The sequence below is a fragment of the Simochromis diagramma genome, unplaced genomic scaffold, assembly GCF_900408965.1.
Source record: "Simochromis diagramma unplaced genomic scaffold, fSimDia1.1 OVJJ01000669.1, whole genome shotgun sequence".
Lineage (NCBI taxonomy): Eukaryota > Metazoa > Chordata > Actinopteri > Cichliformes > Cichlidae > Simochromis > Simochromis diagramma.
The window spans coordinates 1245139-1317227 of NW_024387458.1; the positions used below are offsets into that span (position 1 = coordinate 1245139).

The 72089-nt window shown below is 45.5% G+C and overlaps 1 protein-coding gene across 5 annotated transcripts; it reads left to right on the plus strand.

The window, feature by feature from the left end:
- The first annotated feature begins 764 nt into the window (after window positions 1-764).
- Window positions 765-46705, plus strand: LOC120722885 (serine-rich coiled-coil domain-containing protein 2-like). 5 transcript variants are annotated; one of them, XM_040014049.1, is made up of 16 exons: window positions 765-1334; window positions 16500-17728; window positions 17817-17984; window positions 18071-18247; window positions 18327-18400; window positions 19328-19501; window positions 23941-24031; window positions 27006-27090; window positions 28749-28853; window positions 29152-29266; window positions 29350-29433; window positions 29647-29733; window positions 30330-30452; window positions 31402-31507; window positions 32819-32858; window positions 41813-41967. In XM_040014049.1, exons 2-16 carry the CDS (start codon window positions 16543-16545, stop codon window positions 41856-41858), a joined length of 2661 nt encoding a protein of 886 aa, XP_039869983.1. In that variant the 5' UTR covers window positions 765-1334; window positions 16500-16542; the 3' UTR covers window positions 41859-41967. The 5 variants fall into 5 exon arrangements, with proteins under 5 accessions (XP_039869983.1, XP_039869982.1, XP_039869981.1 ...); XM_040014048.1 differs by lacking the exon at window positions 32819-32858 and having other exon boundaries at window positions 41813-42025; XM_040014047.1 differs by lacking the exon at window positions 41813-41967 and having other exon boundaries at window positions 32819-38387.
- The last annotated feature ends 25384 nt before the right edge of the window (window positions 46706-72089 follow it).

Genomic DNA, 72089 nt, shown 5'->3' on the forward strand with positions numbered 1-72089 from the left:
ACACTGTGTGGTACCACTTTCCACAGAAGGTGCATTCAGTCTGCAAGACTGAATGAGATCGTCAGAGTCATTGTCTGACTGTTTATTACTGATCACCTGCTGTACATTCACAGTAACTGCCATCTCCTTACACATGTTTATTGTTTATTGGATTAACCACACACACACACACACACACACACACACACACACACACACACACACACACTGTATAGAGATATAGAGATAGATATATAAACGACACAGGCAGACGATGCTTACAGGATGTGATGTGACAACACTAATGAAATATTGATGTGTCATATTTGTCCAAGGCGTGTTTCATTGTTATGGAAAAAGAGAATATCAAAATCATGATGAACAGGGGCGGTGAGTTCTATGACTTTGTGTATATAATTTGGAATTTTGTACAAATGTAGGCCAATAAAAAAGACATGATATCATTTCAAAGGTTTATTTGCACGACGCACAAACAGACACAATTGAAAGGTACAAACGTGTTGTGCAGATGTGTGTCACAGGTCGATCTGGCTGTAGGCTGTGGCACTTGGCCAGAGGTGGCGCTGGTTGACTCGAGTCCATGTTAGTGCACAAAGTAAACTGCTCGCTTTACTCTTGCTGTCCCGTGAACAACATCGGCGTGGCGTTAATTGTTTGCTGTTTTCGCGATCGCGTCGCGCATGAGGATATCACCAGGTAAACTCGCCACATTTTTAAACATTTTGTTGTTCAACAGCATCACGACTGACAGAGTGTGTTTGAGATAACCCGCACACGTGTCACAGGTGACACACTTGGCGGTTTTTTGCTGGTTTGTCGGTAGCAGCTCCTGAAACGCAAGACTGCCACACATCTGTTCCACCAACGCCAGTAGATCTAAACGCCAGTTGATCTGGAACACCGGCCACGAAAGGGTTTTGTTTACAGCGTCCGCGTGACGTCAGAGTCAGCTGTGCCTCGCGCAAGCGCTGTCCGCGTGCACGCGCGTGTGTGGATGATTCAGCAGCAGCGGCTCGAGCTCTGAGCATGTGCGGCACAAACAGACTGCACGCGGACAAAAGGCGTTCACGTTAGCGTCTCCTCTCCGTCAGGGCGCGCGGAGGTGATCGTCGGCAGCGCGAGACCCGCCGAGCCCGGGAAGAGCATCCACAGGCCCCACAGCTCAGCGCCGTTTACTGGGACTCTTACCGCCGCCCGGCCTCCAGCACACCGCCAGCGGCCGGATATTACCTCGGCACAGCCCGGCTCACAGCCCCATTGCAGCTCGGCTGTCTTCATCCAGCCGAGCTGCATATTTCCGCATTTCGGCGTCAGATGCTCCGAGTGGTTCGCAGGTGAGTGTGAGGAAGCATCTGCTGAGAGGACACACACACACACACACACACACACACACACACACACACACACACACACACACACACACACACACACACCCCACGTCCAGGCTGTGTGTGTGAGAGACCTGAGGGGCAGACAGATCTGTTTCACAATCGATTAATTACTTAGATTTTCTGTCAGCTGGTCAGGTGTGTAACTTATCTGACGTCAGAAAAGGTTACGGGTTGTTTTTGATCATTTTGTCCTAAAGATAACGAGACTTGAGACAGTTTATTATTTTAATGAACTGATCGAACAATTAATCGATCAGTCGGTCTCTTTCCGGTGAAGCGATCACTCACACAGCTCAGAAAGTCTCACAGGACGGTGAGACTTTAGTTTGGTGTTGACGTCACTCAGCAGTTATCATCACCGGCTAAACTAACCTGGTAATAACATAACTGCTCTCTGTATTACTCAGATCAGCTGATTGATTAGTGTGCTGTTTATAAAACAGATGTTTTTACTGCAGCAAACCGTCTCTGTGAATCATTACTGACTACTTTATTGGACTAATTGATTATTCAGTTAATCAATGCTCAGCTGATTTCTTTTATTGATCAGTTGGGTAAACGCTTGCCTACAAAGAGCCAATCAGCAGCTGATGTGGGAGTCATAACAGCCAATCAGATTCAGGCACAGAACAGACCGCTGAGGTGAAGTCACCAAACTTGTGCTGGATTCCAGTTTATTGTAGGAATGAAATATCAAGTTGAATTCATTTATAAATGAGCTTTGATCGTCACACATTTGTTTATTTACTTTAAGCTCAAGTTCTGCCTCCTAACCAGCTGCAAGCACTAAGTTAATAACATGGACAGGTTCAGCTTCCCCTTTCTGAGTAAGTTTCATTCAGTGGATCCAGACGTGTGTTGGTGATGATTTATTGACTGCTCGGTGTTAAAGCACACAGACAGGAAACGTGGAGTTTGATTTTCCCCGTCAGCATGAAGTACAGCAGGCCTCAGCAGTGAGTGTGATGGACGGCCGAGAGTCTGATGCATCATCCGGGCATTTAACCTGAGTCTTAAACTGGAGCACGAGCCCCGGAGTCTGCAGTCATGGAGGAAAGGCAGCGCGTTTACTGTGAAGTGAGCTGATGTGGGTTGGTCGGCAGAATCAGGTGTGAAAGCAGCTGCAGAGGCGAGTCCCCTGCTGCTCTGTGGCGCTCTCGCTGCCAGCTTCAGCAGCTCTCTGAGGGAACCTGCTGACACCGAGACCGATGGCAGGAGTCCAGTCTGTCCGCCCATCTGTCTCTCTGTGTGGCGTTTCCACCCGGCTGGACTTCATTCCTGCCTTTCTCCTCCTCGCCCTCTCCCTCTGAGACGAAGAGCCCGACGGATAACGGAGAGGGGATGAGTCACAGCACAGAAAACAGAAGCCCTGCTGGTGCTTTCATTAGCTTTGTGCCTCCTGTTCAGGGTTTTGTTCACATACCAATGAAACAGAAGCTAGTTTCATAGACGGGTCCCGGCCTTTTGTGTCTGTAGCCCGCTCTCACCCCCGAGGAAGACAAAGGAGCTGCAGAGGGAGGAGTTTGGATCCAGCTGATCAAACATTAATTGTTTCCAGACTGTTGGATGAATAATTGAAGTGGAAGGTGTAGTCCTACCTGCAGCCTGAGCAGGTTTAACTTTGCTGTTTCAAAGTCGTTTCCTCAGGCTAATGTTTTCCATCAGGCCTTCAGCACAGATGGCACAGTTAGTGTCCTCTGTGGGCTGGCAAATCAAGATAGTGGAGTCCCCGTGTTAGATGAAAACAAGTTTGTGTGTGCGTGTTGGAGGCCGAGCCGCTCTGCTGGGGTTTGGATGGAGGTCACCTTGGTGTCGACCCAAAGATTAAAATCGTGCTTGCTGAGGCAGCATTTTGTAACATGTTGTGTATCAATGAAAGAAAATGAGCATTTAACTCCAATTTTTATTTTTTAAAAGTAATTCCCCCCAAAGGTCAGCGTTACATCTGACCTTCTCTGATTTTATCTCAGTCCTCATCATCCTGTGTCATCTTTGTAAATGAAATCTGAGCTTTTTGTTTCACTGGTGGAAACTTTCTTCTGCATGTCGGAGCTCAAATCGCAGCTCTGGTCATGCGTTGGTGCCAAGCTAATGCTAACAGCGGATGGCGGTGTCTCTCTGTGCAATCCTCGTCCTCCGCTGTGAGCTTGTTGGAGCGATATCTGATGCCCTCTCCGTCTGTGCTGATGGAGGTCAGCAGCAGGAAATGTTTGGTGAATCTGTGGATCTCTAGCTGGGTGGTGTCTGCCTGCTGCTTCCTCACTGATCAGATCATGTGAGCCGAGCTCGGCGAGGACGAGCGTGGAGGAAACGGAACATGTAAACAAAGGCTGATGTAAGTGTAGCTATTCATGCAGAAACAAATTACATCAGGACATGAGAAGGGTTCATGTGGAAAATTCATTCCTTTTAAAGTTTAAAGAAAATCAGTGAGACTGACTCCAAGAAGCCAGAAATCTTTATTTACTGAATTCATTTTTTAACTGCTTAGAAGAAATGAACCCAAAAACAGAAGAAAATACAATCTCTGAAAAACGAGCAATAAGAAGAATATATGTCTGGAAATAAAGTGGAAATTGACTTAAAAATATTATTAAAAAGCATGAAAAACGAATCTAAAATTAAATTAATGGGAAATAAAAATTACTTTTTAAATCAAACGTGGCCGAAAAATATGAAGTAAATATTTCCTAATAAATACTGAAACATTCTCAAATAAATAAAAAAACAAAAATAAACGATATAATAAATAGAAGAGGAAAGAAAACAGAGTCCAGGTTTAGAATATGATAAACATGGAATATTTTTAACTAATATATTGTTAGTTTGTTTATATTGTACAATAATAAAAATATTTTGTAACATTAATATGTAACAAATCTAATATACACATCATGATACATACATGATAAAAGTATTCTTAATGTTTTTTAAAAATTCTATCAGGATTCATGTTTTTCACATATTTAATTCAAAGAATCAAACATTCAAAATGTGAAAAATCCAGTTTAAATTATGTTTAAACTATTACAACTTTAATCCTTCAGGTTTGTGAAAGCTGCGTCTGAGCTGCTGATCTGCAGAAGTGTTTCCTGTTGCTGTGACGTGGTCTGGATTGGGGGGCGGGGGCTGCAGACAGAGTTGGGGAGGACGGAGTTGACATGGGGAGGGTGGAGGCGAGCGACCTCCAGGCAGCACGAGCAGCCTTCAGCTCCTGACAGGAAATCCAGCACCGGCTGCTGACTGACGGCTAACGAACAGCCCGCGCTGCTAAACGCTGATCAAACTTTGTTGACACAGAGGCGATAAACACAGATGGAGTCAGAGAACAGCAGAAACCAATCAAAACATAAATATTTATTTATTTTTAATACGACTAAAAATAAAACAAAACACAATAAAAACAAAAAAAGAAAAATTCAAAGATTAAAAAATAAAGTTTTAAAAGAAATGTAATAAAATGACCTGACAAAATCAGATGATCACACGCTAAACAAATGAAAACAGAATAAATGATAAAGTACAATAAAATATTATTCATTATATAATATGAATGTAATAATAAGTAAAATACCACCAGTTTCCTTCCACAGATCCATGTCAGGCTCACAGAGGACCTGTTGAGTTAGTAACGAGTCGCTTTCTTCAGATAGATGAAACGTGTTGTTTCTCAGAGGGAGACTCTGACGGGCTCTTCCTGTTTGGGGGAGAAAATACTGAAATATTTTATATCTCTTTCAGTCTTTTGAAAGAGCTGAGGAGACGAGCACAGAAAGCTGTCGATGCTTTAAACAACGACCAGCACAAACACATTTGTTTATGAAAATGACGAGAATCTCCTCGTGGATCCTCGCTGCCGTCACCGCCCGCTGGAGACCAGTCAGACCTGAAATCCCACGACACCGTCATCAGTGTGACTTCAGACTGAAAACTGTCTGTGGGAAAAGTTTACACATCCTCCGTGTGTGTCTGTGTTGGACGAGGGTGTGTTTGTTGGTCTAACAGCCACCCGGGCGGGGCTCTCCTGCTGTGTGTTTGCCTGCGTGCAGGTGGTAGAACCTCAGGCAGTTAATAGTTGACACAAGGCAGGATGATCCAGGAACTCACGTTCACGCCACGTTCTGATCCTACCACCTGAATGTTGCCATGTTTCCACGTCTGGTGTTAAACGTGCTGAGCCTGTGAACCGCAGCCTCAGCTTCCTGTTCTCAGCTGAGTGGGTCCCACCCGGTGGGGTCTGCAGCTGCTGCAGCCCTGCTTCATGTGCTGTGTGTTCAGAGAAGCTCTGCTGCAACCTGCCTCCATTCATGTGCATATTAAAATGCTAATTATTTAAAATAGTTTTCGCTGTTTTGATCAGTTTTTCATATTTTTGAATAAATGTAAATTTTGTGCATAATGTTAATTTGTTGTTAAGTTGTTAAACTGGTTTAGGTGAATGTAGGAAAATAAATACACAATAAATGACTAAACTCCTCATATAACTCCAATATTTTCCAACAGCTGCATAGTTGGTAGCAGCATATGAATAGAAACAAAGCAATAAGCTGTCATCAAAAATGAGCTAAATATAATAATATTAATAATAATAATGATAATAATTCACAAAACAACAGCCAGCAAAGCTGCACGTCAGGCTTTTTGTCCATCACACAGATTTGAATGTTACAGCCTTTAAAATAATAAAGTAAATGAGGTCAGAGTTTTATTAAATTCGTATCTTTCCTGCGTGGAGCGCAGTAATGCGTGCGAGCCCGCCGCTTTCTTTACTGTCTGAGTATCTGGGCTAACAGCGTGGACATCAGGCCTGCAAGAAACCTGCTGCTGAGTCTGTGCGGATCGAATGATGACTCTCATGGCCTGCATCCGAGCAGCAGCCATGAATAATAAAACGGCTCGGCTAAATGTGGCTCTGTTGTTTTGATGGGGAGCCATCCTGACTGAGGAGGAGTCAGAAACCACACCGTGACCTGGGCTGACGGAGAAACGATGACTCACTCTGACTTCAGGCTTCATTAGAGAGCCGCTTTCTTACGACAAATTGACAGTCTGGCTCATGTTTAAATGTCATGTCTGTTTAATTCACATGAGCTTGAGATGTGTAGGTCACTTAAACAGGGTTTTATATGTCTGGAAGATTAGTGCAGCTTTTTTGTGCTCAGTGATGGAGGCAGGGCGGAGGAGGTAATGTTAGTCTGCCCTGAGCCAATAACATCTGTCCTCAGGTGATCTGCACGCACGGACGTGGAAATAAAGAGTCGGTGAGCTACAGCTCAGGAGCATTGTTATTGTTCTAACCGTGCAGACGTGATTATCAGGCCGCCATGTTTATCTGCGCTGCCTGCGTCTCAACAGTCCTGTCCTCATTACCCATAAGGCTTTGCTGTTTGGGGTCAGTTTCATTTGGCACAGTTGGTAAATTTACAGCTGTCCACTGTAAATAAAGGATGGATGTTTTCTCTTGTTGTTCTTTTGGAGCCAGAAGTGACCATATTTGGACAAGAGGGCGGAGTCCCTGTTTTCTTGCTAATGCTAGTTAGCTTGGTTAGCAAGCTGCGTCTACAGACTGTGCAAGCGTGACGCAGACACGGTTACCTGCTAATTAGTGCTCAGCAACATCCAAATAATAAAACACTGGAGCTCGGACTTCTTGGACGCTCTGAGTTCACAGCAGCCATATTATTAATCAGCTAATTGCATTAGAAGGAAAGGCTAGCAGACCGCTAGCAGCTAAAGTCACTTGTGCCGCCATCTACCTGCATAATAAGTGAGATTTAATAATGAACTAGCTTTAGAGCTAGCTACATTCATATCAGGCTGTAAATGTGTTTATTAGCGAGCCACAAGTGGACATTAGGAGAACTACAGTTTTTGGTGATGCACATGAAGTAGTTCATCACCAGCTGGTGGGACTCCTGAAAGCTCGAGGAGCTCAGATATGTCCTGCTGTTTTTTCCTCACCTGGACAGACGTGGGGAACCCCAGCAGCAGAGTTCAGATGAACCTGTGAGTGTTTCTGGTGTAACAACAGCAGCAAGCGTGTCCTCGTGAGTGCAGTTACATCACATCTGGCCTTTAAACCCTCCACAGCAGCACACAGTTCTCTTTATCTTTAAGAAGGCTCAGAGGCAGAGCGTTCACATGCAGTCTCTCCTGTTGTTATTTGGAGCAATTTAATAGGTCAAATATTACATAACAGACTCAGGCACTGAACGTAACGTGTGAATGAGGTGTTGTTTTTTAGCATCTTACAGAGAAGGTTTTATTGACACATTCGTTCATGCAGGCAGGCCAGTGAAGTGAAGCTTTGTTTCCCGTGTCATAAGCGGTATAACACGATGTAGCAGCAAAACATACCTGTAACTAACAGTTACATGCAAAACGCAGGAAAACTTTAAATAATGTTCTGCACTGTACAGATTATTACCCTTTGCAAAATAAAATGAAAATTCAAATGTAAACCTTACTTTTTGTTTTTTGAAACTCAAGTTATGTGTAGTAAAAGTAGCATTTCTCTAATTATAGTCTTTAGATTCCATATGACGTGAAAAATAAGAGGACCTAAACTCGAACCCTGAGGAACTCCGCTGTTTTATGTTTTGTCCACCAGCTGCTGGTGGTGATGTGATGTGTTCAGTTTAGCCTTGTAATCAATGTAAAATAGAAAAATACCCTGCGATACCTTCTTTTGTTGTGCTTGTTGGTCAGGCTGAGAGTAACAATTGACTGATTATGGAAGATGATCCTGCTGCAGGAGCTGCAGATTCATTAAAATTCTCTCCTTTTAATGGATCGTCTTACTTTTTGTGACTTTTTGTACTTGCTGTCAAAGATTTGTGGTGTCACGTTTCGTGCACGCAGCGAGCTGCATCCACACCATCTGTTGTGTCGCGGGTCCATCTGTGAGCTCTGCTCCAGCAGCTTTTGGCCTTTCTCACTCAGAGTGTGAATGAAATCTGACCCCGTGGAGCGGAAACGTTCACCTGAGAATCTGAGAGAGAGCGCCGTCTGTCAGGAGACGACGAGGTCGTCGTTCCTGTGAAATAAACCCAGACGGGCAGAGTCCGGACTCCCGGACGTCTGACTCAGAACTCATCTTTAAGAAGTTATTGGCCATTTTCAATCAATCAATCAATCAATTTGAAGCTGGAATGATTAGTTGATCAATAATTTGATAAATGACAATGTTTTAGTGAGTCATTGTCATTTCTGTCCAATAATAATAGGAAAGCCACATATTTGTGTAGTTTCGCACCTCATTTAGATGATTTACAAACTGTGCAGTCAAAATTTAACGTCCGTGCACTAAATGTCTGAATTTGTATAAAACAGTGATGAGTTTTGGCCCTGCTTCATTATACATGAAGTATTCTTTGGTTTGTGGCATGCATGGGTGCTTTTTGGTGGGTTTGGGGATTTCGATAAACCATAAATGAATATATTCCTTTATAATCTCCAGATTATTTGATGATGCCAATACTGACTGTTTGCAGCGGACCCCCTGCTCAGGACAGCGGTCCACAGTGATAAGTAAAGTAGCTGCGTGCGTCCTGGCTGAACTGATTTCAGATTAATCGTTGTAGGACCTGCGTCCACATATGTGGACGTCACATTTTGGGTTATTTAGACCAAAATACTCAATTTTGCTCTACAAGGGCCTGATATCCACTTACGAGGACATTATGCTGCTACTGTTCTATCAAAATTTTAAACGCATATCCTCGTATGTGGCTCATTTTTTCTTAGAAACAAAAATCAGGTGAAAAAAAAAAATCAGGTAATTCTTTGTTTTTATATTCATCGGGTCCCAATCAACCTAAATATCAAAGAGAAATTAAAAATGCTGCTGTGGAAGAGTTCGGGTCTTAGGAGGTTAAAGATGGACGTGTTTGACCTTTCCTGGCCGTCTCGCCGCCAGCCCTCGATTCCTCTCAGCTGAGTGAGCGGAGAACTGGAGCATGAAGACATCGATAGCTCAGAGCATGGCTGCATGGACGTACAGTAGAGGAAGAGGAGGGGGGAGTCAAAGGAGGAGGCGGCGGCTGGTGAAGGGAAACAAAAGATGCTGTTTCATCTAGATTTTCACTTCACAGTTATAATTTTTCTGTAACATCCAAAGTTTGTGCAGATATGGAATTAAAACCATCTCAGACACGAGACCTCGCAGCGTCGCTACGCCCTCAGCGTGTGTGCTCTCGTTCTCTGACGGTTTTCCATTCAGTTACAGAGCTGAGTATGTTCTAGTATGTTTCTGTCTGCTGTCCATGAATCACATCCGTCTGGATTCACAGAGGCGCTCAGCACCTGTTTGTAGCTGCAGATGTCTTTTCTGATTGTTTCACTGATTGTTGGAGCTTCAGAAGATAAACGCTGGATGCTGATTCCCAGCAGCTCTGTTTTCTGGCTCATCTTCTGTGAACTGCATTAGTGAAAGTGACTCATAAGCACAGTACAGTCAGTCTCGGGCTCAGATCACCCCGGTATCCTTCATGGATACGCTCTGTCGATAACAAAGCCGTCAAGGTCAGGACACGTAAGCAGCACTCGGGCTTCTCTGCAGATTTCAGATCCAGACTCGGAGTTTAATGGAGAGCTGCTCAGATCATTTCCAGCTCTGTGTTCGTATCCTGGGCCTCCAGGAACAGCTTTGCATCACCGACACTTTTAAAACTTCCTTTCATGCAAAGTCTGTTTTCTATATAAATGAATGAAGGTAACTGCCGGTCCATGATTCACCGATGATGGCAGACACCTCAGCACTCAAACATGGTCTTTGGGGGGGAAAGCTGCACGTTTGGTACGGAGCCCACAGGAAGCTGCAGCTGAAATGGTGCAAAGTTCCGACTGGTTTGCAGTGAATTAAGTTACGTAAACTGGAACAATGGAGCAAACGTGGAGCTGCCTGTAATCCAGCCTCAGAGGGAGTGCTGTATTTCTCGAAGCCCACTTTTAACTGTGCATCAGTCCACTTGTGGTGCTCTGCTAACACTCTGCGTGTGGGAATTTGAAGGATACGGGCGTCTGTAGTTTTTGGTGCTGAGAATGGTTTTTATCTTTGCTCTTGTGAGGTTTGCTGCTGTAATCAGAGTTCACTCGTTTCTTATCCAAACGAACAAACAGCGAGTTGACTTTACACCTGGATTTTCATTCATTAATTCAAATGGACTCTGTGGCTCACAGCCAAACAGCCGAGGCCTTATCCACACCGCTCACACTCTGAGCTGACTTATCCTCCGTGTGTTTGCTTCTCTTATCTTAAACACACTTGTTCATCCGGCTTAAATCTCTCCTGTAAGTCATCCAGCAGCCTGACACCAAACTGGATTATGTGTGAGGCTTTAAAGACCCACGCAGAGAGGTCGGGGAACACCAGCGAGCGCTGACGCGGCAGGTTGTTGGTGCAGTGCACGAGAGGAGGTGAGGGAACCGACTGGACTTTCCTCGTCGCGGCTCACATGCAGACACTTTGAACTTTGGCACCGTGTTTGTTCAGCATGTACCACTTCAGATAGGCTGCACGGTGTCTTTATCTTGTGTGTTCAGTTATCTAACATGTGTCCTGGACTGTGGACGCTGACCACGATGTAAAACTACTACAGCTGTGTTTTTGATTGATAAGCACTCGTTTTGATCCGTTCGGACACAAAAGTCATTGCTGAATGGGAACTAATGGTTGAGAGAATCATCAGTCATAAATCAGAGGTTCAGGAACCACTGTGAAACGCTGTGATAAAGGGCCCGTGTTTCATTTCCAGCCCCACGTTTTTGTTCCTGAACCCTATGAAGGTAGCTTTGCATGATTCACAGTTGGAAATAAGCCTTTTTCCTCTCATGCTGGGCCTTGCTGCACTCAGTTGTGTCTGAAAACCGCACTTCCCTGTTATCCAACTTTCTTCTGACAGACTTTTCTTTGTAAACTTGAGATATGAACATCAGGTGGGCGGAGCTTGTGAGTGATCCCCTCTCTGAGGTCACACGGAGTCAACAGTAGAACAAGCAGTGCACAGTTGTGTGTTTTGAGTAGTGTGCAGTCTGAGCATAAACAGCTCACTGTTTGAAACTCTGGCATGTTTAATATGAATGTTTGTACAGGAACCATGAAGTGTTCGGCGCATCAGTGCCAGCACAACACTGTCAAATATTCTGTGGGTCGGGATTGTTGCTCAGCTCAGTTTCAACTTGAAGAGAATCCAAATTAACAAGAGGCCCAGTGATGGAGAGATGCTGATAAATAACACAGGATGAAGAGAGAGAGACACAGTGTGCAGACACAGACGAGAGCGAGGAGAGAGGATCTCATTATGATTCTGCCCTGACCTCGTTCATCAGTCTTCATTCCTCCTGTGTGTCCTTGGTATCGCAGCAGTGCTTCTGCTGCAGTACAGCTGCACTCAGTCCTGCTCGCAGCACTTCAGAGGACTTTACACCAGCTTACATTCAATGCTTCAAGTCGTGGATTTGTCCTTTGTCCACCAAAGAGAAGTCGAGTCCCCACAAAGTGACCGACAGTTTTATGTCCCCCAACATTGGTAATACAAACGTACACACGCGCACGCACGCGCGCGCGCGCGCACACACACACACACACACACACACACACACACACACGCACACAGGAGGACAGTACTGCTGCAGGCTTTGTGACATCATCATGACTGGAGTTTTTTGAGGACGTGGCTACGTGTCAGTCAATGTGACACAAGTGTAGAAAAACTCCCACCTGAACAGTTAATCGGTCTTCATCCCTAATCTCACCAGCCTGCTGTCCTGAAGCAGCACATGAATCATGTGACCTTAATCTGGACGTCAACCTTTTCACACTTATTTACCATCAGATGATGAAAACATCAGCGCTGCCCTGGTTACCTTTTTTAGCTCCACAGTAATAGTCCAAGCTTTGCCTTTGTGAGCACAACTCGACTACCTCGCAAGCTAACGGACGCCATGGTTACCATTGTTTACACCCCCATGCTAACGTTAGCGCAGCACTCAACCAGCAAACAGCAGCGAGGGCACCCTTAGAGGAGCTCCTGGTGGGTGGACACCACACTGATCCACCGGGCGACCTCGTGTGTCACCTTTCCATCACTCGTGACCATGACACACTTAAACTTCCCCCACAGAAATTCATCCTCAAAGCAGAAGCAGTAACGTAAACCTGCTGCTGGAAAAAGTGGATTTAGTATTATATTTACATTGATGATGATGATGATGATGAGAGCGTTGGAAAGTCTGCCTCACAGCGGCGCTGTGCACAGAGTCTTCTACCTGAATTATTCATAAACCTTTATTCTGTGGATAAAAATAAGAGTGTCTCATAAATGCAGTACTATACAGATGAAGTGAACGGATACACGATGGTGCCCTCACTGAGGCGCTTTGCTCTCTGGCCACAGTGACGGTGACGTCCAGCCGTGCCCGAGTTCATCGTTCTTTACCAGCTGTGAGTGTTTGATGGGAAGCTGTGAGTCAGCTTTCTGCAGCATCTCTTTCTTCACATCAGTGAGAGCAAACATGTTCTCAGTTTAGAGGTGAGACTTGATGCTGAATAATGTTGTTACTGTGAGGGAAGCACGTGGCCGCGCGGCCTAAAGCGCGGCGAGCCTTCGGGCCGTGCAGATGATCCAGCAGCTGGCCGCTGAAGTCACAAGCTCTTCGGCGGTCTCGCCTTACCTACCTCGCTCCTCCATAAGCACATCAGCTGTTTGATTTCAGGCCTCCAGAAAAGCTCGTGATGCTCAGTCGAGTTGAGGGCGAACTCGGAGGGACGGTTCTGGTTTTAGCATCAGCGCAACGTGAGAGGGAGGCTTCGCTCCGACGCCAGAGTAACTGGCTGTAAATGACTCGTCGGCCTGTAATCTGTCCGACGTGTCTCGCGAAGGAGATCAAGTCATTTCCTTGTGACGGTGTGCAAAGTGACTTTGATGCGTCCTTATTTATCCCAGTAAAAAGTGCCATTGAAGGCCAAGAGGGCAAATCTAACAGCTCAGAGCTATAAGGATATTTGAGAGTGATTATAATGCACACTAATGTAGAGTCAGTGATACTTATAAACTGGTGGATCAGGAGTGTTCGGAGGTCACTCAGTCTGACCAACACCAGCATGTGATGGAGGCTGTGTGGGCTCAGGAACACAGGTGTGTGGGTCCTGACAGAGTGAAGAGAATCGTCTCCTTCCAAAGAACAAAGTTATAAAATCAGAAGTTTTCATGCATTTTAAAGAGTAATTTAGCTGCTGCTGCTTCTTTAATTTGATCAACACATTTGTGATGATGTTTTATTTACGTTTTATTTTCTTGTCTAGTAGTACACAGTCACCCTGACTTTTATTTTGAAAGTTCAGTCATTTGTAACCATGTGATCCGTGGTTCGCCCGCTGCCTCTCGTCCCACGCTCAGCTGATCCAGAGCCTGCAGCAGAGTTCAGCCACTTTTAAACTTTTTCATCTATATAAATGATTTGTTTGATTATTTGAGCTCTGCAACAGCTGCTGCTGTCTGTGTTTGCAGCATTTAAAACCGTGACGTTCCTGAGCTCTGAGTGCTGACTCCGTGTTTGCTCTGCATTCCTTTCCAGTTGAAACGAGAGTCTCCTAAACTTAATTAAGATGCAGGAACCAGTGAGGCTACACCCTGTGGTCACATGTCTGTGTCTGTGGGAATTACTCACATGCACTCGTGTGTGTTGACACATTTGAGTTATGTGTAACTCTTGTCGCTGTGGTTTTATGAACTTCTGCAACCAGAGACACACAAACCTGCGACCTGCTGCACGACTCCACGCAGCAGCAGGTCGCAGGTTTGTTTCCCTGCAGCTTCCCGGCCTCTGGATTTGCGTGTGTGTGTGCGCGTGTGTGCGTGTGTGTGTGTGTGTGTGTGTGTGTGAGTGAGATGGGTGTGGCATACCATTAAAGTGTGTCTTTGTGCAGGAACAGCAGTCTGTTTTTATTAGGGGCGGAGTGCATTTAAGCATTATCTCCACGCCAGCCCAAACACACACACACGAGCCGGCGGCGCTGAAGCTGCAGAGCGATCAGCTGCCACATGTTTCAGCTGTTAATCACTGGCAGGAGTCAGAGCTGCTCCTCTCCGGATTTTTCCGCTCCCTCAGGGCTGTAATTTAGTTTCTGTGCAGACGCCGCAGCTCGGCTCTCTGCAGGAGGGCGGGGCCTGTCGGCTTCACACCTTCATTATATTTCATCAGGGTAGCTGACGTCACTGGTGCTGAGAAACTTCTGGAAATTTGCTGCATGCATCATCTCCAAAATGAATGAAACTGTTGTCTTTGTTCAGCAGGTTCAGTCTGGGCTCAGCTGTGGATGCTGCGGATGCTGACTGGGATTTAAAACCTGCCAACATGTTTGTTAGCAAGCAAACTTCAGAAAATTCAGATTAATGCTCTTAAACTTAGCTGGTTTATTGTTCTATCCACGTTTATTCAGAGAGTCGGAATCACATCAAGGACTAATCCCAAAGTGTAGGCTGGGGACCCCTGATGGGCCGAGAAGGTACTGCAGGTGACCGACAGTAATAACAGTTTATGGCCTCAAAACAGGAATGAAAACACAACAAGGAGTTGTTCATTTAAACAGTCCTGCAGCACTAACACGTATCTACAGTTAAATCCATTTTTCACTTTGTTTGAAAAAAACACACAATAGCTTTTATTTATAACACAGCGAGCCTCGCAGGTGGAAACATATTAAAAAATAAGGATCACAAACTGAGCTCTGCAGATTTCAGAAACTGAATTGTTTGCAAAAAACAAGTTTTGGACGCTGGTTTATCTTCACGCTGTCAGTGCACGACACACGTGCAGCTCCGTGTTTCTGCACGCGCGTCACAGATGGTGTCATGTCAAGCTAACAATGCTAATGCTATAAAAGCAGCCTATCACGTAGCTGCTGTGGAGCAGCGCGACCAGCAGAAACTCAGACGACCACTTTCAGCGACTGTTTCTGGAGAGTCAGAGGGAACGGTTGGTGTTATGAATACCAACATATCTGTGGGCTCAGCGGGGGCCAGGAGGGGGGGCGGGAAGGCTAAAAATACACGTTTGGAGTAAACATGCGTCCATCTCACCTCCATCAGGACTGAACCCACATCGAGGCTCGGAGGCTTCTTCCTGTAACGTTGCCGTTCAAACCTGCAGTCTGTAATCAGGGTGTCTGAAAGCTCTGCTGTGCCACAGCACAGTTCCAGTATCTTAAAACACATTTTTACTCTTTCAGCACCGCATGAGTTACCCATCTATCCACCCAGTCATCTGTTTCCACGTGTTTGTTATTGATCTTATTTCTTACTGTGTAATTTTTTACTTTTTTAAATATTTGTACAGCACTTTGGCCAACATTTTGTTGTTATTAAATGTGCTTTATGAATAAAGTTCCACAGCACAGCTCCACAGTGTCACTCGAGCCTGTAAAGTTCAATCCCTGAACCTTCTGTAGTGATTCTTCCTCAGAAACTTTCTTTAAACCAGGAGAAAAGTTTGCTCTTTATGGTAAACTGAATATGGTGACCTCATGGAGGCGGGCTTTCCTTTACCATCAGAGGGATCATGTGATCACCCACTGTGGGCTACCAGGCTTTTTTTTATACCAGTGAGCTCACCAAAGTGTCCCAGGCTGCTGCAGCTTTGTCCTGATCCTGCAGCTCTGCTCAGTGAGGAGCGCCTGCAGACGCTGCGCTGAGAGCTGCTTTGTTGTGGTTCAGAGAAACCGCAGCAAACGGGCGTTTGAAAGGTTTTCCAGTAAAGGTCCTTCGTAGCTCTAAATGGAAGCGTTCTCTGGACTGGTTCTTGCTTTGCGTGATAACAAAGCTCCACCTGCAGCCTGTCGGTCTGCACTGAAACACAAGTGTCACACAGACTAAGCTGCAAAGTGCACGTGAAGCTAACCGAGGGAACCTCGCAGGACTCGTTTGACTCCACATGTCCAAACTTTGCTGCTGAAATTTGTCTTTTTTGTTTTTCTTTGGAAAACAATTTAAAACATTTTTTAATTTAATCAAATTTCATCACTTAGAGTTTTAGAAGAATAGTTTTCAGAACAGTTGACCTTTCTGAGGTCGTGACCTTTAACATCATCTTTTCCTGTCTTCTGTCCAGATCCTCTGACTCTGTGTCTCCATGGTGAAGTGGGCGGGGTTTGATGTCAGCCCCTCATCTCGTCGACCCTCCCGCCATGCCCACCATGGTCTCTAGGTTGCCCAAGTTTGGTTCTCGGCCCAGATCTCAGACGGCTCCCGCCGCCACCGCCGCTGTCAGCACCAGCGCTGCTGCTGCTGCTGCTGCCAGCGCCGGCACCCGCCTCACCAACGGGTTCTACCACCACCCTGGACCATCAGGGGGCAACGGCGCCCTAACGGCGCCCCCGTCCTCGGCTAAACAGAATGGATTTATCCGAGTGCCGAGTTCGATTTCTGTGAAATTGAGGAGAGAAAATGAATTGATGGTGGACGGCGGCGGTGATGGGGAGAGGGCGTGGAGCCGGGGGAAGGGCGGGTGGAATCGCAGCAGCGTCCAGCAGTTTTACTCCCAGCGTGACGCCAAAAAAGCAGCCTCTGTGGAAAAGGGGCGTGGCTTTGGCCTGCCTGTGCCATCATCATCATCGCCGTCTCCACAGTCCAGCCCCAGCACGCTTCCTGCTTCCAAAATCAGATCCAACAAACTGAGTCCATCAGGGCCGACCAACGGCGCCAAACACGCCCTGAACGGCGTTTCGGGGTCCAAACCGCGGCCCGGACCCAGCAGCTCTCTGAGACGGCCTCAGAGTTTCCTCTCTCGTGCCGGCGGTTCTGGTCCTGGATCTCGAGCTGGTTCCCCGTTCCAGAAGAAGACTCCAGCCAACCGCTCGTACTCCAGCGACAGCCTCGGCTCCGCTGTCTCCGTCCGGCTCACTGAAGACGATCGCTTTCGCTCACGGAGCCTCACCCAGGTCCGACGGCAGCCCTCCCCCACCCTCACTCCTTCCTCCGCCTCCTCCTCGTCCCTCCCTCAGTCCCCCTCCACCAGCAGGGCTCCACCTAAAGGCAGCCTGCTGAAACCACCTGTTAGCAGCCAGGCAGGTAGAGGCGGAGCCAGTGTTGGTTCTGCTGCTTCAGCGAGGTCGGGGGTCCCCTCCCTCCTGCCTCCATCTGCCTTAAAGAAACCCCTCCTACCCAGCCTGGGCCCCACCTCCAGGCCCAGTGGCATCAGCTACAAGATGTCACGCCCAACACTCATCAAGCAGTCCCGCCCACTGCGAGCGACGACGGCCAATCAGTGTGTAGACGACCAAGGACTGAGCAGACGGAAGGACTCTGTAGAGACGCCTTCGACGACAGAAAACAGCCCAGGTTCAGCTTTTAACTCTTTATTTTACCCACAGCGTTTTATTTTTGTCTGTTCGTAGTTTCTCTCTAACAGCTGCTCGTCCTCCTCCAGAAAACACTCCAGAGGCTCCGGACGCAGAGGAGCTGCCGGCAGAGCCTGCATCCCAGGGAGAGGTGTCGATTTTAGGGGAGACGCTGGAGGACATGTCCCTGTCTTCCACCTCCTCTCTGGATAGAAACGACACCAGTCAGGAGTACATGGACGACTTTGACAACCTCGGTGAGATCAGATTTCTTATTTTATACAGATGTCAGTAAATTAGAATAATATCCGACTTCACGGCGACGCTTGTCTGCTGTTTGCAGGAAACGGAGGCGTCGGCATCCTGCTGCTCTCCTCCAAAAACGAGGAAGACGACTCCGGGCTCGACCAATCGTGCGCCAGGTTTGATGACGACAAGGTGGTCGCTAATTGTGTCACCAAGGCGACCGGGCTGTGTTTTCTGGATGATGGTATCGACTGGAGCAGCGTGAGACTCACAGGTGAGTTTTATGAGGAGCAGGAGGGAGGAGAAAAGGTGTCGAGACGACTGCTTAAAAAAATAATCCTGCTTGTGTTCAGGTGAACGAGGAGACCATCAGCTGACCCGACTCTCCCGCCGGAGACGGTCCAGTCAGCCGGACTACCACGAGCAGGTAGCGCCATTAAACCCATACAAAGAACTTTCTATCCACCAATCAGAAGGAGCTATCAGTGCCCACAGCAGCAGCTCTCTTTATAAAACCACAGTCTGCCAACCTATCGGCTAATGCTGTGGCTTAGCCTGTGCTAGCGGCCATATTCCTTGTAGTTTTGGGCCAACACTTCCTGTTACATTTCCCAGATTTTGTTTTTTAATTAGAGAAATCAATAAAAGCCAGTAGGCTGCTTCATTTGTATGAAAAAATAGTCTAACAGCACAAACACAGTCCGGAGGTCCAGTTCAGGGACTCCGGTTAGCTGAGGTGAAGCTAGCAGACAGCTAGCAGCTACAGCCGCCTGTGTCACCATTCACCTGTCAGTCAAAGAGGCCACGCCCCTAATAATGCAGACTTTAAGCCTTAAAACAGTTTAAAAAGGTGAGTTGTGAAAACAGTTGATATGAAGAGTTTCTGTATGAGGCTGTCAGCATGTTTGTTTCTGCTGTAGAGCTTTAACACTGAGTCAGCCTCTAGTGGACATTAGAGGAACTGCAGGCTTTGATATCAGCACAGGAGGATGCTGCTTGGCCTCACCCTGCCTTCAGCCTCACCTCATAGACCCACTTCAGATATTTAGCCTCTTAAATTGTCACAGTTTCTTCCATTTGTCAGACCTTAAACCCATTTCCAGAAACATGACATAATCTTTGAGTCATACTTTGACCTGACCACAGCTCAGCTGCAGCAGGTGAAAGCAGCCCCACACGTGGACAGTTAACAGGCAGGGTGTAGACGTGGTTTCTGTCCCTGAAAGCCAGGCTAGGCAGGACGCTGTTGGGAAAGACAGAGGAGGACGTCTGTCCTGCTCTCAGGTCATGAACGTTTAATAAAAGCTGAAAAACTCCACGTGGTCTGAATCAAACATGTCCGTCCCCTCTGCAGGGCGGCTCGTCCCTGGACCTGTCCCCCTCCGACAGCTGCGGGTCCGGGGGCACCTACATGTGGGACGAGGAGGGTCTGGAGCCCCTGGGGGGCGTCGCCACAACCGCGTCCATTCACACCAGCAGCAACACCACCCACCACATCGGGAGCTTCGACTCCGACCTCAACAGCATCGTAAGGACAAACCTGCAGCTCACACACATTTGCCCCCAACCTTCCTCCAGGCTGGTTTGTAGTTTGGATGATTTCGTGGCAGCGCAGCAGAGAAATGACAAAGAGGAGCGTTTAACATTCAGGAGGCGTCTGCTGTGCTGCTCCGCTTCATTCAGAAAGCAGCGGCTGAGGTTTGCTTCCACAGAGACGGCACAATGGAGACGCTTCATCGTGATGGAGTCACGTGTCAGATTAGCACAAAGTTTTTTAAAGTCTGAGCTCGAGGCCTCTCAGGGGAGCTCAAAAAACAGCTTCACTCAGACTGATCTTATGTTTTGATTTCATTGATTTGAAATGTCCAAAGTTTAGTCAGAGTTCATGTTTAACCCACAGTTTCATTTATCAAACTGAAAATCAGACATTTTTAATCTCACGATGAACGCTGGTGTCACGTTTCAGCTCATCCAAGTCTGCAGGAAGTCCTCTGGCTCCCTCTTGTGTCCACTCTGTGAGTTACACTCACGGCAGATCAGATGTCCTGTTCTTCTTCTTGTTCTGCCCTTTCTTCATTTCTCTTCTATAATTTCTCTTTACTTCTTCATTACATCATGTTGTTGTTGTTCCTTTTATTCTTTGTACTCCTCTTTAGTCTCGTCCTCACTCCACCTTTCTTCTTCTTCTTCTTCTGATTCTTCTTCTACAGTTGAAGGGATGTTAAAGGTTCCCTCACTGTTTATACTCCCTTAAATCCAGCTGTGGTTTCTGTATTTGTGGTCAGGAGTTAAATTTTTACTCCTTAGTGATACGTTCAGTGTTCAGCATGTCTCTCTCTTGACCTTCCTCGTGCATCCTTTCTATTTTTGAACAATATCAGACATTTATTCAGTAAAGTTTGTCTCCAGCTTCCAGTGTCACTGAAACTTTACAGACACTGATGTTCATGAGATGATGAGAGAAGCTGGAAGCTCCCATTCTTCTCACGGTTTTCCAGTTTTAAGAGCATCTCTGCTAAAGTCCGACTGGTTTATCGGTATTATGACCCGTAATGGTTACACGTGTCGGTGTCAGCTTGTATAACAGCCAATAAATGAAACCTTATAACGTGGATAAAAACACCGTTCGACCATGTTATCAGTGTGGATGTTGCATAATTTGTCCACCAGAGGGCACTCTGCAACCTCCCTGATGAAAACACAACAACCAGCTGAAATAAATAAATAAACTGGCACAGGAAACAGGAAATCAGTTTAAACATCCTGTATCTGTGCGGCTTAAACGCCACCCGCCATTCTGCTTGTTGCAGGTTAATAAATCGCACTTCGTTAGCATCAGAGTGTTTACTGGGAGCTACAGCTGCCATAAACGACTAATGTTTCTGTCTTCTTATCAGACATGAAGTGAGCATCTGGGTGGTGTTACACAAAGCTGAAGGCTAACAGTCAAAGGGATTCAGATGTGTTAAACTGCTTCGAGCCGTGGCTTCATGTACGCTCTGTCCTGTTGAGTAGAGTTAATCTCCATCCTGAATGATGCTGAGAGGCTGTTAACGAGCTCCCGTCTCAATGTGCCCTCTGCGTTAATGAGCTGTGGGCCTAACGAGTGATTGATCGCAGTGAGCTGAGGGTCTTAATGATGTGAGGACATTAACGAGCTCTGGACTGATGGCTCAAGCCTTTCTCGTCTTCAAGCTTTAACCTGATTGTCTTCTGTTTGTTGGTGGATGTGAAACTGAAATTATCATTAGAAATGTTTGACCCGACCACCAGGGGTCAGTGTTGTCTCAGGGGAAAGCTTTGCTCTGTTTGTTTTAACAGACGGGTCAGGACAACGACGAGGTTTCTGTGTTTTCATCAGTTCAGCGACCGGAGCGAGGACAGAAAAGGAGGAGGAGTAACGATGATCAGAGGGGGGCGTGGCACGAGGAGAGTTTAAGAAATGTTATGAAACAAAACTAAAATTTTTAACTCTCCAAAAGTTGATTCTGTTCATCTGGACGCAGCGTTTTGTGGGAGAAACGTTTCATCATCATCAGGTGACGTCTTCAGTCTCAGCTGACTGCAGGTTTCAATCTTAGAAACAGGACATTTGCATAATGACTGAAACCAGCCCACTGAAGGAACAACGGGCTGGGAGGGCAGTTCCTTCATCTTAATTATGCAAATTCTCATGACCATTGATCAACAACCACTGACCAAAGACCATGTTAACATTTTTAACCACTTTTTATTCCACAATAAAAGCCATAAACAGGATTGGCAGATAAGAAGTTGCTTCCTGTTTAGGCTGGATTAATACGGAAACGAGAGCAAGCAGAGAGCTCAGCAACGTGTTTCAGTTTTATGATGTTTTTATTACAACATGCTGACGTCGGCCTTTTGATGTCACTGTGATGTCAGAGGGCATCTTCTTCATGTTCTTCCTGTTTCCTCCTGTAGAGGGCAGTGCTCGTTATTACAGCTTTAGGTTGAACCTTCTCATGATTTATTGATTATAAAATCAGTACATACTATAATGTTGTGTTGTGTTCTCCTGTCATGGACTCGGTTAGCGCTAAAGTAGCGTTTAATGACGTTACTTTAGCTTCTGTGCTCACAGCTCTATGAAATATCCTGAAGTCTAAATCAGTGATTTAGTTTCTTGTTGATACGTGTTTTTGTGAATGATGTGGGCAGAAGAATGAGAGAGAAGGAAAAGGAAGAGAAAAGAAGGGAAGAAGGGCAAGAGGAGGGAGGTGAAGTGACAGGATGGAAGTAGGAGAGGAAGAGGTGAAGATGACAAAGAGGAGCAAAGAGATGAGGGAGCAGGAGGAGATTAGGAGGCGGTGCGTTGATGTGGATGACTGCTCTCAGCCACCTGTGTGTGTGTGTGTGTGTGTGTGCGTGTGTGCGTGTGTGTGTGTGTGTGTGCGTGTGTGTTATTTTCCTCTCGGGTCGCTCAGGTGTGACTGAGCTTTTCGAGGCAGAAAAACAAACCGTAGGTAAACTTGGACTCTTCGTTTTCTTCAAGGATGAATTTTGATGTTTGCTTGTGAAAAACTTTAACTCTGTTACGACATTAGTGCTGGCGAGTGTTCACCTCTGACACAGTTTGAAGCCGTTTGACTAAAAACGAGTCCTGTAACTTTTGCTGTGGTTATCGCTGCAGATCATCTTCATGGTGGCTGGAGGAGCCTCTGTGTTGTAGCTACAGGCTAACTGCATGTGGCTCATCGGGAATGCTGAGCACATGCAGGCAGATGCTTCTGCATGAAGCAGCCTTCGAACTCTTGCACAGACAGAAGAACTCAGAGCTGATCAGCAAGCACAAAAGACCTGCTGACGACGAGTGGACGGTCTGTGCCTCCTGCCAGCTGCTTCGTTAAATTGCTGTTGAATTTTTTTCTTTGGTCTTTGTGTTTCTTTGAGGTCGGCGGTCTGTGCAGCACGGCTCTTTGTCTGATCACCTTGTGCAAAACTAGAATCAAATAGAGAATTATTCAATAAATGTTCTTTTTCCTCTAACGCACAAATATCGAGATACTATCAAGTTTTCCGACCGCTGTCCTGGATGATAGAAGGATCATCTGCTGCTGTTTTCTGATGACGCTCGTTTATTTTTTCAGAATAACTTTGAAAACACGGTCAGCATGTGTCTTTCTGTAAATGAACGGAGCTCAAAGCTGATCCTTAACCTGTAGCCTGCAGATGTCCTGTTGACATGTTACACAATACAAGGTAAAACCTACTGTTCAGGTTTAACTGATAGATATGATTGATTAGTTATAGATATTTATCCTCAGAGCTCTGACAGCAGTCAGACAGGAACGTTTCTTTGTTTTAAAGTGATGCACCGTTTCTTCCTCATGGCTCTGCTAATAAAAGTTTTTATTAAATACATTTTAAAGCTGCATGAAACTCTTTAGCTTTGGAGCTGCGTGGATTTGTGAGTGGTCGTGTTGTTGTCGTTAACCAGCTGCAGTAACAGGTGACCCAATGATGTGAAAGCCGCTCGCTCAGTGAGTCGTGCTTGTATCAGATTTTATCAGCTGATGTTCACACTAACAGCAAAATCTGCTGAGTTTGGGTTTGAGGAAAGGAAATCAGGGAAGCAGGGTCCAGATTTCCAAAAACGTGTTTTCTTTATTTACAAGATAAGAAAACGGAGACGTCTCGGTGTTCTGTCTTTATCTCCTTTTAATGTTTCTTTTCCAAAATAAAGGACAGGAAGCTGCAACTGTTCAGTCGGGATAGGTTTGGACCTAAACAACACTTCACTGAGTGGATCCGTACTCTCATCTTTCCTGTGTGGTGCTCCGTGGAAAGGAGCATTTGTATTTCCAGCTCTGGATGCTCTTGTTCGCTGTCTGAACGCTGACGTTAGAAGTTCCTGAAACATTTTCTGCTCATTGAATTTAGCCCGGTGTGTTTTCTTGGAGTCGGCTTATTAAAGACCGCGTGTCTCTGTCGTACGCTGTCTTTCAGGACATCCTGAACAACCTGGACTCGTGCGATCTGGCTGATGATGATCTCATGCTGGACGCAGACTTCCCAGAGGATGGCTCTCTGCACAGCGGTACGTCTGAACATGTGCAGATATCACTGATACCTGTAAAGTGAAATGATGGATCCCAGTAAGGACGTAAAGTTAAATTTTATTCATACAGCGCCAAATCACATCAAAGGTCACCTCAAGGTGCTTTATATTGTAAGGTAGACGCTACAATAATACATACAGAGAAAAACCCAACAATCATATGACCCTCTATGAGCAGCACTTTGGTGACAGTGGGAAGGAAAAACTCCCTTTTAACAGGAAGAAACCTCCTGCAGAACCAGGCTCAGGGAGGGGCGGGGCCATTGGCTGTGATTGGTTGGGGTGAGAGAAGGAAGACAGGATAAAGACATGCTGTGGAAGAGAGACAGAGATTAATAACAGATATGATTCAGTGCAGAGAGGTCTGTTAACACATAGTGAGTGAAGAAGAAACACCCAGTGCATCATGGGAATCCCCGGCAGCCTACGTCTATTGCAGCATAACTAAGGGAGGATTCAGGGTCACCTGGTCCAGCCCTAACTATATGCTTTAGCAAAAAGGAAAGTTTGAAGCCTCATCTTGAAAGTAGAGATAGTGTCTGTCTCCTGAATCCAAACTGGAAGCTGGTTCCACAGAAGAGGGGCCTGAAAACTGAAGGCTCTGCCTCCCATTCTACTTTTAAATACTCTAGGAACAACAAGTAGACCTGCAGAGCGAGAGCGAAGTGCTCTAATAGGGTGATATGGTACTACAAGGTCATTAAGATAAGATGGGGCCTGATTATTTAAGACCTTGTATATGAGGAGCAGGATTTTGAATTCTGGATTTAACAGGAAGCCAAAACAGGAGAAATCTGCTCTCTTTCTAGTCCCTATCAGGACTCTTGCTGCAGCATTTTGGATTAGCTGAAGGCTTTTCAGGGAGTTTTTAGGACTTCCTGATAATAATGAATTACAGTCGTCCAGCCTGGAAGTAATAAATGCATGAACTAGTTTTTCAGCGTCACTCTGAGACAGGATATTTCTAACTTTAGAGATGTTGCACAAATGGAAGAACGCAGTCTGACATATTTGTTTAATATGTGCATTGAAGGACATGTCCTGGTCAAACATGACTCCAAGGTTCCTCACAGCGTTACTGGAGGCCAAGGTAATGCCATCCAGAGTAAGAATCTGCTTAGATACCATATTTCTAAGACTTTCAGGGCCGAGTACAATAACCTCAGTTTGATCTGAATTAAGAAGCAGAAAGTTAGCAGCCATCCAGGTCTTTATGTCTTTAAGACATTCCTGCAGTTTAACTCATTGGTGTGTGTTATCTGGCTTCATGGACAGATAGAGCTGGGTGTCATCTGCATAGCAGTGTAAATGTATGCTATGTCTTCTAATGATGCTGCCTAAGGGAAGCACGTATAATGTAAACAGAATTGGTCCTAGCACTGAACCCTGTGGAACTCCATAATTAACCTCAGTGTGTGAAGAGGACTCTCCATTTACATGCACAAACTGGAGTCTATTAGATAGATATGATACAAACCACTGCAGTGCAGTACCTGTAATACCTACAGCATGTTCTAATCGCTCTAATAGGATATTATGGTCGACAGTATCGAACGCTGCACTGAGGTCTAGCAGGACAAGCACAGAGATGAGTCCACTGTCAGAGGCCATAAGAAGATCATTTGTAACCTTCACTAAAGCTGTTTCTGTGCTGTGATGAGCTCTGAAACCTGACTGAAACTCTTCAAATAAGCCTCTGCAGATGATCTGTTAGCTGTTTGACAACTACTCTTTCAAGGATGTTTGATATAAAGGAAGGTTGGAGATTGGCCTATAATTAGCTAAGACTGCTGGGTCTAGGGATGCTTTTTGAGTAAAGGTTTAACATAGCCGATTATTATAGATAGGTTGATCCTATTTAAGATCGAAGCATTAGTATAGCTAATAATAATAGCTGCTCTACTCTATGTTGGTACAGGGCATTGAAGATGATAACAGTGGGTGGATCATATTCTTAAACTTAGTTACAGCACTTTCAGAAAGACATCTACTGTGATAAAGTCTACTCTCCACCGCTGTGTAATCAATTATTGTAAATGTAAATGTTATCAGGAAATGATCAGACAGGAGAGGGTTTTCAGGAAACACTGTTAAATGTTCAGTTTCTATGCCATATGTTAAAACAAGATCTAGAGTGTGATTAAAGTGGTGGGTGGGTTCTTTTACAGTTTGAGAGAAGCCAATTGAGTCTAATAACAGATTAAATGCCATGTTGAGGCTGTCATTTTTAGCATCTACATGGATGTTAAAATCACCCACAATAATTATTTTATCTGAGCTGAGAACTAAATCAGATAAAAAGTCTGAGAAATCAGACAGAAACTCTGTGTAAGGCCCAGGTGGATGATAGATGATAACAAGTAAGACTGGTTTCTGAGTTTCACAGCTGGGGTGGACGAGGCTCAGCATCAGGCTTTCAAATGAATTAAAAGTCTGTCTGGGTCTTTGGTTGATTAATAGGCTGGTGTGAAAAATTGCTGCCACACCTCCCCCTCGGCCTGCGGGGCTGTGGTTTAGCCAAAATACAGCTTAGCCAAAAGATGCTAACAGCAAGACAACAAAATCAGCTGAGACTGCAAAGTGAACTCAGATGTGTAGTTTAGACTTAGGGTTAGGGGGTTAGGGTTCACCAGTTTAACTGACTGAAGGTTTTCTCAGAGACCAGTTTGCTAACAGCTGCTGGACACTTGGGATCATCATGCTGGGGGCGGGGCTTAGTGCTGGCGTCATTTAAAAAGTATTGTAAAGGGAACCAGAGTGATGCAAGCTTTCAGGATGCCCTACAAAAACAATCATCCTCTGTTTGGAGTTAAATCCTTACTGGTTGTCATGGTGATCTGCACGTCGCGTCAGTGCGAGCAGCAGGATCTGTGCAGGGCTCAAAAGCTTCAGCGGTGACCACAGCGCCGCGTCTCCGGTCAGTGTTGACTCTTGTTTGATTTTTCGGCTGCAGACGGAGACGGGCTGTCCCACATGGCTCAGTGGAGGAAGAGGCAGCTCTGCTGGGGGACGCAGGACGTCCACAACGACAACGAAGGGTGAGCGGAGCTCGTTTGTCTATCAGCTCAATTTATTTGATTTTATGTAAGGGTTTTTTTGTGTCTGTGTACCTCATTGTTTTTGATATTTGTAAATTCTGATTATTTTAGTCTTTTCTTTTAATTTCTCGTCATTTAAACACAACTTTTAGTGGATTTAATAGTTGTTTTAAATGGAAATGATGCCCTGGGGCACAAAAGATTTAACCCATAGAAGTACTGAGATTATCAGTATCAGCCTGATTACGTTGTTATTGTTGGTGAGAGAAAAGGACTGTCCACGCTGAGGGCTCGGGGTCAGAGCGGGTCATTTAGAGGTCGAGATCGATGTTGACTGTGAGGAAAATGTCACAGATTGAACAAATGGATTATCGCTTACAGCCGTTTGTGTGTCTAATAAATCGTCTCATTAGAAAACTGAGAAGCTCGGCCTGCTCGGTGCACACCTGGAGCAAGCTAAAGTGTGCTGCAGAGAAATGCTCTACACCAGGCCGCCGGCCACTTCTGGCACCGTCATCTCATTGGAGGCCACTTTAGTGTCCAAGTAGTACAAAAAAACACCCATTATTTCCTAAAATGTAGTGTTTTGTTTTTTATTTAATTCCAAATATTGTGTAACAAGACAAAATTGCAAACATGAACACAATTTTTTTTTCTCACTCTTAACTATCTGAAGCTTTTCAGTTTCATTTGTCGTTTGCAAGCTAGCACAGGGTCAACATTGCAATGAAATGTATTTGATGAGCAGCAGACAGTCACTCAGCAGTATAGCACAGTGTGGTACAGTAGTTTCACTGAACTACCAAATAAACAGCTCTTTCTGGTCAGACACGTGGCAGCACTTTTGCTACAATTATGTTTGTATTTAACAAAATAAAAATGCAGGTATAAGCGTACACATGAGTTTTTGACTGCAAGTGAAAATTGTTTTCTTTCCAAATAAATCTGTCGCTGAACTAACACAGCCCTCAGCATGTTTGCACTCTCTCGTTACCTCGGCCAGGTCCGCGGCTCCCAACCGCGGTAAGGAAACTCTGGCTAATACTTTGGGTTCGTGTCGGGCTCGTAGCCGGGAACTAGCTTTACTGTCTGGGTCAGCTTTGCTAGCGAGAGACAGAGAGAGGCGTTGAAAGGCTGCTCCAGTAGAACTTTGTTTCGGAGGAAAACACGAACACAGCGTACAGTCGAGTCTTAACAGCTTACTTATAGCTGGGCTCGTCAGGCTCTCTGTTTGGCTGCAGTGCTTATTATTATATTTACATGCTTCCAGCTCCCGTTTCTGCTCGGTGACAGCTCGCACTTTTCAACGTTCCTTCTCCCTCCCTCACGCTCTCACACAGCGGGAGGGGCGGTCCCACATGTTCTCCCTGCAGCACGGACTACACCACCCATGAGGCTACAGTCTTAAAGGGCCATGCCTGTAACACTCTGCTGTTGTATTAAATCATTTTTCGTGGAATAGTTTTTAAAAAGTATTTCTTCACATCTATATGCGGGCCGCAAGTAGAGGTGACGTGGGCCGCAAATGGCCCGCGGGCCACGAGTTTGAGACCCCTGCTCTACACTGTTCATACAGCCATGATGGGACAAACTGTGTCTGCTGTAATGTTCTGACGATCATCACTAAACCTCGTGCATCGTTTGTCTTTCTCCTCTAGCCTCAGCGATTTTCAGAGCTACAAGCTCACCGAGGATCCTGGGAATAAGAGGACGGACTCAAACAGGGACGGCGAGCTCGTCCTGGACCTCTGTCCTCCTACGAGGTGATTCAGCACATCCTCAGTTTCTGTCCTCAAACCTCAAAGTTCCCGTCTGTAGCTTCAGCAGCATGTTTTCTTAGTTATCTGATGATGAACCTGGCCTCATGTAGCATGTCCTGAGGCGGGGCCTGAGCTAGCCCTGAAACGTGATTGGCTCTCTCGTGTATCCTCTGCCGAAAATGAAATGTGTGAAAAAGTGTTTTTTGCATGTGTAAACCTCTGAGGTGCGTTCAGAGTTCAGCATAGGCTCTGATATTTGTGGGCAGACGTGTGTGACCTCTGACCTCCCCCCTCCCCTTAGCTCCACCTCCCCGTCTCCTGGTACTCCCAGTCTGGGTCTGGATGTGGAGGAGCTGGCTGAAGACTGCTCGGCTGTCAGGTGTCAGCTGGAGTACCTGCAGAGGTTACTGCTGCAGGTGAGCTGTGGGCTGGTGTACTGGTCCAGCTTTCATCTGTAACATCGGCTTGTTTACTGTTTGTTGTTGTTGTTTGTGATCAGGAGGACGACGGCGATGACGACACTCTGACCACAGACACTCTGAGTCCCGAGGCCAACGACTCTTCGCGTAGCTCCGACTCACAGGTCGGCGCCTTTCAGGCTTTTCTTCTCTTCTTCTATCGTCTCTTATGTTTTCCTGCATTTCCCAGAATGCCTCTGCTCAGCCGCCACCTGTGTGTGTGTGTGTGTGCGTGCGTGTGTGTGCGTGCGTGCGTGCGTGTGTGTGTGCGTGCGTGTGTGTGCGTGTGTGTGTGTGTGCGTGCGTGTGTGTGCGTGCGTGTGTGTGCGTGCGTGCAGGTCCAGGCTCTCCTGCAGGAGGTGCAGCAGCTCAGAGAGGAGCTGCGGAGCCGTGACCGAACCATCGCACAGCTCACCCAGCAGCTGGTGGGTGTCCCGCCCTCTTCCTTCCTGAGCCAATCCAAACTCGTTATTTCCATCAGTGGTTAGCGGCTGAGAACTGTCCCGACCAAAGGGTTTACATTTTATTCACTTTCATTTCATTTATCCTTTTAAAAACAATAATAATAATAATTAATATTATGATAATAAAATATGTTTTAATTAAGTTAAAATGACATTAAATGTCGTCTGTTTTGGCAAATTAATGAAAATTAAAAATATATTTGATGCGACAGGCTCTGACTGCAACGGTACTAAAGCATCTTAATAAACATCCATGACCGTACACGGCTGTCACACCACTGAGTGCTCAGCATTACAGAGCAGCTGGAGACTTTGTTTCAGTTTATTAGTCATAATGTATCAAACAAAAGCTTTTAGGTTTAAGTCTTTCTGAGCTCTGATGTTTCTGTTCGTCAGGTTTGAGCGATTGACTGAATGTTTCTTGTTATGAAATCATCAAACTTTGACATGATCGATGAATCTGTGTTGATCAGTGTGACTGATGTGGGACGATCGAAGATGGCCAAGTATTCATAAGGTGTGTGTGTGTGTGTGTGTGTGTGTGTGTGTGTGTGTAGACTGTTCCCATGGTGACCACCAGGTGTCGCTGCCATGAGATGACGGCAAAGACGGATCAACAAACGCAGACGAGTGTGACGGAGAGAGAGAGCGCGGGCTGGACGCTGTGGAGAGAGCGCACGGTGAGCGTGCACACACACAGACACACACACACACACACACACACACACACAGACAGACACACACACACACACAGACAGACAGACACACACAGACAGACACACACACAGACACAGACACACACACACACAGACAGACACACACAGACAGACAGACAGACACAGACAGACAGACACACACACACAGACAGACAGACAGACACAGACAGACAGACACACACAGACAGACACACACACAGACACAGACACACACACACACAGACAGACAGACACAGACAGACAGACAGACACAGACAGACACAGACACAGACACACACACACAGACAGACACAGACACAGACAGACAGACAGACACAGACACAGACAGACACACACACAGACACAGACACACACACACACAGACAGACAGACACAGACAGACAGACAGACACAGACAGACACAGACACAGACACACACACACAGACAGACACAGACACAGACAGACAGACAGACACAGACACAGACACACACACACACACACACACACACACACACACACACACACACACACAGCCTGTGTCTGTCTGAGAGCTGATAGGTCTAAACAAAGACAGAAACAAACAGCTGTTCGGTCACATCCAGCTGTCACAGCTCTGGGCGTCTCTGCTCGTGTGAGCTGGGCTCAGACAGGAAAAGGTTGAAGGCATTAAAAAAAACTTCTCGTGGTGCAGGTGAAGGTTTTTGTGTTTCTTGGCTCTGATTGGTCACCTTCAGAGATCCCGCTTCCTGTAAAACGTTTGTTATGGAGGCTCCTCCTCTCTCACCTCTGTCTTTCTGCTCTGTGATATGCAGACACGTGATGAACTGTTGTCCTTCCAGTCCTGCTTTTGTCCGTCTCTCTCCGTCTTCTTGTCTTAATGTTGTAAATCAGCTTCCGTCCCTCCTCTCTCCGTCTCCTCTCCGTCTCCTCAGGCTTTTCCTCCTGTTCCTTTCCTCTCTCCGCCCTGGCAGTATCAGCGCTCCAGGCCTTACAGGGGGAGGCCCAGGCCCAGCATCCCCTCCCACCTCGCGAGAAAACGTGAGTCACACCTCACCTCAACCCGCTGCTCCTCTTCCTCCCCATCATCATCCCCTTCTCTCGCTCCTCGGACTGAGATGTTTTTGTGTTTTGGTCCATTTTTTTGTCGACGCTTCAAACACATCTGTAGAAAAGTGTGTTTATGTTTCAATGACGGGAAAAGAGTCTGCAGAGTGAGCTCAGTCACGCTGAAGTGCTGCTCAAAGGGGGTCATATGATTGTTGGCTACTCTGTATGTATGATTGTAGGCTCGACCTTACAGTGTAAAGCGCCTTGAGGCGACTGTTGTTGTGATTTGGCGCTGTGTAAATAAAACTGAATTGAACTGAATATAAATGCATTGCACAGAACGACAGCGTGCAGAGGAAGCAAGTGAAAGGTTTCAGAGTTGTGACTGAATACCACAGAACAAGCGATTGGTGAGTGAGTTGTCCGAGTCAGGAGTTGTCGTCTGAAATATGGCCGTCATTAGGACCCTGCACAGGAACGAGCCGAGAGGTCGGAGAGCAGGAGAAGCCAAGGAACGCCGCCCCCCCAGCGTGCGTGACAACCTGTAAAAACTTTAGCCAGACAAAATCTGCAGTGGTGACAGAAAAGCTCAGACTGAAATCTCAGACTTTAAACTGAGAATAGAGACAAAGTTGAAGCCAGCGGGTTTGATTCTACGTTTCTCTTCAGTTTATTTCACTTTTAACTGCAGAACGAATCAAATTTAGTCAGTAGACGGTTTGTGCTGTGAGGCGTTCAGGGATCCAGGATTTTTCAGCTCTTACAGCTGCAGCACTGCTGAATGAAAGGAGGATGCAGATCTGCACACGCTAACCTCCAAAGCTGTTTAAAGCTCCAGCGTTCAGAGTTAACCAAAGAGGTGAAAGGTCAGAGGTCGAGGCAGGAAGTTTTAATGGACGCGTGGAGACTCGGCGGCACAAAATGACTCGAATATGATTCTGAGAATTAGTCTGAGCTGAGATAAGACGCCACTGAATCCAGACGCTCAAATTAGAAGTTTCTGGTTTAAGTTATTCATGAGGACGAACGTCAGTGGAGCCACTTCAGAGCGGAGCAGACCGAGTTCAGGCAGGAGTTTAATCAGCCGGCTTCACCCCAGCATCGCGTTTACCTCCTGCCTCCCTCAGCCTCCCTCAGCCTCGCTCTGGTTTGTTTCACTCCTTCCTGATGAGTTTGTTCTTCCTCGTTTGTCACCTTCAGCCGCTCCGTGTGTCTCCTCAGAAATCTGTCACTGACTGTTTGTCATTTCTCTCCTAACTCTGCTCCTCTTCTCTGTTTTTTCTCCTCTGCGCCTTCGTCCAGGAGTGGAAAATCTAGTGCTTTACTTCAGTGACACAGCGTGGTACGGTAGCAACTTTTTAATCTTCCTCACTTCATCCTCCTCCTTCTTCTTCTCTTCTTCCGTCACATGAAGCGAGCTGTTCTGTTTGTACTCAGATGTGTTTGATGCGTGTCTTTAGCAGGGAGGTGATGCTTGTTTTGACGGTATCGCAGTACCACACACGTAAAACTGTTTGGTATTATTGTGTAATAATGTAACAGGCGTCAGTGAAGCTCATTCGTTGATAAACTCTCAAACACAAACTTAGTACCGTAGCTGTGCTCAGACCCACACTGGAGAAACCAAACAGCACTTCATAAACGCACAACGCAGAAGACCCGCCTCGACAGGACAAGACTCAGCTGTACACCTGCATCTAAAGGTCAAAGGTCACTCTTTGAGGACACCAATGTTCACATGTTGGACAGAGAAGACAGATGGTTTGAAAAAGGAGTGAAAGAAGACATCTGTGAACAGCCATCTTTGAACAGAGGGCGGGGCTTATGACACCAGCTGTTTGCCACCTGTGATCCAGTCTGAGATCCTTCCCAGACGCCTTAACGCCCACTCACATCCTGGGTTGACAGGGTGGGGCAAGGTCTCACAGTGGGTTCACCTGAAACCCACACCCTACACACCGTGGCTCATGTGATGAGTCACATGATTAACAGTGGGTCAACAGACACTCCCACTAGAGTTTAAATTCCTGGGACTCTCCAGCATTTGGTCTTAGAGATGAAGTCCAGTCGTGTTTCTTTCCCAGCTCGTGGGACGTCGATGTGTTTCCATGTGTGGATCAATTCCATCACTGTGACGAGAATAGCGACGGCCCGCTAGCATGCGCTACCAAAAACAGTGCTTTGTTGTGTATCTGACGGACGAAAGCTAAACCAGTTCCACACCACTGAAGCTGCAGCGTTTTTACAAACCAGTTCTGGTTCATGTTTCATTCAACGATCCGCTCTCGCCCTTCTCTTTCTCCGTCGCCGCCATGTGCGTATGGAAACAAAGCATGCGTGTTTTATCCATATTATATCACAATATTTCATTTTCTTCTCGTTGCCCGACATACCGGTGATACCGTGAACGGTAGTATTATATTTACATTGATGATGATGATGATGATGATGAGAGCGTTGGAAAGTCTGCCTCACAGCGGCGCTGTGCACAGAGTGTTTTACCTGAATTATTCATAAACCTTTATTCTGTGGATAAAAATAAGAGTGTCTCATAAATGCAGTACTATACAGATGAAGTGAACGGATACACGATGGTGCCCTCACTGAGGCGCTTTGCTCTCTGGCCACAGTGACGGTGCCGTCCAGCCGTGCCCGAGTTCATCGTTCTTTACCAGCTGTGAGTGTTTGATGGGAAGCTGTGAGTCAGCTTTCTGCAGCATCTCTTTCTTCACATCAGTGAGAGCAAACATGTTCTCAGTTTAGAGGTGAGACTTGATGCTGAATAATGTTGTTACTGTGAGGGAAGCACGTGGCCGCGCGGCCTAAAGCGCGGCGAGCCTTCGGGCCGTGCAGATGATCCAGCAGCTGGCCGCTGAAGTCACAAGCTCTTCGGCGGTCTCGCCTTACCTACCTCGCTCCTCCATAAGCACATCAGCTGTTTGATTTCAGGCCTCCAGAAAAGCTCGTGATGCTCAGTCGAGTTGAGGGCGAGCTCGGAGGGACGGTTCTGGTTTTAGCATCAGCGCAACGTGAGAGGGAGGCTTCGCTCCGACGCCAGAGTAACTGGCTGTAAATGACTCGTCGGCCTGTAATCTGTCCAACGTGTCTCGCGAAGGAGATCAAGTCATTTCCTTGTGACGGTGTGCAAAGTGACTTTGATGCGTCCTTATTTATCCCAGTAAAAAGTGTCATTGAAGGCCAAGAGGGCAAATCTAACAGCTCAGAGCTATAAGGATATTTGAGAGTGATTATAATGCACACTAATGTAGAGTCAGTGATACTTATAAACTGGTGGATCAGGAGTGTTCGGAGGTCACTCAGTCTGACCAACACCAGCATGTGATGGAGGCTGTGTGGGCTCAGGAACACAGGTGTGTGGGTCCTGACAGAGTGAAGAGAATCGTCTCCTTCCAAAGAACAAAGTTATAAAATCAGAAGTTTTCATGCATTTTAAAGAGTAATTTAGCTGCTGCTGCTTCTTTAATTTGATCAACACATTTGTGATGATGTTTTATTTACGTTTTATTTTCTTGTCTAGTAGTACACAGTTACCCTGACCTTTATTTTGAAAGTTCAGTCATTTGTAACCATGTGATCCGTGGTTCGCCCGCTGCCTCTCGTCCCACGCTCAGCTGATCCAGAGCCTGCAGCAGAGTTCAGCCACTTTTAATTCATTAAAAATCCAAAATGAAAATAAGCTTAAGTGAAAGCAACTATCAGTTTTGGTTTTAATGAATTTTATTTGTTCAGGCAGAGAAGAAGGAGACAGAAACAGGAGACGGACCGAGCTCTTAATAAATGAGACGAGCTGAGATTTAAGATTGATTATAAAAGGAATCGACGGGATGAAGTAACGTGGCTCGCATCCAGTGATGATAAAACAGTCGATCAGTATTCGTGTGTAACGTATCTAAGTGACTGTCTGCACGCTTTTACCCATGATTCACTGCTGCCTGCAGGACAGGTCACACCTTCTCCTTCACAGTGGAGCGAGTGCGCGGAGTCCAGAGGCCCATCAGGAGGCGGCGCCGAGCTAAAATTATCTTTGTAAATGACTCTTAAATTTTGGATTAGATGAGGTGCGCTACACTCCGGCTCTTGCAGCTGTCAAACCGCTCGAGATGACGCCATCACTCATTTCCTCAACACAAACCGAGCCGGCGCCGTGTCCTGACAGCACTGAGGATTCTGGGAGTTTGGTGTGTTAGAGGGGCGTCGCTCTCTGATAAGCTTCAAACCTCAGTGACCTGATGTTTTTAGTCTTTGAGTTTCCTCATGTATTGAACTTCCAGCTTGATTAAAATCCGTCCCACACATGAGCAGAGACGGACGCCACCTCCACACATCACACTGACGCTCTGACTGAAGATCACATGTAGTGTTTTATCTAAATAACGTCTCCGCTCCCTTCGTTCTCTGCTCACCTCCTTTAGTGTGAGGATGTAGTTTTCAGAGTGGAATCTTTCAGCCTCTAAATCTATAAAAAGCTTCATTGACGGGTGAACTGTTGAACAGCCCAGACGGACACATGTGGCCATTTCCATCCTTTGATTTTTTTCCATCCTTTAGTTTAGATTTGATCCACGATCAGTATGAAGACAGTGCGGTGAGGTCAGCTGACCCCGCCTGTGTTAGTGCTAACCTTCGAGGGTCGATGGTGACCTGCTGGACGTTAGGAGGCTTCGGCGCCGGGCTGCCGTTTCATATTCGACGTGGATTTCTGGAGCGCTGCTGCTAACGGCGACGATCGGATCAAAGAAAATAAAAAAGAATGAACGAGTGCTGCTGTCAACAAACCCGCTCATCAAAGGTTCGTGCTCAGCAGACAGCACAGGTGGGGGCGGAGACTGAGACAATGAAACAGCAAGAAGAGCTCCTCCTCCTTGGTGAGGACGCCGTGTCCACCTGGCGGCAGACCCTGGACCTGCTGAAGAGTTTCTGCTGTGATCGCTGAAACACATAAAAACCATAGTTATCGAGTATAAAACCGTACGGAGCAAAGCTGCTACCACCGAATATTCACTCATTATTGTTCTGATTTTAATATTTGAGCTTCGCAGTGATGTTATGATGGATTATTCATCTAACGAGCCTCTGGGGGCCAATAAGACGACAGCTAAGACGAATGTGGGTGGATGTGGACGCAGTTTGGGTGGATCAGCACTTTATATGCCAGGAAAGTGTGTGTGTGTGTGTGTGTGTGTGTGTGTGTGTGTGCGTGTGTGTGTGCGTGCGTGCGTGCGTGCGCGCGCGGTAACACCGTGGGGACGTCCTGTGAGTCGGCGTCAGAGAAGTATAATAAAAACAGTGGGGTAGTGGAGTGTTTCTCCCCCAAGGTGAATCCTCCTGGAGGAGAGCTGCGTGTGGTGGAGGACGCCCTCCACCTCCCTCCTTTGTCCTCCTCCTCTTCAGTCTTTCTGTCCTTTTTCCTCATATCTATCTTCCTTCTCTCGCTGCCTTTAATCCACCCATCCTGCCTTGCATTATTCATGAGGTGTGGACACACTTGAACAACGTCCCAGAGAGGCTGCAGTACCACTGCCCACCACCAGATGTCAGTGTTTACCAGCAGGTGTTTCTGTTCTGTTGAGAGCAGTAAAAACGTTTTCTTTACATTCAGCATAGGCACTCAGTGTGGCCCCCTGCTGGACACTGCTGGAGTTTAACAACACAAACAAAAGGTTTCACTTTTGCTTCCTGTCAGCAAAATTATTAAAAACTGCCCGAATACGTCAAGAAGTGTGGACCGATCAGCTGAATTCAAACCCTCAAGCAACACAATATCTGATCTGCACAGAGCTACGAGAGTGCGTTGGATTACTCAGCTGAGCCGTGAGGAATCAGAGACCAAGTTATGATTTCTAAAACGTCTGCCATTTTTGTTTTATGTGCCACTGATTTTTGGAAGTTACTGAACCTTTTCTGTTCTCCTTTAAGTGTTTTTTATCTTTAGCAGTCACCAGTGGGAGCTAAGAGCCACAAACAAAGCACAGATATCATGAATTCACACACTGGGATCCAAAGCATGAATACTCAAAATGTTTTTCCAATTTGAGTATTTTCTGGTTCTCTTATCTTGGTATTTAATAATTATTCGTTTGTTCGTTCAGTCGAAAGTTTGTTGTCTTTAATTAAAATTACAGTAATTTAAAATTGTGACCGAATATGGCTTTATGATGAGTTTTAGAGATTTCCAGCCCTGGAAATTTCTAAAACTCATCAAGCAATGATGTGTAGCTCAGACTGATTGGAGGGGGTGAGTTCGTGAAGGATGCTGTGGGGCTGTCGTGGTTCATGTGCTGGATTGGTAAACTGTGGTGGCGGCTTTTAACCAAGCAGCTCAGAGAGCGTTTACAGGCTTTGATGGTATCCCACTCCTCAGCCTCCCTGGGAAGCTCCATGTTGGTGGGAACCTTGGATTTGTGGGAAAATAAGTTGTTTTCATCCTGGTGGTGCTGCTGGATCCGCTCTAGACCCTCTGAAAGATATTTGAGGGTCCATGGGAGTCTGCATGTGTTTTGTGGACTTTGAGACCGGGTTTTTTTTTTTTTGAGGGGTCGTGGCCTATTGTTACAACCAACTGGGTTCTGGGGGTGTTTGGACTCAGACATTTAAATGGCAACGATTTGAAACGATCAGCCCAACAGCAGCCAGTTTCTGGTTTGCTGGTCTCAGGATCACCTCTCTGCTTTTGCTGGATGGTGTGGTCCTTCTGGCTTCATCGGTCTGTAGCTTCCAGCTGTAATTGCAGTTACCACCTCCACGTCTGAGCTCACAGTTCTTAGCCAGAAATGGGTAGAGGGTACACTCCAAAATCCTGCCCCAGGAGGAGTTTGAGTATCTCAGGAACTTGTTTGGCGCTGGTGGGAAGGAAAAGGCAGAAGCAGCAGAAATGTGCCTCCTCTCTAGGGTCTCTGGGCAGGACTGTTATTTAAGAGAAGGTCTGAGCAGGATGCCTCCTGGATGCTTCCTAGGTGAGGTCTATCGGGCATTTCTGATTGGAAGGAGAAAAAGGAAATGCTGGAGGTTATGTTTCTGGGCTGGCTCGGGAATACCGCAGTGTCTCCCCCAGAAGAGCTGCAGGTGGTGAATGGGGAAGAGAGACTGAGCATCTCTGCTTAGACTGCTGTCCCTGTGACCCAGACCTGGATGGATGGGTTGCTTGATTGATCCTTGGAAGTGTTTCAAAGCCGAGGTATCCTGATGGCAAAAGAGCCGTCAGCTTTAGATGAAGGATCTACCAGCGCCACACCGAGCTAACATGTGTAGATCCAGATGAGCTTCATAAGTAATGACAAGTCAGTTGTAACATGTAACAGGGTAAAATGAGGAGCCAGGATCGGGGTGTTGAATGCCAGCAGGTAAAGATATGACCATGAATCTGTAAATGAGGTGCGTCTGCTCTCAGACGTCTGAAACGTTGAGACTTTTGCAAAGTGAGTGAGATACTTATGTTCAGTGGAGAGAAAGCTGACATCACCTGTACCTGAGTGAGGAAGTGAAGCTCGGTGCTGCTCTGCACACTTTAATCCTGCAGCCAGCTCACATCTGCACGCTGTTAATCTGATTTATCAGAGGGAAGGTGAAGAAACAGCGGTGAGATCCATCATGTGCTACAATCTCAGCTTATTGATCCTGGCAAACTTGTGTGAAGTCATAACTAATCTGCTGTTTTATCCGTCTCTGTGCTGCTGCTGCTTTTCCCACCTGCTTAAGTTCTCTCACATAAATATGGCGTCTGCTTTCTGCACGCCTCCACCGCTCAGTTATCGAAGGCGCTCTCGTAGCTCTGTGCAGATCAGATGCATTACACGAGGATTTGAATTCAGCACAAACTCCAGACGACTGTGGACAGAAATGAGAATTCTTTGAGGACAAATCAAAACAGCCATTTTTAAGTTGTTTCAAAGAGGCCTGCAGCGTGCGCTCCTCGGACCTGGAAGCTGCGCTCGTCTTTCATGCGCAGATGAGACGGCAAGCTAAAACACACAGTAACGTGTTTTTTCAAACGTCGCCTTCCCACTGAACCCCGCCTCCCGATGCGAGAAACTGTTTGTGTTGATCGTTTCATCAGCGTTTCCTCCGTCTTTGAGCTGGAGCGTGAAAGTCCACAACTTTTTAAGTACAATGTGCTTCTGTTGTTTCTCATTGAAGCGCACAGATCAGAGCAGACGGCCACACACGGCGAGCGCGATGACCTCGTCTGCAGAGCAGCTCCTGCTTTTGTTCTGCTCGTTCTCCAACACCCTCACTGCTTTTGTGCTCTCACCTCCAACATGCCATCAATTATACAACAAAGACGCTGCTTTATCATTGTTAAGCAGGTGGTGCACGCAGCAGTGAAGTTATCCAGGCTTGGATAACGTGATCTCCACGCAGGTTCTTCTCTGTTTCAAATCAGGAGAATGACTGATGCTGCAGCGCGGCAAGTTATGGAGTCGGGTTGTAGAGCAGGGGTGGGGAACTCCAGGCCTCGAGGGTCGGTGTCCTGGATCCAGCACAGCTGATTTAAATGGCTAAATGACCTCCTCAACATGACCTGAAGTTCTCCAGAAGCCTGGTAATGAACTAATCATGTGATTCAGTGAGATCTAAAACCTGCAGGACACCGGCCCTTGAAGCCTGGAGTTCCCCACGCCTATTGTAGAGTCTTTGCCGTAGACTTTAAAGCACCTTGAGGCGACTCGTTGTGATTTGTTGTTATAAAAATAAACCTGACTTCTTGGATCTCTGCTCGAAGTGAGCTTGTGTAGTTGGTGCGCTGTAATGTGAATTCTGCACAAGTCGTTGCACAGACGTCTGTGCAGACCTCACGCTCGCCGTCTGAGGATAAAATTTATGCCACTGCTTAGTAACACTGAGCGTTGAGGTGTTCAGATAACTGTATTTCTTTGTATTATTACACATTAGACATTAGGGCTGCCACGATTAGTCGACTATCAAAATCGTCGATGACAGATTTAATAGTCGACGTGTCGTTTGAAGCTTTGTAAGATCCTGAGAGACGCAGGAATAAGTAGCAGGATTTAAGAGTGTAATAACGGACTGAAACAGAAGATGGCAGCACTGCATGTACAAGGATGCCAGCTGCCGTTAAACCCCGAAGAAGAAGAAGCTGTGTCCCAGAATTCATAGCGCAGCCCAGCTCAGTTTCCAACAATGGCGGCAGCTAGTTAGTTTTAATATTACTCTTATTATTCTTTCTGGGTCACAAAATAAACGTTTAACATATTTTCAGGTGAGAATGTAGCTGTGTAAACCTCAAATATCTGCTCAGTTTATCAAGACACCGCATATTTTCAAAAGCGCTCCGACGTTTTCGGAGACGTCTGTTACCCACTAGCTCGATAGCTAGCCGGGGGCTAGGCTCACTAGAGCCGTGAGAACAGCAGACTCCCGGCAAATCGTTTTCAAACCCACCGCCGTCTTTCGCTACTCAGGTTAAACATGATATATGAGTCACTTAGATAACTTAAAAATGTTGTTGTTTGGCTTTTTTTTAGTATTTTATTTGTTCCTGAGTAAATCGGCTGAGTTTATTAAACTTCACCGAAACAATCGGCACATTTCATTAAAATTTAATAAACTATCATCTTGTCTTTATTTTTAGTTAGCACAGACCTGACACACTTCAAGCTGTAAGCTAATGATAGTTATAGAAGAGCAGATGCTGCTGGTGCAATAAGCTGTACGTTGTACGTCCAATGGATGATGATCTGATTAGTCGACTAATCGCAAAAATAATCAGTGACTAGTCGACTATCAAAATAATCGTTTGTGGCAGCCCTATTAGACATATTAGTCATCATAAATGAACATATCAGGATAAAGTCTTGGAAAATGTAATACTTAGTCCAAAAACTTTACGTGGACCTTAAACCCAACAGGAAGGAACAAGAACATGAAATCGAGGTGGAGCATAAAGTATCCTGATGTGAGCTCAGGGAACGTCCTCCCTGGTTTATGTGTTTCCTCTACTTTCCCGAGAAAGCAAAAGAAACACATAAAAGACGTCACATCTGAAGTCACAGTCAATGCTGCGCTTCACGGTTTTAAATAAAGTGATCCAAAATGTTCTCAGTTCTTCCTCCACCCACGCTCCACCTCTCCACCAAGCACAGTTAATGAAATCAGCTCAGTGACTTTGGTGTAATCTCACCGACAGACGGATGCAAACATCTCTGAGCCTCGGCTTTCGCCGTGAAGCAGAATAATGTTGAAGATCTGATTCAGTGAAACTCTACATTTGTGTGTTTGAGATATTTGAGTGAATCCTGACTCGTGTTTGTTCTTCAGCCACAGATACTTCACTCCTCCAATCAGGAAGACCAGGAGCCACTGACAGGTCAAGTCCCGACACCACCGCGAACTCAAGCTCCGCCTTCCACTAACATCTGCCCCGCACATCCCGAAACCCCTGCTGACAGACTCCGCAACCCCCGAGCTCCCAGTTCCACCCATCCAGCAGCCCACGTAGGAGAGGATGACGGGAAAAAGCAGAGGAAGGTGGAGGAGACGAAGTCGGGGGAAAGGAAGAAAACCCACAGCAGGTACCTGCAGCCGCCGCAGCCCTCCAAGCTCCGCCTCTTCCCAAAGACGAGGGCAGCACGCGACCCCGACACCAACAGCACCTCTGGACTGAATTTCAGAACGCTGGCCTTCACCTCCACCTCCTCCCGCCTCCCCAAACCAAAGAACCACTGAAGCGTCCGACTCCTTCCTAACACGCAGCGACGCGAGCGCCGAACTTCCTGTAAAATAAAACGAGAGCTGCAGATTATCGAAGCTTTAGCCGAGGCTGAAATGGACACAGTTAATTTATTTAACCTTATTTTAAGAAGTTGTTGACAATAAAGGTTTTAGTCTGAGTACTTTGCACAGAAACGGTTTCTGCAGTGAGTGGGAGGGGCCATCAGGTTCATCTGAAGATGGAACGGAGGTATGTGAGGTTTTGGCTCTTCATCACAACCTTTAAGGATCCTTAAATGTCAGGGTTTTATTTTCTTTCCAACACGCTTCGTTTATTCTAGCATCAACACTAAAACTGCACCGAGAGCGTCCGTTAACCAGACGGAAACGCCTCTGATCTCGTCCTCTGATCGGTATTCAAGAGCCGCTCCTCTGCTGTTGGTTTCATATAAAACATCGGTCCTCTTCCCTCAGAGGCTCGCTCCCTCTCGCTGTGTGTTAGGAACCGATTATACAGCTCCTGAACTTCCTCCGACTCCTCCATCCTTCCCTGAAGTCCAACCACAGTGAGTCTTCCTCAGTGGAGAGGCATGAATGACGTGCATCCACCTTAACCCCCATCACCACCGCAGACTGCATCCTCCTCCAACCTTCATCTTTACAGACTCGCATCATCTCGAAGGTCAGAAAGTTCCAGGACCTTGATCTCGTCGCCCGTCCGTGTGTTTTCAGTTCGGTGTTCACTTCACTGTGTTTAGTTTAGAAACCTTTTGGTTTTCAGACAAGACTCCGATATGAGGCTGAAATCTTCGTCCAAATAGCTGCTGGTTGGTGTAAACACCTCCTTCCTCCTGCATCAGCTGTGAAAGTGTGGCAGTCTTTGTTCCCATGAAAGCCGATGGAAGAACATCTGTGTGCTTGAAGAGTCCTGAAGTTGGAGGTTTTTTACCATCTGGCAGTGATTTGAAAATCCGTCCAGCAGAAGTCTGGATGGACACAAAAGTCTCAGCATGCTGCAAACACTCCAGCTCTGTTCTGACTTTGGTTTAATGCTGAAGGCGCAGCGAGCTCAACCACGGACCAGGGTCCGAATTAAATGGTTTGGGGATGTTTGTTTCAGTCTACTGTGACTGTCCCCCAAAAACCCTCCAACTAAAATAAAATCAGAGCTCCAGAAGTTTCACCTCAGAGGCCCTGACGAGTGACTCCAGGCTTTGCTGTTTCTGCAGAGGAAGCGTTCAGGCGGTCAGCAGAGACATCTGCTGAATCTGCTCTGAGCTTTGAGCTCTGCTGTGGAAGCAGAAATCACAGCGTGCAGGAGGAGGAAGGTTTCCTCCCAGGTCAAAATAATCCCTACTAATCTGATACTGGAACGAGATGTTTTAGCCCCTCCCCCTTTGGTGTGAACTAAAGAGCCACACCAAGAGATGAAGGAGCTCCAGTTGGTTTGCTTTTTAGGAAACTGCTGAGATGAGCTCGGCAGTATGGTGTGAAGCATGCTGAGGCCTTCTTGTCTGAAGGCTGGAGTCATTTCAGATACTCAGTAAACGAATAAAAGGCTAGAAAGTTCAAATAATTTTAGGATTACAGGTGATCAGAGGAGGAGCTGCTAGCTTGAGTGTTTTTCCTTGAAGGCAAACTGACATTTCAGCCCGTCTGTCAGTCGTCCTTTGAACATTTGGACATTACTGCGTCTCACTCGTGCAGTCAGGATCCGCCTGCTGAACCACGTTCATTCTTCTACAGGACAACGAGTCTCCCTCATACCTGACAAATCAAACATAGTCTCACTTCTGTCAGCGATTAACTGTCAGTGCTGCTCGCTTTGATATTAGTAACCGTATATGCAATAAAATATGCAACAGAGTCGCAGGTTCAAGCCCTAAAAGAGGAAACTTTGTTGTATTTAAAATATATGCAAGACCAGCTCAGCTTAGTTCCACGTTTCATGAAGAAGAGGACGCTCGCTGTCTCTACAGACAATCTGGGAATCTGCTAAATCCTGCATGTCCGGTGCCGAGAAACGAAGTAGAAACGGTTTTGGGGCGATTACTGAAACCACGAGGCGGCTCGGTGTGAAGAACGACGGCAGACTGAGGAAACCGCCCGGCTCCAGCTCGCATCTACCCCAACAGCAGAGTCTGACTGTGCTGGCGTCAGGTTTGCTCACATTTGACTGATAAATGCATTTAAATGCTTTAAATCCTCGTTCAGCTCTGAGCCGCAGCGACTTTAACATGAGCAGGTTTCTCAGACGTCTGCTCTTAACTTTCTGCTGCGTCACTGCTCAGGTGGAGTCGCTCGTCTCCTTTAGATCTCGTCGTTCGCTCCCAGTGGGGAAATCTGAGCCGCCTTAATTCATGCGAGCGACACGAAGCCCAGCAGGGCGCGTTCGCAGCAGAGCTTCAGCTGCTGCTCCTAAAGTTCATCATCAAAGTCCTGGAACACACAGAGTCTGCAGGAACGCTGTGATTGATGTTCCTCGGTGAGCCCCTCATCGACGGGGGGAAATTAAAGCAGAAAGCAAACGGGGAATGTCCGTTTGAAATGAAAGAGGAAAATAAATTAGTGCACTCTGTTTATTTCATCTGGTTCAAACAAGGTTTGACATTTTCTTTTCCACCTTTTCACCAAAAACGACCAGAAAAAATGAAAAAAATCAGCCACCTCAAGGCTCCGCCTCGGCCTTCGTGTCTCTGTCTGCGCCTGTTTGTCTAAACCCTCCAGAAGCTGAAATAATGGAAGTGAGCAGCTCTGAGCGAAGACTCGCTGAAAGCTGCTGAATCTGAAACAAGCAGCCAATCACAGCTGTTTGTTTGATACAAAAACACCTGATATACCTCCTGTAATCATGGAGACCAATCAGGGCAGCTGAAAACAAGCATGTCCAATCAGCGCAAAGCACGAAAGAAAACCTTCAAAGTAAAACAGGAAGTGAACTAAAGACACAGAGCAACCAAAACCTCTAAAATCTGAAACAAAACCCGGAGCAGGACAGTTACGGAAACTCGAGGCAAAAACCAGGAGCTTAAAATAGTCCAGCTTTGTCTCTGAGGCGTCCTCTGCAGTCAGAGGAGGTCGTGTCTGAGCGTCTTCATCTGCTGCTCGTCTTCACACCGTCGTGTCTCAGGTTTAATTTTAAAGTTTGCCCCTCATCGTTATTCAAACATCCAATCAGATTTTATCAGCTGCCGAAGTTTAAAAGTGACTAAAACCACCCGGGGAGAGAAAAACCTTCTGCCCGGGTCACAGAGTGTGAACCATGAAGTCGTGGTCATGTACATTACACAGAGCGTTAGTGTGTTTGCCTCACAGAGTTTTTAAATCATTATTAAACTCGATCACATCCGCTTCATCACTTATTTGACTGCTTTTAAGAAAACTCTGCATTTTCTTCTGTGCTTTCAAAATAAAAGTCTTCTGTGTAGGGAGACTGTACACTCTAAACATTTTTTAGTCCTTAAAAATAACTTGAATACATTTATTTACATGTAAATTTTCCATGTAATTTAGTTGCATAAGTACAGTTTAAAATGTTAACTTGACTGCTATATGTTCAGTTTACACCAAGCACATTTTCCTTAATAATTACTTATTTAAATCAATGAAACTTTGACTTTTACATATTTCAGCTGCACTTAAAATTGTTGCTTATGCTTATTAAGAGTGAAGAATCATTATTTGAGTGTAACTTTAAGTTCTCAGACTGGTTTTATTGTGACACACCTGTGCAGGAAGTACTGAGAGTCACTAACAGCTCAACAACAATTATAAGAAACAATTTCACAATAAAAGCCAATAATCCTCAATGCTTTTACTGTGAAATAAGGGGGTACAGCAGTTTCTTTAAAGCTAGCTTAACAGTGACAAAAACACACAAGGTAGAAAACACTGATGATCAGCAGAGAAACACATTTAAAGTGTTTTTATCAGGATGAACGTTACGCTCGATCCGTGAAGTCAGCCCTGCTGTGGAAAACCTCTCTGCTGTTGTTTGAAATAATTAAATTATTGAAGGCTTTATGAGTAAAGTGCTGGGAATGTTTTCATGTTCACTTTGAGATGACTCTAATATTTCATAATCGTCTGTATTTAAACTGTATTTAAACGATTCAGTGGAATACTCTGAATAATGTACTCACGCTGTGTCTGTCTTCTACTTCCTCTCTGCTTTTATTTTGAAAACTTGAACTTTTGTTTGTTTCCTGGTTTTGGTGCAATAACTGACGTATTTATGTGATGAAGCGTGTACGTGGTGCGGACTGTAACGTTGTTGAAGCACCGAGAGGAAAAAGCACTTTAAAACAAGCGTCTCACCTGCTGAACTTATTTTTTGTCTCATTAACGTTGATGCAGCGTTCAGGTCGTACCAAGTGAAAACGTAGCGCCTGTATTCCTGTCAGCGAGGCTCTTTGCAGCTCATTGGTTGATATTTACGGTCCTCTTCTGTCATTGGCTGACATTTCTCTGATGCTGCTGAAATAAAATTAATCGTCCCCAGCTCTCGGTGTGTCCTCCCTTCTTTCTCCAACTGTGCCAAAGTCGAGCCACATTAGAGCGGGAAAGGGTGATGTCGTTCATGGGCGGAGTCTGTGCAGCAGAGATGTCAGGTAGGATCTCCTCTGCCCCGCCCACATGTGGCACAGATGTGCTGGGACAAAGTAAATTAGACGTTTATCCTTCACAGCATGAAAATATGAAAACTGTTCAAAATGGCCACGCCCCCACCTGCCACGCCCAATTATTACACCATCTTTAATGATTTTTAATTGTGTTTATATCAGTCAGTAAGAACGGATGGAGAAATTGGGCCACGCCTCTTTGAATTCCGTCGTTTTCAATTCCACAGGTGTGAAAACCACAGCAGCTCAGCCAGGAAGTGTTAGAGCTGGTGAACTTACATGGCGGGGTCACAGAGAGCGGAGGTTCACGCCCCCTCCTGGCTTTAACATCAGCACAAAGTAAACTGCAGAGGAGCTTCGTGTCATTAGCGTCAGAGATAACGGTGTGTTTAAGGCAGAGGATCCATCAACCGTCCCCCCTTCACGTGTTTAACAGGTAAGTGTGACTCTGGACACGCCCACTCTGTTTCTAATGATGAGTTCTGTCGCCATGGCAACCTGGAGCCTGCATGTACAGTAGGCTTCCTGGCTGATTCTGTCTGTGGGAAACTGGAGCATTTCATCATTAGCTCAAATAATCAGCTGGTGCTTCATCCTTGAAGGAAGCGCTCCTCAGACGGTTTCCTGTTTTGGATCTGCGGTTCCTTTGGCGGGCGCTCAAATTAAACATGTGAGCTCAGGTGTTTCATGTGGTCCTAATAGCCCCACCCACCTACCGTTCAAGCTTTGTTTCCCTTTAAAAGGGGAGGGGCTAAAGGTGTCGGCTAAAGAAGGATTATTATTAACTTATGCACAGCTGACCAAAAGTAAAAATCAAGAGCTGCAAATGAGCAGGAGGAGTTCACTTAATTTTTTTTTCTTCAAGAATACACTGTGTACTTTTGTCTCCAAACTTTATTTTATGCTCTCTCTCTCACACACACACACACACACACACACACACACACACACACACACACACACACACACACACACACACACACACACACGAGTAAGAAAGAATAAAAATCATCATCGTTGTCAGAAGTTGACTTTAAGTGTTTCTGCTTGACAAACAGCTGCTCTGGGGTTCATTCTTCTTCTGTGGTTATTGAGCTTCAGTGAAGTTAAACACAGACACACACACGATGCTGTGTGTGTGTGTGTGTGTGTGTGTGTGTGTGTGTGTGTGTGTGTGTGTGTGGCTACAGTGATTAATTCCTCCCAGTTTGAAATCTGCAGACTCGACTTTTTCATCCAGCTGCTGAAGATTTAGGGGAAATAAAGCAGCCAAATCCTGATGGACGCTCAGCAGGAAGCTCGGCTCAGCTCGCCGCTCTTCCTCGGAGAATACAGCTTCATGAAACTTCATAGGGGCGGAGACAAGGTTCCACCAACCAATCATATTAAACATTAACCTGTGCCCAGTTTCTGACCTCACATTCAAACTGACATCTGTGTCCACAAACAATATCTCAGAGGAAGAATCATCCTGAGCCTCCTCATCATCACCTCTCAGCTGTAACTCAGCGTCCTGACAGCCCATTCTTCATCCTGACCTCAGTGTGTGTCCTCGTCCTTCGGCCCCTCATCATCCTCGGCTGGTTTTCAGAATCTGAATTCTGAAAAATGTTCCCATTTGTGACATTAATATAAGTGAGTGTGACAGCTGACTCCACCTAAACCTGCCACACCACGACACGTGTTTGTGCACGCCCACATTAAACCATTCATACCTGACGATAACTCCCAGCTCAGAGCTCCTCCTCCCCGCTGCAGTCGCCGCATTTCAGATCCATAAAGCAGTGAAGCGGAGGACTCCTCTGCAGTCGTCCTTCAAAATAAATGATGGTAGAGTTACCTGCTGCACATCTAATGGCTTCTTCACTTCAGGGCTCAAAGCAGTAAAAGCATCTCAGAGAGAGGAGAGGGGGATTCACGCTGCCGTCGCCCTCACTAATGAACCACCTCATTAATGACTCACTAAAACCCGTCTCAGTATGCTAATAGGGTGGAATTAGCCACGCCCCCACAGATGAAAAGGCAGAGGAAAGAAACTCAACTGACGTGAGGCGGCGGCCAAATACCACAAGGTCAGAGTTGAACTCTGACCTCGTGGCCCTTTGCTCTCCACACTATCATCTTCATCTTCAAATAACAGTTATTATGTCCCCGAAAAGAGAACAAATGAGAGGAGCAGAGACAGTCTGCTCTACCAGGGGGGCTCTGAGGGGGTCCCAAACCTGCTCTGGGGCCTCCTGTTTTGAAGCCTCACTTCCAGGGTTAACTCCGTCATCATCAACAGCAGGTCCACATCACTGAAGATGCTGCTTCAGTCCCTCTGCTGATCTGCAGCTGCTCTGACTCATGAAGAAGATTCTGAAAATCCTCCAGTTGGGGCAGGAGCTCTTCCCTGAGCCCGAGGAGGCGGGCACCGGAGCGTGAGCTGAGACGTCTGCTTCCAACTCGTCTATGAACCTCCACCGAGTGTCATTTTGTTGATCCGGTGCTGCTGGAAAAGAGCAACGTGATGATTCCTGCTTTAAAACTGGCCCTGAGATCTTTCACACAGCAGAGGCCGCTCGCCGCTTCATGATTTCCGATGTTTTCCGTCGTGTTTTAACTTTTCACTAACTTTCAAGGCCTCGCTCGGCTCAGCTGGCTGGAGGAGAGCTGAGGCGTCCCTGTAGACGGGCGCAGGAAACCCCAGAAATGACTCAGCAGCATTTGTTTGTAATAAGCAGCAATGAGCGCTGAGCAGATTTCATTAAACTCCCAGTTATTCATTAATAAGTGATCCTCACTGTGGAGCGCTATCTGCAGCTTTACTCACCTCATGATGTGCAATAACAGTTAAAGTGGATTCATTAAAAACACATTTATTCACCTCGACTCTGCAGGACGGCCACACACACACACACACACACACACACACACTGTGGTGACGATGCTGATGTCAGCGCTGGCTTCGGACCGTCGTAATGAGCTCAGATAAGTTTAAGAGAACGATTTGTCGGAGAAATCGGCTGACGACGCTCAGGATTTAGAAACGCAGCATTGGCTGTTTCAGGAGACGAGCTGATGGGAGGACATTCATCTTTTTATCTCGCAGGAGCGATGGCAAAAACAGCATTTCCCAGAAGTCCTTGCTCCATCTGTCTCCTGCTCCGTGCAGCAGGAGTTAAGCAGGAAAAATATTCACGAAAGGAGAGAAAGCAGCTCGTGGTTTTGTCTGTTACCCTCGAGGCCGTCTGCTGGCATGCTGCGTGTGCGACTGACGCCTTCAGCTTCATTGTTCACGGTTAAACGGAAGTCGAAATCTTCCTTCCTCAGCCTCACAGGTCACTGCAGGGCACACCGAGGTGATGTCCTGGAGATGGGTGGGACCAATGTCCCCTCTAAGCTGCGTGCGTGCTGGCGCGATCTCTGCGCGGCGAACAAAAAAAATCTAACGTGAACTGAAATTAAAATTAAGTATAGCTTTGTTGTGTGTGTCAGAACAATGAGGCGACTGCTGAGTGTTACAGGTGTTACAGCAGACAGAGTTACAGACTCAGAATACAGTCAGAGTTTTATATAAAAGAAAATAAAAAAATAGAAAGTTGTGTTTTCAAAATTGGAGTTCAAGTTATTTTTCCTTCCACTAGTGTTAACATGCTACAGGTCATCAACAAGATTGTTTTAAATTCTCATTGTAAGTGGGCTGAAGCAGTTAATTAAAAGTCGTCTAACATAAATGCTGTAATTTGATTACTTTAATAAACATGTAACTTGGATGCTGGCGTGACCACAGTGCACACGTCTGCTGTTGCTCACAGTGGTCCAAGAGACGCTCAGGGAGTTTGTGCGTTCGCTCAGACACGTGAAACATTAGAGGGAACTTTGGATGGGACTCCATCTCTCTGCAGATGTTCCTCTCAGAGTTTCCAGCAGCTGCTTCGTCATAAGGTAACAAACGTACTTTGGACCCCGGTGTGGCCCCGCCCTGTTTTTGATGCTCATGGGCTCAACCGAAGCTGTTAGTCAGCTGTGGATCTACATACAGAGGCTCAGGAAGTCAAACCGGCCTCTCTGCATCTCCATGGTGCTGACAAACCCTCCAAACCATCATTTCTCCGCTCAGGCACAAAGTGTCAGCGTTCTCCTGCTGACATTTACAAGGTCAGTACACTGTGCAGTCAGTCAGCGACTGCATGCAAATGCACAGACAGCATCTCATCAAAATACATTTACAGACAGCAGGATTTCCTTCTGCTCTTTGCTCCTTAAAGTCGACTCCACTGAGTTGTGACCTGCTTCCTGCCAGCAGCGTGAAACAGCCGTGATCGGGAGCTGCGCCGTGTTGCCGGCGAACAGATCAGACCTGTACAGGAAGACCAACGCTCCGGAGATGAGGAGATGAAAGCTGATCGATAAAGACCGAAGCACGGTGAAATCTGAGGGCCCAGTTTGAGCCGCTGCAGCGTGAAGTGGAAATAATGCAGAAGGCTGAGAGCAGCCGATCTGACCATTAATAACTCAGAGTCACAGAAAGATGACGAGTTATTCAGGTTTACCAAAAACTGGACACGAGGAGATTTAAAGCCGAGCTCCTTCGGCTCTAAAGTGACCAGCGTGACCTCGACTTTGAGCCATCAGGTGGTCACTGTGTGGGAGCTTGATCAAATTTGGACCAATCCTGTCACTGTTTGGACAAAAGACTTTAATAAACTTGTCTCACGATACACGCGGGACAGTCTGCCACGCATCCAGCATGTAGAGACAGGACCATCTAGCTGGAGATGGCAGGAGACGGTCGGGTGTACAGCTCGGATCCTTGGAGGACCAAGAAAGAAGGAAAGAAGTGATTCAGAGGTCAAATGCATGTAAAGGAGAGAGAGCCTTTAATCGTCTTCACTTTGTTATTTATTTGCCTTTGTGATGATTTCTCGATGTGTTCAGTGAAATGAAAAATGTACATTTTTGAAAAGTGGAGTAAATACTGAAGGAAATTAAAACATAAATATTTTATATCTAATTATAATTAATTGTTATATATTTATATGATATAATTTCATATAATATTATAAATAATCATTATTTACATTGAAACTTTTGGTGTCATATTAATCAAATGTATTAATTTCTTCATTTTTCATTTTGCCTCAGCTCTCCTTAAACACTGTAAACTCTGCTGATCACAAAGAAGCTGTTACAAGATGTGCTGGAATTTTACCTTAAAATATGTGTGTGTGTGTGTGTGTGTGTGTGTGTGTGTGTGTGTGTGTGTGTGTGTGTACTTTCCACTGGGAGTATGTAAGTGTGCGTGATGGGCTTTTAACTCTAACTGACACAAGAGGGACTAAAAGTGTGTTACAGATTTGGGAATTGGGATGACAACTGCACCTGTACTCTTGTTGTAATGGGACCGAAGGTGTGCGTTTGTGTGTGTGTGTGTGTGTGTGAGAACCACAGGAGGATGGCACGACGTTGAAAGTGAAAAAGGAAAAAGTGAAAGTGATGATGAGGATGTGAAAAACATCCTGAAAATGAGTCTCTGTGGTTTTAAGTTTTTATCAGAGACTTGAAGGGAATCAAATCTGGAATCATGGAAGTGAAGTGAGTCACCTCCATGTGGCTCAGTCACACTGCAGTAAACACAGGACAGCATCCTCCTTGTGAGGAGGAGTCTGACTGCAAGTAACTGTGGAGGCCAGCTGATGGTCCAGAGATGAAGGTGTTGGACCCACAACCTCCGGGAGACCACTGTCCATCGTGTCTCCAAAATCCTGGTCTGACTCAGACTGACTGCAGTCGCTCTCAGACAGGTTAGCAAAGATCTGCAAATAACTGCCGTCTGAAAACACATCGGCAACACGTTGGAGTCAGTCTGCCGATGAGCAAAGGGGACGCATGTCTTTGAAATCGACAGATTTAAATATGGTCAATTCTAGTTCCAGAAACCCAAGATGGTGATGGCCATGAAGCGAACATGTGACAGAGGCTTTCTGGTGCTTTGCTCATTAATAACTGTCAAAGCATCCATCCAGGAGCTTGCATTAAATTACCAGGAGCCACCCTGTAATGTAGACAGCTGTCCAAACATCTGCAAACATGTCTTCAGCACGGCCTTCATCAGCTGCTGCTGATGTTTGTAGAAGAAACAACGCGGCGTGGACGACACTGGAGGATTTTCTTCTTCAGCGTCACACACGCTAAGGCGACGGCGCCGCCACTCATCACCTCTTCGCTGTCAGCTGAAATGTCACATCAGCTGCAACGCCGCTTGATTTCCAGCTTCCATCTGTTGGGGATCAACTGAGGTGTGTGTGTGTGTGTGTGTGTGTGTGTGTGTGGTTATGGCCTTACTGAGACTGGTCTGTTGCTCTCAAGTCATCATTTTCAGTCTGTTTGGTGTCATGGGCTGTATCCCAATTCAGGGTCTGCAGCCTTAAAGGCCGCATTTTAAGGCCGATTACGTCACAGCGGCGCGCCGAAGGCTGTCCCAATTCAAAGGCTGCTCGAAATGCGGCCCTCAAATGCGTCCTTCATTTCCCTGAATTTTAAGGACGTGGCGGTGTAGACTTCGTGGCCCAACATATCCCAGAATGCATAGCGTGGCGGTGGGTGTGGATAATTTTGCCGAAAAAAAACGGCGGATGAGGGGCGCCTGAAGAGTAAACTTTAAGTACTGAATATTTTGTCACTTATTTATGTGCAAATGTTTAATAACGAAGAACATTAAACATTACTGTTGGCCACATGTCGGCAAAGTTATGTGACATTAGTGATGTTTGTACTAACTTGGTTTTAAAGCCTTTACTTTAAAATATACGCTGTTCAACAGCTGAGCTTAATCTCACAGAGAATGATCAAAGCTCATGTAGAAACAAACAAATGAACAAAAGATTTTCTCCTTCATTTCTGTCAAACACAGCTGTATGACACGTTTCCAGCTGTTAGTATCATGGTTGCTAGGCAACCTGGGCAGCGCGACGGAGGCTAGACCGTCCCATTTCACAAGCCTCGCACTTCCGGCCTTAGCGGTCTTTGAGTACGCGGCCCTTGAGGATCGTTGAGGCTGCGTACTTTAAGGCTGCAGACCCTGAATTGGGACACAGCCACGGTCTGGGTGTGTGGCTGTAAAATTCCACTGAAGGTCTGAACCTCCCTGGTATCCACCCATGGGCAGGGCCTACAGCCTCCCTCACCTGAAGCTGATTGAGGCAATCAGGTTGGTTGCTGACGCTGCTTCCTCGCCAGTTCGTCAACTACCCTATGTTGGTAACCAGGCCTCATACATCATGTCTATGAATCTCAAGTGCTCTACTAACCTTGCATCTTGTGTTCTAGTTACTCCTGGAAATTCCATCACACTGAACCTCTCGTCTTGGAAATCTGGTTAACCCGCCTGCTTTCAGAATCATCTCCTTGCCTCACCTGCCTGCCCTCCTGCCCTTACACCACCTCGGGCCCTTCACCGCTCAGGACAGCTGCCACACACCACCAAACCCACCTGGACCGCACCACCTCTCCTTCAACGCTTCCATCTCCCACCTGCACAGTAAGACGAATATTTTCATAGCTTCCACCCTCTCCAGAACTCCTCAGTGGCTACCGCTCTAACACTGCTGTCTCTTCCAGTACGTACCTAATCACCAGCAGCTGCCGTTGCTTTCTTGGACCTGTCCCCTTGCTTATCCCTCTCCCCTGGCCAAGACCCTCACGCCCCATGTGTCAAGCCTTAAGTCGAGTACTATCATAAACGTCATTTTTGTGCTAGTTAATAAACCTTTGTTAAACCCTTTCCTCCGCCTCCGCTTTGGGTTTTCTGCACGTTGGTTTGATTTTTGGTGCTCAGCCTCCAGCCGTTTTGTGACGTTTGAAACTAAATTCTGATCATTTCCAAATATAAACCAAGATCTTTAAAATGAGGCAAAGGTTCAAACAGGACATGAAACAGCATCTCTGAGCTCTTAAAATAGAGCTCGCCTATTTTTTTTGTGTGTGTGTGTGTGTGTGTGTTGATGTCGATGTAATGCAGGCAGCCTCTGATAACCAGTGACATCTGACGCCCCGTGGATGAGATCGTGCTGGTTCTGCATGTCCCAGCGGGTCTCTTTGTTTGAGTCCAGTTCAGACTGGTTTATATGAGCTTTACCCAGCGAGTGCCCTGTAGGTGAATTAGAGACGAACAGGAAGTGAACAGGTGCAGTTTTCATGAGCAAACATGGCGGCTGGAGGAACGGAGCGGGCGCTTCAGATGACCTGTCGGAGTAAAACCTCGAACCTGTAATGGCCCGCATTACATTACACAGGTGTTCCTAATAAAGTGGTCAGTGTGTGAACAATATGTCAGTACTTTAGAGGCATTAAAGATTTACAGAAGATCGAATTCAAGTTTTAATAATTGAAGGAAACCCCACATACTGCTATTAAAGAGGGAGGTGAACTTGTTATATACAAGCAACATTTTTACAGTTTTTAAAATTTAATTTATGATTTCATCCTAATAAAACAAATGACTTCCTTGATAGTAAACATCTGGCTCCAGGTGTTCATAGATTACCACCATGGTGTGTAATCAGTGCGATTGTGGCGACCCGGAGTAAACGTTCATGAGTATCTTAAGGACTGCGACACGACAGCGGGCATGTTCAATCCACCTTAAACACTTTCATCCATTAATAAACATAAACTGGGGAGCTTACAACAAACAGAAGAAGCAGATGTTCTTCCAGCTGTGAGACGTTCAGAGTTCAGCTGTGGGTTTAACACAACTATCCAAACACATCAGCAGGTTACATGTTCACAATTAACATGTACATGATCTGGGATCAGTCCTGTTGATGCTCTCATGAATAGACGGATAGCGGGAACGTCGCTGGGAATTATGGGATGGAATTATTTCCTCTCTTTTCCTGAAGGATGGTCCAGCGTGTCCTTAAGCGTCAGGGTCAGTCAGGATGCACGGTGGCGTGTACTACCTGAACACAGAGCGCCTCGCTCAGGTTTTATGGTAACGCTCGCATCACATGACAATACTGTCTCTCGTCCCTGAGCCCGAGCTGAACCAATCAGCTTCTCCCTGTGTGTAAACACATTCCTGGTATTTTAAATAGTGAAGCTTTTGCATGTTTGCGGCACGACGTTTCTATGGCACCGTGCTGGTTATTGAACGGAACTGAATCTACCGTGAAGTATTCCCAGTACTACATTTCTCCTCCATTTATGGAATTCAGGATCCTGTAACATCCCAGGAGGAACAGAAAATCTCTCGGGACCCCAAAACAAACAGGAAGTCCAGTGTTTGGAGTTCAGTGTGATTTTTGGCACAGTTCTCGGCACTTTCTGGCTTTATGCTTAAAAAACCTCCTAGAGAACCAATCAGACTTCCTGTTTGTTCAGTCTAAGGCCGTCTGTGACGGGGTGGCTCATTCCCGTGCTTTAAATCTTAAACTTAGCCGAAGGCCAAATGATAACCGAAGCCGACTCTCACTCGCACAGATGTAATTCAGACAGGAGGTGCGCAGAGCTTCCGGCGTCTTTGCCGAGCGCGAGGGGGAAACATCGATTGACAAACTTAATTACACATCTGCAGAACTGGAATAAAACTGAAAACAGCTTTTCGTCTGAGAAATAACCAGCAATCATCCTCTCGGCAGACGTGTGGAAAACATCAACACTCGAGTTTCCTCTCGTTTCCTTTCATCAGCAGGTGAAATCGGCTCCATCATCACAGCGAGAGCCTTTAACTGCGCCTCGGTGCGCCATGTTTAATGCTTCTTTTGTCCACATATCAAATCAAAGGCTCGTTATTGGATTAATCATTACGAGTCTACTACTTTCTTTTCCTTATGTGCCAATAAATTTCTCGTTGTTGTGTCCTGCTGGAGAAAACAAGAAATCTGAAGACATTAGTTTGAGGTTTCATTCATTAAAACAGACATTTTAATTTCTGTTGCAGTTTGATTAATGACATTTCCATTATTGATGGAATTACAAAGCAAGTAAACAAAAAGCTCCAGAAGGAATCGATGCGTCTGCACTGAAAAAAGAACATGTTGGATTTACTACATTCAGTCGAGGACGTTGTTGCACGCAGATGTTTTGCTTTGGCAGGAACTTAAACAACTTTTAATCAAATCAAAATCAAAGTGTAATCAGCACAACATATTCATATTCAATAACCCTGTGAAGTTTGTGCTGATAGCATGTGACCGAAACATGTTTAGATAAAGTCATTTGAGCTTTTCAAATATTTTAATCCTTCATATTGTCACTTTATTCCAACACTGTTCATTCACGTTTACTCTAATTCTACTTGGTCACTTAAAAACTACATTATCTATTACATAATGTTCAACAAAGTCTAGAGTCTGGTTGACATTAAAGTTTAATGGATTTATGACGACTTCCACTGCATCCATCCTCCTCACTTCCAACATAAATGAAGACAGAAACTAAACAGCAGTGACGTTTGTAGGGTTACTGAAGTTGGGCTAGCTGCTATATAATGATGTGCTACGTGATTGCTAGCGACACAGCTATGTTAGCATAAAGAGTGAAGCTGCAGGATTTTTTTCTACTCGATAAAAGTTAACATGAAGGTTCCTGATGGTTAGAGACAAATGCAGTCGCATGGCAGGATGCTGTAAACGGACCAAACTTCAGCCAGGAGAACAACTGAGATAATCCATCCACAATACGAGGTTAGTCATTCATATACTGCTGCTGGGCTGGAGCTACATTGTGAGGTTTAAACACTGAGCTTTAAAATGAACAGTGGTAATAAAAACCGAGAGAGGCTGACAGTGATCACTGACTGTTTTTAGGGGCTCGTTCAGATTAAATAGAACCAGATACAGAAAATTAAAACATGTTAAAAACACAAAAGCCTTATTAAACTCAGAGCAGTTTGGACCCAGATGCAGGGTTCATACATCATCACTTAAAGACTGGATTAGCCCAACCCCAATAACTGCGTGAGCGTGGGAGCAAACCAGAGAGAACCCACTGTAAAGTAGCTGGATTGTGGATTTGAACCTAAGATCATCTTGCTGTGAGGCAACAGTGTGAACCACTGCACTGTCAATCCAGATTTAACAAAAGTAGGAAAGCTATGATTTCAAGCCCTTAACAGGTCAACACTAGCATACACGTGTGTGCAGGTGTCTGCCTCTGATAACTGCTGTGATTTCCCTGTGGTTTGAAATCTCCTGTGATCTTGTGAATTGCGTGAGTCCAGGTAACCACTCTAACTAGATCATATCAGGTCATCTCAACAAGAACGAAATAAGTTGATGAATTTCCTGCAGATTAAATTACGTTCACCATGGAAACAAGAAATTATGTGGTTCAAATTACAAGTCAGACTTTTTAAATGTAACAACCTCCCAATGTCCTTGTTTTGAGGTTTTCTCCCAGGAATGATGTGATCGAGCAGATCAGAGTGCCCCTGCTTGTTCCTGCTGCTCTTCATCACAGACATTAAACCGCTGCAGTTTTCTGACTGATACATCTCATGATACTGATGCTGCAGTGATGAACACAGAGCAGAGTTTGGACTGTGACAGCTGCGGTTTTAAAACAGAGCTGAACATGTCACGTGGATATTTGTAGTTATGAGATTACAGGGACTTGAAGTGACCTCCTGTGGGCTTTGCCTGTGACGTGGAAAGTTTTAAAAGCAGATCAAATTTTGCATTGCTTCATTAAATATATTAAAGTTACTGTGATTCAACATTCATGACTGTGAGGAGCTCAGGTCTGAACAGATCTGGTTGATTTTATGTGAACCAAAGACTTCAGTTTAACATGTTCACTGTAAAATATTTAAACATTTATTATATGACAGATTTAGTTTTTCTGATCAGCTGACTGAATAAAAACACCGGAGGATTTCATCATGGACAGTTTTCCTCCTAAAAACAGAGACTTTAGTAACAGGAAACTCTCGTTTCCCATTCTTCCTGTTTGTTTGAACGCAGCAGCACACCTGTGCAGGTGTGCCACATTAATCTGAGCTCTGTGGAGACAGGAAAGTAAAAGTTCCTTCACAGCTTCTGATGGTGTCTACGGTCTGTCTCATAAACCTGGCTGTGACCAGCGTGATGAAGAGTGTGCTGATGAAGGTGATGATGTCATAAAGGTAAGAAGCTGCTGTTCTTCATGTTTTAAAAGCATCTCGTTCAGCTGACGATGGCTTGGAGTGTCTCGGCTGTTTGCTCCGTCTGCTTTCTTATTAACTGTGTGGACATTTACACACACACACACACACACACACACACACACACACACACACACACACTAGGGCTGGGTATCGTCACTGATTTCTAGAATCGATTCGTTTCCGATTCACAAGGTGCCGAATCGATTCGATCCACGATTCGATTTGAATCTGGGAAATTTTGACAGTCAGAAATATTATAATTCAGATCATGCATCAGTACATTTACATATTTTTGTATCTATAAAAAGGAAGCTGACACTTGCGAGACTTTATCACAGGTGTGAGCATCACAGCGAGGCCTTTGTGTCAAAGTAACTGAGGATAAAACACAGAAACACATGAAGGAGATTTTCCAGGCCTGGATTTTATAAAATTATTCTGCAGTACATCAAACTAAAGAAAACCATTAATCAACATATGAACATCACCTGATGCTGCTGACGTGAAGCAGAGCAAAGTTACAGAGGTTTTATTAGAGACACAGCGTTTTGCAATTTTGCATCATTTAAAAAAGTTTAAATTTGTTCAGTATTGAACGGCAGAAATTAGGTTTTCTTTTCAGAAGTAAGTAAAAGGGAAAAAAAAATCAGCCGACAGCCTGTAAACAACGGTAGACTTGTGCGTAACAAACAAGCGAATAATGCAGAAAACAGATTTTTAGACGGGAAACTGTTTGAGAGAGAGAGAGAGAGAGAGAGAGAGAGAGAGCTGTGCATGAAGTGTGATTTTATCCTGGTGGAAGCAAAACAGCAAAAGTCAGAGAAAATTCATGACGATGTTTATGTGAAGCGTAGTTTGGATCTTCTTTTGCTGCTGGTTCGGTCAATATTGTTTGGAGAGAGATAAAACCTGCAGCTTTAGAATCAGCGCAAAAAGGGCGTGAACACAAAGCTCGACCCGCCGACACATCAGAATCAGTGAGCTGTCGGCTTTCAGCCCCGACCGTGTCCATGCCGTCGGGTGAGAAAGTCACATCTCACTGATTCTGATGCGTCGGCGCTGTGTGTTCACGTCTTTGTGCAGAAGCCGTGTTCCTGCTCTCATTTACTGTTTTAGCTGTTTGGTGGTTGTTGAAATTTTGTGCGGTTTAACCTGAGATTCTGGCGTTTCGGGCAAAATAAATTTATATTAAAAAAAATTGATTCAGGATTTTAATGAATCGATTTCACGTTATCCAAGCTAGAATCGATTTAATCGATAAATCGATTATAAAAACCCAGCCCTAACACACACACACACACACACACACACACACACACACACACACACACACACCTCCACACTCGCTGTTTGTTGGACCAAATTTTAACAATAAATGTGGCAAACTGATGAAAATGTTGTGATGAAGAGTTTGATCATCAACCTGAGGACATCACGAAGGTAAGAAGCTGCTTTTTGTGTGTGTGTGTGTGTGTGTGTGTGTGTGTGTGTGTGTGTGTGTGTGTGTTCTGATGTTGCAGTGATGGCTCATCTGTCTCCACTTCCGTCTTTTTTGTGCTGACTCTTGTTGCTTGTTTGACTCATGCAGCTCTGCCTCCTTTGAAATGAGTTCAGTAACTAATCAACGTGTAAAGCTGATCGTTCACGTGTCAGGTGAAGCCTCGTTTCTTTTTGTGTGGTGAGCTGGGCACACACACAGACCGAGGGTTTCATTGTGTCTAATGAATGAAGTGCAGAGGAGGCCTGGAGTTGTTCTCTAAACGTCTGCACGTTTCGTTTGCTGTTGTTCTCAGTTGTTCTGTGTGGTTGGTCATGTAATCCACAGCACATAGATCTGTTAAAGCACCATCGTGGTGGTTCTATGTGGAGCTCCTTTGATTTTCTGCTCCATAAAACAGCTAATGTGCACATGTCAGCTTAAAGCTGAGAGGAAATGCAAATCACAGACTGTAAAACTCTGTGAGAGGAGTCGAATATGAGTCAGTGAAGCTCACGTGTGACTCATGACAGTGAAACTGAGGTGAGTTGTTCATGATATCCTGAACTTTTCTGTCAGTAAGTGCTGCTGTTTTTGTCTCTGTTAGCGGCTGTTAGCCGCTGTTAGGCTCTGTTAGCCACGGTTAGCCGCTGTTAGCTACGGTTAGCCGCTGTTAGCTGCTATTAGGCTCCCTAAGCCGGCCTTAGTGAAACACTTCAAATTTGATCACCATTGTTGTACTCAGTCTTGAATAATCTCTCATATGACGTGAGAATGTGATCAAACTGTTTATCAGAGAAAAAGTGTGATTAATTCTTTTAGGGCACTCGAGCCCAACATTAGCTTATAGCTTAGCTTATAATGAGCTGTTGTGTAGCTCTTCTGAAGCTCTCAGAGACAGCTGTCATCTAACCTGCTGAAAATAAGTAATTGTGACAATATTAGGAATAACCACGCTGCAGTCATCTCGTCCGCGGTTCAGCACTCCGTCCGCCAGGAGGGGGTGCAATAAAACTAAGAAAAAACTTAACATTATGAAAGATTAACAATGATGAAACACAGTAGCTCATGCAGAATGATTAAAAACACCAAGTTAAAACATGGCAATCCCACCCTGTGACACAAACTCCATGTGTTTGCACTGCAGCTGGACTGCAGCTGTTTTGCTTTTCTTTCACTTTAAAATTGGAGGAAATTTTGAATTTGTTCTTATCTCTTGTCGTGTGATGTGCTGCTGAGGCCGCATGTTTTCCCGTGACCACGCCGTCAGTGATTTACATTTAGATGACTGCTGCTGCTGCGGCTCTGATGACGTGACGCACGCTGAGCAGCTGGTAAACGACTTTGTTTCCCGTCTCTGGTTTCCAGTTAAAGCCTCCTTCCCTTCTGTGTCAGAGCTGCTCAGGTTCACTCTGGATAACGAGGAGCTCTCCCTCTGCCGTCTGTCAGGGTCTTGCTGTTAATGTGAGTTTCTGCTGAGATCTTTCAGAGATTCTGCTTCTGTTGGTGTTACAGTGACACAGGTTAGAGACTGCTGGCAGACTCGCATCTACACGTTGTAGCTGTGTTCTGTCACCAGGGGGCAGTGTCAGAAATAAGCAGAAGGAAGTTCATTGGGCTGCTCTTCTTCATGTTTGCTAATATCATAGCATCGTAACCCCCTGGAGCTCACACACGAGCGAGGTGTCGGCCGGGTGTCGTCTCTCCGTTGCTTCCTGCCTTGTTTCCACTGTGTGCCACAGCAGCCCGGCGCCGCTCTGTTAGCGGTGACCCTGAACAGTCTCTGTGCCCAAAACCACGCCCACATTGACATCACTGCACAGTCTTGTAGCTGACAGTTGAATGCTAGCTAACATTTTAGACTGGGGTTCTGTACTTAAACCGTGAATGGTCTCCTTCACTCCCATTGGTTGTTGCTTGAGCCACTCGCCAACGTGTCGCCAGTTTCCTCCTGCAGACGATAACAATGCTCCTGATGAACAACACGTCCACCCTTCAAAGTTTAAAAGAGACACAATTCAGCCTCAGTTTGTCTAAGGTGTGTGTGTGTGTGTGTGTGTGTGTGTGTGTGTGTGTGTGTGTGTGTGTGTGTGTGTGTGTGTGTGTGTGTGTGTGTGTGTGTGTGTGAGAGAGAGATTTTGAAAACACTGTTTGGTTCCATTTGTGGGCATAATCAGGACGTTACTTTTTATAAATTCCAACACATCAAGCATGTTTTGGTCCCGATGATATAAAAGTGGAGGTGAGTCATCTTTAAAGTTTGTGTGAGTGTGTGTGTGTGTGTGTGTGTGTGTGTGTGTGTGCTGCAGCTGCAGCCAATCATGAAGCCAATCTCTGGCACCTGTCTTTCCATCAGTGCAGCCATAAAAGTCGAGGTGGCGGTAAAGCGGAGTGACTGATTTAAGAGCTGCCACGGCTGATTTTTGTTGCCACCATCTTTGTTTTGGGCGCTTTGCTGCGGATCACACACAGGCTCAGACCACACGAGCGTCATTACCAGGCCGTGTGACATCCGTCCTGATTTTCAGTGTCTGATCCACAGGACAGCTGGCAGACCGTCGCAGTTTTACGATGGAGTCCTGACCCGCAGGTGCACATTTAAAAACCAAATTAGTTTTCTACCAGAGCAGCAGCAGTCTAAGCAGGAAGCCCTGACCTCACTCTCGCCTCCTGCAGCTCATCTGGGAAACATTGATTCATATTTTTAAAAAATGAAGAAAGGCAGGCGGGTGTGCTGGCAGTTAAAGCTCTGAGGCTGATATGTGGTCATAAAGGAATCCTCATCATGTGGGATGTGAAGTATGACTTAATGTTCAATCAGGATGATCTGGAATCAAACATCTGCCTGATATTCGTTAAATCACTTCCACCTTCCCGTGCTGTCAAACTCAACAATGACATCACTACTCCAGTCCAATCAGCTTCTGGCCTGAAGCCTCCACCAGCGTTTAGACTCTGGGGTCCTCCCCCACATCCTGACACCAGTGGGATTCCTGACTTCCATGATGTGTCATCAGATAAATAATTCATTTCTGTTCATGCAGCTCTACCTTCTTAGACCCCGCTCTGCTCTGCAGCCTCGGTGAGCTCAGCATATTCTTTCTTTCCCCCCACACACAGTCTCATAGCTTTAAATCTGGTTGCCTGATCAGCTGAGACTCAGGTGACTGAGGTTAATATTCAGTAGTTGTTGTTGTTGTTGTTGTGTAACCACACGTTCTCCTGCTGCCTGTGCAGGTGGTGCCGAGAACACCAAACAGCTCAGGTTGTGTTGAGTTTGGTTTGAACTCAGCTGGAAGAGTTTCACCGACTCGTGTTTTCCGTGTGATGCTGTGATCATGTTTCATGCTTTCATATTTAAACTGTGGCTCACATGCATGAAGCTCACAGGACAAGAAAACCTGCTCAGTCAGATGAAGTTCATCTGCTGACAAACTTCATTTGCTACATTTCCACATCTCCTGTGGGACAGTGACCTTTAACCTTTAATGTTTACGTGACTGCAGGTTGAAGGCTCTACCACATAAACAGCCGCACAGAGAGCACGCTCAGACATAGCAGTGTCTATTTCACAGCTCCGTGTTAGATCATCGAGTTTCTGCATCTTATTTGCAGCGGTGTTAGTGTTACAGATGTTTTCTGTATACCATCATCATCACCTGTAACATCATCATCATCTCCGATTGGAGCAGGTGGCACCCACGTGCCCCTTTTTAGTGAGAGCGCTCAGTGCCTGAATGAGAAAACGAGGCTTGAGAGCCAAACTTGATCGCCGTTGTTGTGTCGTGATGTTTCTGATGTTAACTTTTGCTGAGACGGCAGCCGTACCAACATGACACCATGGAAACCCTCCAGCCGTCTCCCAGTCAGCCTCTTCTGTTGGTTCAGATGTTTGAACGCTGACTTTAGATCATTTCATGAAATTCTTTGTTTTAGCTGAAATGTGATTTGATGAGGTTTTGAAAGCTGCTGCGTTCGACCGACACGTGCTTCAGCTGCAGGGTCAGAATGTAAACATGAACACATAAAGCTCCAATTAGCATCATTAGCACGAGCGTCTTCTTCTGATCGCTGAATTAAGGACTCACACGCTGCGACACGCTATCGCTGAGCTAATCGCCGCCTGCGCCGTCTTCTTACACTAAAGGGATAATCTGCTGCTCTTTATCAGTCGCAGCAAATAATAGGATTTAGGAGTCCACACACACACACACACACACACACACACACACACACACACACACACACACACACACACACACACACACAGAGCCCTGTGATTTTTCTCATTAAGAGATTAATGTAAAAAGCTCCGCCTCAGGACAACTTTGTGTGTTTGTGTGTGTGTGTGTGTGTGTCTTAAGGCTCTTCCACTAGTATCTACTCGGCCCGGCTCTATCCTACTCTCACCTGTAGGAGGCGCCACAGTGGCTCTGCCTCCATCTTGTCCTATCCCAGCATCCTCCTCTGTCACACCAACCCTCTGCACGTTTCCGCTCAGCGTCTGAGAGGCGCACAGTAAAACGTTCAGCCTGACGAGGCTGATTGGTCCCCGGGGGCTATCGAACCTGCAAACATGTTGGTTATTCCAACAAGTGGCTGAGCAGATGTTGCTGTGACACAGCACAACAGAACCTGAGTGGGACCCAGAAACAGGCAGTCGCAGAAATGAGCAGAGGGATTATTTTTGGATCCCACAGACATGATTCAGTTTGACCTGCTTGTGTTTCACTCAGGCTGAACAGCTGGACTGAAATCAGGTTTTGACATCTGCATCACAGATGCTGACGGCCAGCCTTTAACCCTTTAAAACCGGTCGGAGCAGGCACGCTCCGTTTTGCGCAACTATTTTTAAATCCTGGTAGCTCTGCAACCACGTAAGCTAGCACAATAATTTTTTTTGCATATGAAACCGGAGGAGTTGTACTTACATCTTATGCCATCAGCTTGTCCTCGGTCACGGTTTCCTTCCACATATAGCTTTGCAAAAACTGCATAAAAAGCACTTGCAGCAACAAAAACATAATATTCCAGAAACAGGCTTTGCCGATCTGATCAGCTGTTCATAACACTTCCTACGTCCATCAGCATGAACTATCGCATGTCCGCCATGACCTGCCCGAAACCAGAAGTGACGTCATTTTGCGGAAATGTAGTTTTTTACCATCAGGGCCTCATGAGCCTATACTGGTGTTTTTAAAAGTTATCTTTGACTTTATGACTTTGTGTCGTTTCTGGGATGCTGAGGACTCATATTGCACTGCTGGAAATAGTTTATTTTGATGCAGATGCTGCTTTTTTGCAAATTTGCATCATAATATTTATTTTCGTTTTTCCTGCAGTATATAAAAATTGGTGTATTTCAAAAATAAAACTATGAAGACACTCAAAATAAATTTCCTGTGGTGGGAAACTATTTTGTGCAACTTTTTTGTATTTACAGTTTTGAGGGATAAGCCTCTTAAATTTCTCTAACCAGAAATATATGTTAAAAAAGCAAAAAACGATTTTCAATTTTTTTGTAGTTTATTGCACTTTTTTGCAATTTATGTAATTACTATGCACTTAATGCATGCATATTATTAAAATTTAGGCTGTAATGGTTGTATTGATGTATAGCAACTTGAAATGCTCCCAAAAATGGCTCCACAGCATGTAAAAATATAATATAAGCTCTGACGGACTTGGTTCTATGGTAGGTCTTAAAGGGTTAAAGACTGATGCTGGGGTAGAAATTATCTTTAAGATGAGACATTTAGTCCACTGCCACGGGGGTGCAGAGGATGTGTCGGCAAAGGTGTGTCCTGTTTTTGTGATGTCGTTAGAAAAGTGAAGCTTTTACATTTTGAGTAATCAGTACATGTGAAACAACCTCCTCATGTCCCTTCATATGATGTATTAGTCGATATGGTTTCCTGAACGTTTCCTGAAGTTTTTCCTGATTTTTCACGTTTGATGTGACCGATGTTCACCAAAATGAAACCAGCTTCAGTTTGATGATCACAGCTTTGTCACCAAAATCAGTCGTGCAGTATCTGAAACTATTAGAATGTGTAGTCTTGATTTAAACTCTGGGTAAATGCGTTACTGCATCATCATCTGCTCTGCTGAGGCTCCTGAGGACCAGGTTTTGGCAGAAGGATTCAGCTCGTCTGTATTTTGGGGTCCGGTGTTTCTCGTCTTCCTCCTGACAACAGCTCAGGTTCTCTGAAAGGTTCGTGCCAGCGGAGCTGGCCGGCACAGAGGGGATGGTCAGAAAACCTTTTGGTAGTGGTGTGGCATGACGGGCAGGTGGTCAGTGCTGCTGGAAAAGGAAATCTCCATTAAGCTTTCTTTACTTTGCATTGAGAGGAACTTCACAGTGGATTTCAAACACTCGTCCTCCAGACTGTAAAAATGTGCTTTAATCAGAAACAGAGACTTTAGTCCAGGTGTCACGGCACACTGTGACACCTGCCTCCGTCCATTTCAGCTGAGTTTTCCACACTAACCTGGTTGTTCTCCCACTTTTTTTCTTTCCACTCAGTTTCCCATTGATACACTAGCTGACCTTCTTGCAGGATCACTGCAGCTGAGTTAAATCAGCTGGTTATTCATTATTACAGATACAGTTGTGATAATGGATTCCTTTCTTTAGGCGATTACTTTTGATAGCACCAGCTTTTCTTTTAGCAGTGAAACTGATTTTATGTCAGAATATTAGTTGGTGGAAAAAGCAAAGGAAATGTGACCGACAGGAAATGATGAGTGCGTCCCGAGTTATCATCCTTTCGTCGTACTTTGAGGCATTTTCAGAAGCTTTTAAGTTTAGTGCAGATGCTCGGAGTTACAACCCTCCTGAGGTCTTTTATTGGAGTTATGAGTACTTTCAGTCTGTACTGCTTCACTAGCACAGCCTTCATCATTGTGGTTTTAAAAATGGTCTCCTGGGTGTTACAGCTCTAATATCAAAAATGAGAAATCTACTCGGGCAGGAGGGAATCTCACACAGCACCATGGGGATGTGAAATCGCGGAGAATGAAAGGATGACCTTTCGCACAGGTAAATCTTTCTTTGGTGGGGATGAAAAGTACCTCAGCTTTCCCAGTCTGACTTGTCTGCTGCTGAGGTCATGTCTGAATAACACAAACCCTTCGGCGTGACTCACATCGCTTCTCTGTAATCAAGAAACCCCGGATGCCACCTGGAACGTGACGCTCGGCCTGCTCACGCTCTGCAGCACCGTCTCCGTTTGTTTGACCTCACGACCCGCAGAGTAAAATCCTGCAGATAGCAGCTCACTGTGTTCAGTTTTCCACTGCTTTGTAACCTTTCTCATTCAAAACCTGTAATTCACTCCGAGTAAAAATACGCAGAGTAACCTTGGAGGAATAACCAATATATAAACAATCCAACATCTCATGTTTGTGAAGGAGGAAGCCGATGCCATCCTTTATTCTTCGTGGCTCTAAAGATGTGATGAATGCTGGAAAAGATCATTTTTCACACGTTCCTACAGTCGAAAACCATTTTAAGTAGAATTGTATCGCTTTGAGACCAGTTTCTTAAAAAGACTCCCCAAGGTCGTCCCCAAAAGACCCTAAGGTCAACGTTTCTGACAGTCACCTGGGATTTTCAGATTTTACACCATAGGTGCATCTACTGAGACGCTGAGGGGGTAGCGCTGGTGGCATTTCATCAGTTTTAGTCTTTGCATTTTAACTAGTTAGTTATTAATCTCTGTCTCTCTTCCACAGCATGTCTTTATCCTGTCTTCCTTCTCTCTCCCCAACCAATCACAGCAGATGGCCCCGCCCCTCCCTGAGCCTGGTTCTGCTGGAGGTTTCTTCCTGTTAAAAGGGAGTTTTTCCTTCCCACTGTCGCCAAAGTGCTGCTCATAGGGGGTCATATGATTGACGGGTGTTATTGTAGGTCCTTACCTTACATTATAAAGCGCCTTGCAGCAACTGTTGTTGTGATTTATATAAACAAAAGAAGCACTGATCACTGTCAGAAGATGACTTTGAGGAGACGAACAAGAAGCAAATATTGGGATTATTTTGGACACTGCTGACAAAGGAATTCAAGACGAATGAAAGCCCTTTGTTTGAGGGAGAACTATTCAAACATCGTAAGCAAAAGTTTTGTTGCTTTCCACGTCAAGAACAAAATACACCTCGTCTATGAATTGGTGTTCTGGTCCAGCCTTTCCTATCACACAGTGGGATTAATGTCTGCCAAAGGCAAAATGATAAACGTGCATTAAATACTGCACAAACAGAGGGAAGGCAACATCTGTCTTCATCGTAAATGTGAACATAAACTTACAAAAGTAGAAGCTGCAGAGAGGCGAGGCGGGGACATAAAGGAAGTGCACTTGAACATGCAGACATTTATCAGCCAACTTGTGACTGCTACACGGACAAACAAGACATCTGCCATAAATCTGGACAGGCACTGTGGGTGCAAAGACACATAAAGGACACCTGACTACGGAGACGGGCCATTTCAGGACTCGTAAAGCTGGAGCAAAGTCAGAGAAACCATAAAGAGTTGACGACACGACGCAGGGGGAACGAGATGCCCGGCCTCAGACAAAGAAACATCGTCAGCTCGCACTCAGTTCTGCAACAGCTGATGCTGCTGAGAGAGTCTAAAGATTTCCCAAGAGCTCGTTGTGTTTGGTGATGGTAAATTTGATTCTTTTTACTGAATCGAGTTTAAATGAGTCACTCACCAAAGTGAATCGGGTTTCTTGAGTCATTTGAGTCACTGAGTCAGTTGACCAGAGAGTGCAAAAATGTACATTTTCACTCAAACTTAATTTGTTTCTCTTTTAATGTAAATCCTACTGCTAAGATGAGTGATTGTAAAAGAAAACAACTATTTTATAGAGCAAAAAAGATTCTAAAGGGAACATTTATTTATTTGTATTTTATTTTATTGGTATTTTCCTTAATTGTGTCAAATATATATTTTCTCATCTAAATGTGCACTGAGCTGTGAGCCAGGGGGCGGTACAGCGCCTTAACATTGGTTGCCAACCAAGCAGAAGAAGAAGAAGAAGCTGTGAGCCAGGAGGGAGGGGGTGAGCAGCTCAAATGTGCTTGTCACTACCCGATCCGTACCGGAAACCCGATCCGTACCCCGCATGCGCGAAAGGTGTCTACTTCCGGTCGAAGCGTTTTACGATAGTTACAGGTCAGAGTATCTGTTAAGATGTTAAGAATAACAAGTATCTCTTAAAATGTTTCCGATAATGAAACATTTAATATAATGTAGATAAAAACAAAAAATAAAAAGATAGTGACAGATCGGGACTCCCGATCCTTACTGCGCATGTGCAAAGTCGGACCGTACAAATCGGGTCTACCTGTTCCGTACCGCGCATGTGCAGGGGTTTTCTTCTTCTTCTGTTCGTATAATGGCAGTGTACTCCCCAGTGTACGAGGATACCGCCACCTGCTGACTGAGCGAATGAACCCTATTGTAAACTGAATTAGCGTCATTACAAACGTGTGTTAAATTTGATTTAGTGATAGTCGAGTGTGTTTATGCTTGTCTGTGTGGAGAGGATTGTTGGAATAGTGATGATGATGTGCGCTATCACTGTCAGTTGCCAGTAAACACTTCATCTGGCTGATGAATCTTCACGTGACATATTACAAATTCTGTATTATTAACTCTGTAATTAGGCACCATTCTTCTTATTTTACGGCACTGTTGTTCAATCGGAGGGCGCTCTCTGTTGAGGAGAAAAGCAAAAGTTTGTTGTGGATACGGATTATCCCTTGTTTAAATGTCCCGGTAGTCGAAAAGGAGGCAGAGCTGTTGAGAAATGCTAGGAGCTAACTGGGCGCTAACCGTGTCATTCAAATATATTGAATGTCGCACTGTTGGCAAAGAGAGGAAGTGACGTAAGATTTGCGCATGCGGGGTACGGATCGGGTTTCCGGTACGGATCGGGTAGCGACAGTGCTGTTAGCATGTTAGCTGAGCGCTGCTACTGTGAACCGAGGAGCTATTGTCTTGATGTGAGCTTCTACTCGGGGTTTTTTCTTCCAGTTCAGAGCAGAAATGTTTTTGTTAAGAGACTGGCTGTTGTGTTTTTCCCCACAATTTTAATTATATGCTAGATATATTGCTGCTAATGGAATTAGTTTGCTAACAGCAACAGGGATGAGTCAGTGAGTCAGTTGTGCTTGTGAATCATGATTCACGAGTCAGTAAAGCGATTCTCGAGTATTGAACGATTCGTTCACGAATCGAACATCACTAGTTGTGTTTCCTTTAACCCTGCACTGTTCTCACGTCTCATCAGCAGGGATTTATTTCTTAATAACAGAGTTATCGTGTGGACACTGAGAGCCGAATGCTGCTGTAGACAATAGCATAGACACAGTAGTTGTATATTTACATATACTACTCTGTGTGTGTGTGTGTGTGTGTGTGTGTGTGTGTGTGTGTGTGTGTGTGTGTGTGTGTGGCAGTATAAAATGGGTCCTCTTTGAACCTGACATATAAGAACATTAGTGTTTAAATATTGTTTCTCATCATGCATCACTGACTCATCTCTTTGTTGTGGCCTTGCAGTCTTTTCCTTTGAGCATCAGTTAACTGAGAGATAAGGCCATGGACGCAACAGCAGGTCTCAGAGCAACTTTAATTTCAGCGCCTTCTCAGTATCAGTGAGTCAGGAGCCTCGTACAGTAAAGAGTAAACGTGTTCCTGCTCTCTAACCGGGTTCAGTGTTAAATGTTTTTGTACTTGGTTGTGAGAAACTAGAGGAGGATTTTACAAAGTGCTGCGTTCCTCTATGGCACAAGGAGCATGTTGGCTTTATCCATTTAGACTCTGCTGTATGAAAAAGTGTTAACAGTCTGAACTTCAAAGCTTTTTTTATTGCTGGTGTCTGAATGGAAAACCTTTGAGTGCCTCTCTTCTGCTCTCGGCATCAACAGTGAGCAAGTTGCTGTTATCATTTCTAGCTTGAAATAATTACAGTAAGAAGATTTACACAGCTTCTTTCAATGAATCCAAGGCTGCGTTACACAAAAACATTGAAGGCCTCAGTGAATCAGTGACAGCATGTTATAGGAGATGTGCGACTAGGATCCAGTGGAGGTGCACCTACTGCAGCTTTTCCAGGACTTTGATCCAGGACGTAGGCAGACACCAGTGTTGTAGTCCTAGCAACAGGAACAGCCACCCATGTCAAGGTAAAGAACAAACCGCTTTCCTGAGTAATGAATGAAACCACAACCAAGAGAAACTGAGTCGGATAATCACTAATGTCGCCAAACGGCACGATGAGCCGACACACTGCGACCCGGCTTTTTGAACAGCAACAAACTGTCTGTGAATGAGGTGCCAGAAAGAAGCAGCAGCTCAGGCCAAAAGATTGAGACCTTACCGTTGTTGAGATTGTATAAAAGGTACTGAGTCCACGCCACTCTGTCCTAATGTGGAAGATTCAACTTCATCAGTTGAGGACAAGGACGGGAACCTGAAACCACAGCTGAAAGAAACGACTGCAGAAAATCTTCACGTCCTTCAGCTGGTGATGAATGCAGCCATCTTTCCTGAAAACTTCAAAGACAGTTGTGCCATAAAAATGAAGTTCAACAGCATCTTAGGAATTATACGACAAACATCTCCATGTAGAAAACCCCAGA

Bases quoted from the DNA above. Each gene is read 5' to 3' on its own strand.
- LOC120722885 (XM_040014045.1), top strand. From the start codon at position 16,543: ATGTCAGCCCCTCATCTCGTCGACCCTCCCGCCATGCCCACCATGGTC. The intron at 24,032-27,005 runs GTACGTCTGAAC...TTTCGGCTGCAG, and splicing joins GGATGGCTCTCTGCACAGCG to ACGGAGACGGGCTGTCCCAC. The intron at 30,453-41,812 runs GTGAGCGTGCAC...TTTGTTCTTCAG, and splicing joins CGCTGTGGAGAGAGCGCACG to CCACAGATACTTCACTCCTC.